This window comes from Taudactylus pleione, unplaced genomic scaffold (assembly GCF_031769625.1).
Source record: "Taudactylus pleione unplaced genomic scaffold, aTauple2 ptg000070l, whole genome shotgun sequence".
Taxonomy (NCBI): domain Eukaryota; kingdom Metazoa; phylum Chordata; class Amphibia; order Anura; family Myobatrachidae; genus Taudactylus; species Taudactylus pleione.
Genome location: NW_028284472.1, coordinates 3,481,632 through 3,553,720, shown reverse-complemented (window position 1 = coordinate 3,553,720; position 72,089 = coordinate 3,481,632). Strand labels below are relative to the sequence as shown.

General features: G+C 45.8%; 1 protein-coding gene across 1 annotated transcript; it reads right to left on the bottom strand.

Moving 5' to 3' along the window:
• Window positions 1–33,362: 33,362 nt before the first annotated feature.
• On the bottom strand, window positions 33,363–54,488 carry MCM3 (minichromosome maintenance complex component 3). Its single transcript, XM_088467315.1, has 17 exons — window positions 54,241–54,488; window positions 51,908–52,020; window positions 51,575–51,783; window positions 50,411–50,541; window positions 49,678–49,916; window positions 49,403–49,511; window positions 47,682–47,835; window positions 47,055–47,186; window positions 46,657–46,865; window positions 46,365–46,539; window positions 45,526–45,652; window positions 45,288–45,441; window positions 43,759–43,899; window positions 43,111–43,214; window positions 41,437–41,510; window positions 34,428–34,491; window positions 33,363–34,049 (listed from the first exon to the last, which is right to left on the bottom strand). The coding sequence occupies exons 1-17, from the start codon at window positions 54,322–54,324 to the stop codon at window positions 33,851–33,853; spliced, it is 2,418 nt and encodes an 805-aa protein (XP_088323441.1). The 5' UTR covers window positions 54,325–54,488; the 3' UTR covers window positions 33,363–33,850.
• Between the last annotated feature and the right edge of the window lie 17,601 nt (window positions 54,489–72,089).

Genomic DNA, 72,089 nt, shown 5'->3' with positions numbered 1-72,089 from the left:
AAAACCACATTTCTCGCATATGTCACCATGCTCTAGAGTTACCACCTTTTTTATTTATTTTTTTGACACCTGGACAGGGAGTGTGGCTGAGGCTGAGGATAAAAATTTTATTTCTCAAATTTCAGACAATTTTCTTCCAACTCTAGTAAATACAGAAAAAGGGATTTTTGCCATCAGATTCCATTCACATGCCCCTTTATATGCAATCAGAGCCCCCTTATATGCCATCAGAGCCCCCACATACCCCTTTATATGCCCTCAGAGTCCCCACATACCCCTTTATATGCCATCTGAGCCCTCACATGCATCTTTATATGCCATCAGAGCCCCCACATGCCCCTTTATATGCCATCAGCCCTCCCACATTTCCCTTTATATGCCATCAGAGCCAACATGCCCCTTTATATGCTTTCTGTGCCCCCACATGCACCTTATATTCCATTAGAGACCCCGCTGGCCCCTTTTTATACCATCAGAGCCCCAACATGCCCTTAAATAATCCAGAAAGTATATCCTAATGCCTCTTTATACAGCATCAGACCACTCATGTCTCTACATATGCCAAAGTATCCTCATGCCTAATTATATGCCAGAGACAGCCCCATCAAACCCACCTTTATATGCCATGGTCAGAGTTCTTTCATCATTGCCCTTTATATATCATGAGTAGAGCCCACTCATCATGCCCCTTTATATGTCAGAGGAAATCCCCCTCATACCAGGTGTTTATATGGTATCAGCCCCCTCAGTCTTGGCTTGGTTAACTTACCATGTTAATAACTAGTGGTCAAGATGATTGCGGAGGACAGCTAACGGGGGCTGCGGCTGATGCCGGTAATGGAGGGACTGTGGCAGATATGGAGATATCGCCTGCGACCCTTCCGTCATATTTTCGTGTGGGGGGGGATCCTAAATATTTGTAGGAACCCCCCGTAAATGGGTGTTGTGGGGGGGATAAGCCACAAATATTATTTGATAAACAGGCTCCTTAAAGAATATTATCGCAACCCTCCTATCACTGAATAAAATGTAGGGCAAGTAAAGTTATTAGAAGGATGTTATGCGTTTGCAATATATATATATATATATATATATTTATTTATTTTTCCTTTTCTGCAGTGGAAATGAAAGTTCACAGCTCCGCTAATCACACTTGTTCTTCATGTGGTGGCTTCTGAGGTAAATGTGACAAATCTGCAAGTTTTTTTTTTTTTTTTTTAAATAATTTCCGCAACTGAGCACCCGACCTCGGATATAACCAGTGGTCAGTCAGACGTGTGCGGAACGTGTTCTGAAGCCACATCAAAGAGGAGTGGCCTAGCATGGTTTATAATACAGCCACATAGACGTTAGATCTTGTCAATTACCTCTCCTACATACAACACTGAAGAATGAGTCAGCTGAGAACCAGGCCGTGGTGGCAGGTGAGACCTGTACAAGGCTTTGCTTTGATAAATTGTGAAAACGCTTTTTCATTATTATTTTTTTTTTTTCTTTTTAAAAGATCAACATAAGACTTCAGAAAGTCTTTCATCTTTACCAAAATTGTGAAATAAATTACAATGACGTAGTGCTGCTGAGCAGGGTCCATCCAAGACCGTCATTCATGCTGTGACCCTGGACGACTAGAGAACCAAAAGATGTGACCTCGTACATCTATGCTGCAGTCGCGCCAAACAGCCCCTCTTGCCGCGGCATGTCCCGTGAGACTCTGCTAGCGTCGGGCGTCTTTTTTTTTTTGCCGAAAATGCTTCCAAGTCTCAATCTGATGCACAGTACCACGACGGACCAGGAGACTGCGCTGATTCATTTGATAAGTGACACTTGTATATCTGTGTGTGGCTGAGGGGTCTAGTTACTGAGCAGTGTTAGGAGACAGAGTGAAAAGTGATAAGGTGCCAGCCAATCAGCTCCTAACTGTAATTTTTCAAACACAGCCTGTGAGATGGCATTTAGGAGCTGATTGGCTGGCACCTTATCACTTCCTTATCACTTTTTACTCTGTCTCCTAACACTGCTTAGTAACTAGACCCCTTAGTCTCAGAATCAGCATAGGAAGTGCTACAAGGGAGCCACGTTCTGTCAAGTCCGCGCCAACGTCCATTTACAGACTCAGGGCCAGATATACTAAGCTCTGAAAAGTGATAAACTGGAGAGTGATAAACCACCAGCCAATCAGCTCCTAACTGTCATTTTTCAAACACAGCCTGTAACATGACAGTTGGGAGCTGAGTGTAACATGACAGTTGGGAGCTGAGTGTAACATGACAGTTGGGAGCTGAGTGTAACATGACAGCTGGGAGCTGAGCGTAACATGACAGTTGGGAGCTGAGCGTAACATGACAGTTGGGAGCTGAGCGTAACATGACAGTTGGGAGCTGAGTGTAACATGACAGTTGGGAGCTGAGTGTGACATGACAGTTGGGAGCTGAGTGTAACATGACAGTTGGGAGCTGAGTGTAACATGACAGTTGGGAGCTGAGCGTAACATGACAGTTGGGAGCTGAGTGTAACATGACAGTTGGGAGCTGAGTGTAACATGACAGCTGGGAGCTGAGCGTAACATGACAGTTGGGAGCTGAGCGTAACATGACAGTTGGGAGCTGAGTGTAACATGACAGTTGGGAGCTGAGTGTAACATGACAGTTGGGAGCTGAGTGTGACATGACAGTTGGGAGCTGAGTGTAACATGACAGTTGGGAGCTGAGTGTAACATGACAGTTGGGAGCTGAGCGTAACATGACAGTTGGGAGCTGAGTGTAACATGACAGTTGGGAGCTGAGTGTAACATGACAGTTGGGAGCTGAGTGTGACATGACAGTTGGGAGCTGAGTGTAACATGACAGTTGGGAGCTGAGTGTAACATGACAGTTGGGAGCTGAGCGTAACATGACAGTTGGGAGCTGAGTGTGACATGACAGTTGGAAGCTGAGTGTAACATGACAGCTGGGAGCTGAGTGTAACATGACAGTTGGGAGCTGAGTGTAACATGACAGTTGGGAGCTGAGTGTAACATGACAGTTGGGAGCTGAGTGTAACATGACAGTTGGGAGCGGAGTGTAACATGACAGTTGGGAGTGGAGTGTAACATGACAGTTGGGAGCTGAGTGTAACATGACAGCTGGGAGCTGAGTGTAACATGACAGTTGGGAGTTGAGTGTAACATGACAGTTGGGAGCTGAGTGTAACATGACAGTTGGGAGCTGAGTGTAACATGACAGTTGGGAGCTGAGTGGCTGCTCGTTTATCACTCTCCAGTTTATCACTTATCAGAGCTTAGTACATCTCCCCCCTGGTCACATACAGAATTACCAGTGTTGCATATCAAATTAATCAGCACAATCTCCTGGTGCGTCCGAGTACATCGCATTGTGGCTTAGATGCATTTTTGGCAAAAAAAAAAAAAAGACGCCCGGCGACAACAGAGTTGCACTGGATCTGACAGCTCACTCACGCCAGGCATGTCGTTCCACGTGGCGTATTGAGGATAGATGTAGGAGGACACATCTGTATACTGATGTTTATTATAATGCAGCATGACTGATATTAGATATACAGATTAATAGGAAATGTATTGTGTGGCTGGTCAATACTGTAAAACTTAAAAAAAAAAAAAAAAAAAAGTTCCATCTATAAAATCTCGGATAGTCCCTGGAAATTAGGGACTGTTGGTGTCTTTGACTCATGGGTCAGAAGTGTGAAATGCTGATTACTCATGTTTAATACCCCTGAATAGAGTGTCCCCCTGGCGGGTATTTTACCTGGTGTCAATGTTATTGATAGGTCAGAATGTAGGCTGGTGATTTTTATATTTTTTTATTTTTTTTCAGAAAAGGTGGCGGCTCTGTGTCTGTTATTTGTGTAAAAGTATCTGAAGACTAATATGTCTGCCAAAAGCAAATCAATTTTAGAAAGAGGGTTTGTTTAGTGACTGCAGCTATACATTACAGAGGAGGAGAGTGTCTGCATTAATGGGACAGCAGCAGCAATGCTGGGACAGCTTCTTTTTACATCACCTTACAACATTTTTAAAGGTCATTATGATAGTGGCAAACGTGCACCTTCTGTTGTGCTTATGCTAGTTGCCCAAATTCCCCCTTTGTATGGGCACGTATATGGCTCTACATACAATAATCTACAATTTTAAAGTACTCATGACAGAAACCCATCACAAAACCAGGAATCCCAATCATTTACCTTTATTCATTAGATTACTGGTGGATTCATCTTTCTATAGGTAGGAAATGTTGGAGGTTGGGGGTTAGGAGTTGTGCAGCATTTGGAGGGGTCATTTAAATTGAGGAGCAAAACTGTTACATCTGAGCCAATTTTCTAGATGAACACAAAATACATGGGCACAAATACTGCTCAAAGAATATTTGAATGCATAATTCACAGTCGTCAACATTTAAAGTAGGGACAAGTTATGGGTAAGTCACAAGCGATACAGCCTTGCAGAACTTTGTATTTATTTAACAACAGTTAATTACTACCGAATATCTCCTAAAATGCCTATGGATCTGTATGCACAGCGCACCCTGCACCCAGTATAGATTTGCCAGTGCCTGTTTGATAAATAACAACTTACAAAACTGCACATAATGTACAGCAGGGGAACTTTGTTGTGCAGTTGTTCAATACTGAAAAATAGGGACATTTATAGTCTAGATCTCCAGGGACCGAACCTTTAATCCTGGGACCTGGAAATTAGGGACAGTTGGCAACTATGATAATTGTGCTCTTGTTATTATTCCCTGTGTGACAGTTTTGTCTCTGGATGTATGAGATCAATATGCATTATGGCTATAAGTAATTAGAACATGACCGTTTTCAGCCGATCTCTGTAGTCCCTACTTTTGCTGTGTTGCTTCTGGGAGATGCGGAGCTAGGAAGAGATAGGCATGGATTGTTGTATGATGTGAGTAGACTACCCAGGACTTATTACAATTATATATGACCCTGTATAGAGGATATTAATGATTCATTTAGTTTGGCATTCAGAATAAATATACAGGGATTTCATACTGATGTGGGTGTAATCAGGGCAGTAACTAGGGTAGTGCGGCCAGTGCCATGGCACAGGGCACCGCAGGGCAGGGGGCGCGGTTTGGGTCTGGCAATTTTCCTATTTATTATCATTCTCACTTGTAGCTTCCTCTCATTATATACCCTGTATCTCTTGGCCTCCCCCATCCCTTCCCCATGGCTCTTTTACTGATGAGCATTTTATGTCCCTATTTGGGACATAAAATAGGGAGAGGGGGGGGTGCCAATGCTCTTTCTGGCACAGGGCAACAAAAAGTCTAGTTACGGTTTTGGGTCTAATTATGTCATCACCTTTATAATACTCCATACCTGCTAAATGTATATGCCATTATATCCAAATAACTCCACGCAAAGATTCTGAACATAATCGGGTATAATTATCTTATCACTGTTACAATATTATACTTACTGATTCAGTGCGTTGGAGAATATTAACCAAACATTTTTTTTTTCTTCTGATATGTCCTGGTAGCAGAGCTGGTACAGTATACATTAATTTCTATCCACACCAAGAGGATACTGTGGAAGATCAAACCATGGGGGTCATTCAGACCCACTCGCGAGCGGCAGTACGCTCGCAAGTGGTCGATGTTCCCCACTGCGCATGCGCACGACAGAGGGAGCTCCATCGTGCGCATGCGCGAGACCCGGCGAGCGACGGGCTTTCCATCGCTCGGGGTCTCGCACAAAAAAGGGGGCGTGCTGTCGATGTTGATTGAAAGCACGCCCCCTTTGGTGGGCGTGCCGGGGGTGTGCCTGCCAGACGGAGGCGTTCCCATGGGAACGCCTACCGTCTGAAGTCGGCCCCACTGACATCACTAGTGATGTCAGTGGGAGTGATTTTGGCTCTGATAGAGCCAAAATCACTCCAGGGCTTGTGGCTGGGAAACCCGACCGCAGGGTTTCCCTCGCAAGTCCGATGGTCGCGATGGTCAAGACCATCGCAACCATCTTTTTGGACGCTCGTATATGCTGTGGGTGGTGACCCACAGCTATACGAGCGTCCAGGAGGACGCTCCATTTTAATGGAGGAGGGCACTGATTCAGAGCGAGCGCTCTGGTCAGAGCGTCCGGCTCTGAATCAGGGCCCATATCTTTATAGCATGATGAGAGTATTTTGATTCTACTATACATTTACATATACTATACTCATACATTTACATACTGTATACTATACTCTACTTATACATTTACATACTGTATACTATACTCTACTTATACATTAACATATACTATTCTCTACTTATACATTTACATACTGTATACTATACTCTACTTATACATTTACATATACTATACTCATACATTTACATACTGTATACTATACTCTACTTATACATTTACATACTGTATACTATACTCTACGTATACATTTACATATACTATACTCTACTTATACATTTACATATACTATACTCATACATTTACATACTGTATACTATACTCTACGTATACATTTACATACTGTATACTATACTCTACTTATACATTTACATACTGTATACTATACTCTACTTATACATTTACATACTGTATACTATACTCTACTTATACATTTACATACTGTATACTATACTCTACTTATACATTAACATATACTATTCTCTACTTATACATTTACATACTGTATACTATACTCTACTTATACATTTACATACTGTATACTATACTCTACGTATACATTTACATACTGTATACTATACTCTACTTATACATTTACATACTGTATACTATACTCTACTTATACATTTACATACTGTATACTATACTCTACTTATACATTTACATATACTATACTCTACTTATACATTTACATACTGTATACTATACTCTACTTATACATTTACATACTGTATACTATACTCTACTTATACATTAACATATACTATTCTCTACTTATACATTTACATACTGTATACTATACTCTACTTATACATTTACATATACTATACTCATACATTTACATACTGTATACTATACTCTACGTATACATTTACATACTGTATACTATACTCTACTTATACATTTACATACTGTATACTATACTCTACGTATACATTTACATACTGTATACTATACTCTACGTATACATTTACATACTGTATACTATACTTATACATTAACATATACTATTCTCTACTTATACATTTACATACTGTATACTATACTCTACTTATACATTTACATACTGTATACTATACTCTACTTATACATTTACATATACTATACTCTACTTATACATTTACATACTGTATACTATACTCTACTTATACATTTACATACTGTATACTATACTCTACTTATACATTAACATATACTATTCTCTACTTATACATTTACATACTGTATACTATACTCTACTTATACATTTACATACTGTATACTATACTCTACGTATACATTTACATACTGTATACTATACTCTACTTATACATTTACATACTGTATACTATACTCTACTTATACATTTACATACTGTATACTATACTCTACTTATACATTTACATATACTATACTCTACTTATACATTTACATACTGTATACTATACTCTACTTATACATTTACATACTGTATACTATACTCTACTTATACATTAACATATACTATTCTCTACTTATACATTTACATACTGTATACTATACTCTACTTATACATTTACATATACTATACTCATACATTTACATACTGTATACTATACTCTACGTATACATTTACATACTGTATACTATACTCTACTTATACATTTACATACTGTATACTATACTCTACGTATACATTTACATACTGTATACTATACTTATACATTAACATATACTATTCTCTACTTATACATTTACATACTGTATACTATACTCTACTTATACATTTACATACTGTATACTATACTCTACTTATACATTTACATATACTATACTCTACTTATACATTTACATACTGTATACTATACTCTACTTATACATTTACATACTGTATACTATACTCTACTTATACATTAACATATACTATTCTCTACTTATACATTTACATACTGTATACTATACTCTACTTATACATTTACATACTGTATACTATACTATACTTATACATTTACATACTGTATACTATACTCTACTTATACATTTACATATACTATACTCATACATTTACATACTGTATACTATACTCTACTTATACATTTACATATACTATACTCATACATTTACATACTGTATACTATACTCTACTTATACATTTACATATACTATACTCATACATTTACATACTGTATACTATACTCTACTTATACATTTACATATACTATACTCATACATTTACATACTGTATACTATACTCTACGTATACATTTACATACTGTATACTATACTCTACTTATACATATACTATACTATACTCATACATTTACATACTGTATACTATACTCTACTTATACATTTACATACTGTATACTATACTATACTTATACATTAACATACTGTATACTATACTCTACTTATACATTTACATACTGTATACTATACTCTACTTATACATTTACATATACTATACTCTACTTATACATTTACATACTGTATACTATACTCTACTTATACATTTACATACTGTATACTATACTCTACTTATACATTTACATACTGTATACTATACTTATACATTAACATATACTATTCTCTACTTATACATTTCCATACTGTATACTATACTCTACTTATACATTTACATACTGTATACTATACTTATACATTTACATACTGTATACTATACTCTACTTATACATTTACATATACTATACTCATACATTTACATACTGTATACTATACTCTACTTATACATTTACATATACTATACTCATACATTTACATACTGTATACTATACTCTACGTATACATTTACATACTGTATACTATACTCTACTTATACATTTACATATACTATACTCATACATTTACATACTGTATACTATACTCTACGTATACATTTACATACTGTATACTATACTCTACTTATACATATACTATACTATACTCATACATTTACATACTGTATACTATACTCTACTTATACATTTACATATACTATACTCATACAATTACATACTGTATACTATACTCTACTTATACATTTACATACTGTATACTATACTCTACTTATACATTTACATACTGTATACTATACTATACTTATACATTTACATACTGTATACTATACTCTACTTATACATTTACATACTGTATACTATACTCTACTTATACATTTACATACTGTATACTATACTATACTCATACATTTACATACTGTATACTATACTCTACTTATACATTAACATATACTATTCTCTACTTATACATTTACATACTGTATACTATACTCTACTTATACATTTACATACTGTATACTATACTATACTTATACATTTACATACTGTATACTATACTCTACTTATACATTTACATACTGTATACTATACTCTACTTATACATTTACATATACTATACTCTACTTATACATTTACATACTGTATACTATACTCTACTCATACATTTACATACTGTATACTATTCTCTACTTATACATTTACATACTGTATACTATACTCTACTTATACATTTACATACTGTATACTATACTCTACTTATACATTTACATACTGTATACTATACTATACTCATACATTTACATACTGTATACTATACTCTACTTATACATTAACATATACTATTCTCTACTTATACATTTACATACTGTATACTATACTCTACTTATACATTTACATACTGTATACTATACTATACTTATACATTAACATACTGTATACTATACTCTACTTATACATTTACATACTGTATACTATACTCTACTTATACATTTACATATACTATACTCTACTTATACATTTACATACTGTATACTATACTCTACTTATACATTTACATACTGTATACTATACTCTACTCATACATTTACATACTGTATACTATTCTCTACTTATACATTTACATACTGTATACTATACTCTACTTATACATTTACATACTGTATACTATACTCTACTTATACATTTACATATACTATACTCTACTTATACATTTACATACTGTATACTATACTCTACTTATACATTTACATATACTATACTCTACTTATACATTTACATACTGTATACTATACTCTACTTATACATTTACATACTGTATACTATACTCTACTTATACATTTACATACTGTATACTATACTTATACATTAACATATACTATTCTCTACTTATACATTTACATACTGTATACTATACTCTACTTATACATTTACATACTGTATACTATACTTATACATTTACATACTGTATACTATACTCTACTTATACATTTACATACTGTATACTATACTTATACATTTACATACTGTATACTATACTCTACTTATACATTTACATATACTATACTCTACTTATACATTTACATACTGTATACTATACTCTACTTATACATTTACATACTGTATACTATACTATACTCATACATTTACATATACTATACTCTACTTATACATTTACATACTGTATACTATACTATACTCATACATTTACATATACTATACTCTACTTATACATTTACATACTGTATACTATACTATACTCATACATTTACATATACTATACTCTACTTATACATTTACATACTGTATACTATACTCTACTTATACATTTACATACTGTATACTATACTCTACTTATACATTTACATACTGTATACTATACTCTACTTATACATTTACATATACTATACTATACTCATACATTTACATACTGTATACTATTCTCTACTTATACATTTACATACTGTATACTATACTCTACTTATACATTAACATATACTATACTCTACTTATACATTTACATATACTATACTATACTCATACATTTACATATACTATACTCTACTTATACATTTACATATACTATACTATACTCATACATTTACATATACTATACTATACTCATACATTTACATACTGTATACTATACTCTACTTATACATTTACATATACTATACTATACTCTACTTATACATTTACATACTGTATACTATACTATACTTATACATTAACATATTGTATACTATACTCTACTTATACATTTACATACTGTATACTATACTCTACTTATACATTTACATACTGTATACTATACTCTACTTATACATTTACATATACTATACTCTACTTATACATTTACATACTGTATACTATACTCTACTTATACATTTACATACTGTATACTATACTCTACTCATACATTTACATACTGTATACTATTCTCTACTTATACATTTACATACTGTATACTATACTCTACTTATACATTTACATACTGTATACTATACTCTACTTATACATTTACATATACTATACTCTACTTATACATTTACATATACTATACTATACTCATACATTTACATATACTATACTATACTCATACATTTACATACTGTATACTATACTCTACTTATACATTTACATATACTATACTATACTCTACTTATACATTTACATACTGTATACTATACTATACTTATACATTAACATACTGTATACTATACTCTACTTATACATTTACATACTGTATACTATACTCTACTTATACATTTACATACTGTATACTATACTCTACTTATACATTTACATATACTATACTCTACTTATACATTTACATACTGTATACTATACTCTACTTATACATTTACATACTGTATACTATACTCTACTCATACATTTACATACTGTATACTATTCTCTACTTATACATTTACATACTGTATACTATACTCTACTTATACATTTACATACTGTATACTATACTCTACTTATACATTTACATACTGTATACTATACTCTACTTATACATTTACATATACTATACTCTACTTATACATTTACATACTGTATACTATACTCTACTTATACATTTACATATACTATACTCTACTTATACATTTACATACTGTATACTATACTCTACTTATACATTTACATACTGTATACTATACTTATACATTAACATATACTATTCTCTACTTATACATTTACATACTGTATACTATACTCTACTTATACATTTACATACTGTATACTATACTCTACTTATACATTTACATATACTATACTCTACTTATACATTTACATACTGTATACTATACTCTACTTATACATTTACATACTGTATACTATACTTATACATTAACATATACTATTCTCTACTTATACATTTACATACTGTATACTATACTCTACTTATACATTTACATACTGTATACTATACTTATACATTTACATACTGTATACTATACTCTACTTATACATTTACATACTGTATACTATACTTATACATTTACATACTGTATACTATACTCTACTTATACATTTACATATACTATACTCTACTTATACATTTACATACTGTATACTATACTCTACTTATACATTTACATATACTATACTCTACTTATACATTTACATATACTATACTCTACTTATACATTTACATATACTATACTCTACTTATACATTTACATACTGTATACTATACTCTACTTATACATTTACATACTGTATACTATACTATACTCATACATTTACATATACTATACTCTACTTATACATTTACATACTGTATACTATACTATACTCATACATTTACATATACTATACTCTACTTATACATTTACATACTGTATACTATACTATACTCATACATTTACATATACTATACTCTACTTATACATTTACATACTGTATACTATTCTCTACTTATATATTTACATACTGTATACTATACTCTACTTATACATTTACATACTGTATACTATACTCTACTTATACATTAACATATACTATACTCTACTTATACATTTACATATACTATACTATACTCATACATTTACATACTGTATACTATACTCTACTTATACATTAACATATACTATACTCTACTTATACATTTACATACTGTATACTATACTCTACTTATACATTAACATATACTATACTCTACTTATACATTTACATATACTATACTATACTCATACATTTACATATACTATACTCTACTTATACATTTACATATACTATACTATACTCATACATTTACATATACTATACTATACTCATACATTTACATACTGTATACTATACTCTACTTATACATTTACATATACTATACTATACTCTACTTATACATTTACATATACTATACTATACTCATACATTTACATACTGTATACTATTCTCTACTTATACATTTACATACTGTATACTATACTCTACTTATACATTTACATATACTATACTATACTCATACATTTACATACTGTATACTATTCTCTACTTATACATTTACATACTGTATACTATTCTCTACTTATACATTTACATACTGTATACTATACTCTACTTATACATTTACATATACTATACTATACTCATACATTACATACTGTATACTATACTCTACTTATACATTTACATATACTATACTCTACTTATACATTTACATACTGTATACTATTCTCTACTTATACATTTACATACTGTATACTATACTCTACTTATACATTTACATATACTATACTCTACTTATACATTTACATACTGTATACTATACTCTACTTATACATTAACATATACTATACTCTACTTATACATTTACATATACTATACTATACTCATACATTTACATACTGTATACTATACTCTACTTATACATTAACATACTGTATACTATACTCTACTTATACATTTACATACTGTATACTATACTCTACTTATACATTAACATATACTATACTCTACTTATACATTTACATATACTATACTATACTCATACATTTACATACTGTATACTATACTCTACTTATACATTTACATATACTATACTATACTCATACATTTACATACTGTATACTATACTCTACTTATACATTTACATACTGTATACTATACTCTACTTATACATTTACATACTGTATACTATACTTATACATTAACATATACTATTCTCTACTTATACATTTACATACTGTATACTATACTTATACATTTACATACTGTATACTATACTCTACTTATACATTTACATACTGTATACTATACTTATACATTAACATATACTATTCTCTACTTATACATTTACATACTGTATACTACACTTATACATTTACATACTGTATACTATACTCTACTTATACTTTTACATACTGTATACTATACTTATACATTTACATACTGTATACTATACTCTACTTATACATTTACATACTGTATACTATACTATACTCATACATTTACATACTGTATACTATACTTATACATTTACATACTGTATACTATACTATACTCATACATTTACATATACTATACTCTACTTATACATTTACATACTGTATACTATACTTATACATTTACATACTGTATACTATACTATACTCATACATTTACATATACTATACTCTACTTATACATTAACATATACTATTCTCTACTTATACATTTACATACTGTATACTATACTCTACTTATACATTAACATATACTATTCTCTACTTATACATTTACATACTGTATACTATACTATACTTATACATTTACATACTGTATACTATACTATACTTATACATTTACATACTGTATACTATACTATACTTATACATTTACATACTGTATACTATACTCTACTTATACATTTACATATACTATACTCTACTTATACATTTACATACTGTATACTATACTTATACATTAACATATACTATTCTCTACTTATACATTAACATATACTATTCTCTACTTATACATGTACATACTGTATACTATTCTCTACTTATACATTTACATACTGTATACTATACTATACTTATACATTTAAATATACCACAGGTTCTCAAACTCAGTCCTCAGGACCCCAAACAGTGCATGTTTTCCATGTCTGCTCACAGAATCGCAAGTGAAATAATTAGCACCACCTGTGGATATTTTAAAATGTGTCAGTGAGCAATGAACACACCTTTGCTCCTGCTGGGTGACCTGGAAAAAGTGACCTGTGTGGGGTCCTGAGGACTGAGTTTGAGAACCTCTGACATATACCAACAGCAATGTCACATATTTATCAGTAAGAATTACAGTGCAGATTGTGAACATAGGGGCTGATCCATTCCGGATCGCAGCTGCGATTACGCACGCAGACCTGCTGTGAAAATATGCTAATGTTTGCAATCGCTATGCCGTTGCAGCACAACATAAATACGCCCACTTCCCCTTACTCACATCCGTAACACCTTGCAAGTCTGCAAGAACATCGGTACCATCAAGTAACATCGGAGCCTCACGCACAATTACACAAGGTCAGACCTTACTCAGAAATCGCTAACCTTCCTGTACGCAGTGAGAGCTCAGGCTGCCTACGCCATCGCAGTGGCTAATTTATGTACGCCCCTGTAACGGCGTCAAACACACTGGCACGCCTTCATTTCACCGTCAAACACCCCCCCCCCCCAAAAGCTCACGTCCTGTCAATCACTCTGCGATGGGTCTGTGTGACTTTGCGCACGCACACTGCGATGCATATGCATGCGCTGTACGCAACAATCAGTCATCTGCATGCGTAATCGCAATGGCGATCCGTAATGAATCAGACCCATAGTTACTAAGAAACATAGGCATTACGGTATGGCGTATTCTCAGGCAGACAGGTAATGACACGCACATTTTTTGTTGTTTCAACATTTTAATATTCACATTGTTATTTCCTTCCCTGTAATATTTCCCTGACTTGTCTGTATCCTATATGGGCTATTCCATGAGAAGGTGACCCTGACCATTGTTTTTGCAGAATCATTATCAAGGGTCAATTTTTTTGTCATTTTGTTAGTAAATGCCTCAAATTTAATATTCCATGAAAGAAAAATAAATTTGCAGCCCCATTTATTGTCTTAAATCATGGTAGTAATGCATATGTTGGTAGTTGCCTACTGACGTAGTTTTGTTTCCAAAGTTGCCACCATTACCTATGTACATATGCATCAGGTGCTTATGTTCTGCAAGTTCTTAGTGAGTCTGGATAATATTTACAGTGTTTACTTCAAGATTTATCTGAGAATTTGTTTGAAAAGTTTATGTATAGTATTTAACTTACAAAAACAGAGTGATTTAATTGTTCCGCCCGTGACAAAAAAAACATACAAAAGTTTTTGTAGTGAGATAATGGTTTTGAGGTTAGGTGTACAGTTAGAAGTAAGCATTTGCTTAAGTTCATTACCTCTAAAATTCATTAATTGAATTATACAGTTGCATTATCAGGATTTTAACCTTTTTTTTTTTTTCAACTGTCTCACCCGTGACACATTCAACACCGAGGGGTAAATTTACTAAAGTGAGAGTTTTTAGAGGTGAGTTTTAGAAGTGATGTTGCCCATAGCAACCAATCAGATTCTAGCTATTATCTTCTAGAAGGTGCTAGTTAAATGTTGAGTAGAATCTGATTGGTTGCTATGGGCAACATCACTTTTAAATCTCACTTCTAAAAACTCTCACTTTAGTAAATTTACCCCCAAGACTGAGACCAAGGGATAAATTTACTAAAGTGAGAGTTTTTAGAATTGGAGATATTACCCTTAGCAACCAATCAGATTCTAGCTATTATCTTCTAGAAGGTGCAAGTTAAATGTTAAGTAGAATCTGACTGGTTGCTATGGACAATATCACTTCTAAAAACTCTGACTTTAGTAAAGTTACTCCCAAGACTGAGACCAACAGTTTTAGAACCTCCAAAGGCTGAATTTGTTGTCGTGAAAGGAGTTTGCCTTTGTATTTAATAATTTCTGCAAGTTAAAACTAAAATCGATGTCATAGTTAATTAAATATCCGTATTAGTGAACCTAAAACTTAATTGTTGATTATTCTTCATATTGAGACGGTCAAGGTCAGTGATTGTTTTTGAACCAGAGACAGTGCCGATGACCAGGCCAGGCTATGACTTCTATAAATGTAACTGTTCTTTCTGGGACAGTAACACATACAGGGGTACTGGATGAGATAGAGCATCTAGGGCTGGCAGAGGAGGGCTTCCTGATCTTGGTAACACCTAAGACAGGCCTAGAACTTGAGAACACTGTCAGGGAAGATATTAAATTGTGCCTCAGACCTGAACTCTATTTCTAAAGTGCGCTCTTCCACTGTATCGAATAAGATAATTGATGGCAAGTACAGAGAGCCAATGATAAGTGCTATGCAGACGCTGTATATGGGTAGGGTACTGGCAATCGGTATACTAACCCAGTCGGGACGCCACCGTCAGCATCCCGACACCTGCAGGTAAGTATCCTATCTCTCCCGCTAGTGCCTTAACCCTCACCCCTAACCCCAATACTTACCGTCGGGATGATCCGAACTGCTGGGATTTGAACTACATCCCCTGTATATCGATAGTGAGCACTTGTACTAAAGAACACAGTGTACCGATGGTGAGTACTCACTGAGGAACACTGTACCAATGGTAGGTGTGTATGGCACGCCTCCCGTCTCACGTCAGGCAGGGGGCGAGCCCAGCACTCCGTCAGTACATGTACTAGCAATCTCCCTGCACTGAGTGGATGCATGCGCATGGCATCCATTCAGCTTCACCGCCACCGCTGCTCTCTGCTTAGCAAAGCTGAGCTGCGGAGGTGGAGGTCCCCAACCTCCCAAAGGACACTTCGGCCCGCGGGTGGAAGAGCTGGACAGTGCCCGAAAAATGGGACTGCCCCACTAAAATCGGGATGGTTGGGAGGGGTGCGCCCAGGGCCAGATTAAGGCTTTTGTGGGCCCTGGGTCACCTAAGCTGTGGGGCCCACCACCGAGCCACACAGAGCCTACTCCCCGCCACGTGTGTGTTAAGCACGCACACACACACATATATTTTTGCTACATATGTATTATATATAACATACTAACACACACATATAAAGTATACACATACAAACACACTAACACATATACATACATAGTATACACACACTAATACATATATACACATTAACACATGCACACACTAGCACATACTATATGTAGCATGTACACACACAAACACATATATACATATTAAAAGAGTACACAGACATACTTACATTTGTATGCAGCAGCTGCAGGTTGCTAATGGGGACGGGCACCTCACATCATTAGGCTCCGCTGCCTTGCGATGTAATGCCGCGATTCGCTGGTGATATGGGGGAGGGGCTTGTTGTTATTGACTCCGCCCCCATTACGGCCGGTGAAGGGGGGGGTTTCTAAGCACTCAGAACCCCCTGTGTGCTCTAGGGTGGGGCCCGGGATGACCATCCTGTTGTCGCCCCCCCCCCTTAATTCGTTCATGGGTGAGCCCACTATGGGGCGGCTTCCCTGTTCAACTGCTCTGGTCGAACGCCCGAGAGTCGGCCCCACCAATGTGTACGAATCAACCTATACCCACATTCTGTGCCTGCTGGTAGAGAAGCGCCGCACCTCACCTTACCTGGCGCCATTTTCCGCGCAATTTCTTTAGTGGCGACTCGAAGGTAAGTATATTCGATGAGTGCAGGGTGTGCATCTATTATAGATACGTCAGTGCCTATTTATTACACCAGCCATGGCGGCAATTATTTTGATTGCACCCTCCGATATGGTGACCCGGTGCTGATGCTCGGAGCGTTGCACGGAAAGCCAGGACTACATACAGGACGTGTCAGACCATTACTACGTAAGCACAGAGTCAGGAGATAATGGAGGATGGGGGCTGGTCTGCCAGACAGGTCGGTACAGATAAAAAATAATGACAATTGTAAAGGAAGTGGGGGTGGGCTTCATTATATATAAGTGGTATATACGCGTGTGGCAGTGAGTAAACCGGCATAGAGTATGACAGCAAGGCGGCGATGGACGTATTGGGGTAACGTTATGCTTTTCCTCTCTCCAGGTCCTGGCCGTTGCAGCCATTCTACTGCTCACCCATCCGGCAGAGAGCGCCAGAAATGGCAAGACGAAGGACAAGCCCCCGAGGAGTAAGAAGTGTACAGACTGCATCCAAGTGCGGTTGAGCAACCGGATAAGTGCACAGACACGCACAGATACCATCAGGAGCTTCCCACGTCGATCCATCGTCCCCTTCGTGTACCGGTGAGCTGCAAACAATAGTTATTTGTGGCATCTTATGTCACGATAAGGTTTACAGATAAAAAAAAAACTAATAATAATAATTATTATTTTATGTTTTTTTTTTGTAATTATTCACTGGGTAATTGTCAATAGCTATCCCTATTCCTCTACATGTGTCTGTTTTTATAGGACCCACAAATCCAGTATTTCCCAACTCCAGTATTCCGGGACCCCCTAATAGCGCATGTTTTGCAGATCTCCTCTGTGTCCCATTTTAAATAATTATCTCCACTTGTGGATCTTTTAAAGTATGTCAGACAGTAATGAATACACCTGTGCACCAGCCAGGAGACCTGTAAGACATGCACTGTTAGCGGTCCCTGTGGGATGGAGTTGGAAAACACTGCACTAAACCAGGATCCCACACAGGTCACCCAGCAGGTGCACAGGTGTAGTCATTACTCACTGACACATTTGAAAAGATCCACAAGATCCACCTTGTCTAATGTTAAAGCCTAAATATACCTTTTATAGGGGAAATAGTCAGCATCTTGGTGTGCGGGATGCCGACGGTCTGAATACCGGCGCCGAAATCCCGACAAGTCGGGATCCCGGCACCAGTATCCCGACCGCCGGCATCCTGAAGGTAAGTATCGGGGTGCTAGGGGAAGGTTAGCGTTAGGCACTGGGGGGAAGGTTAGGGGTTAGACATCGGGGTGGGAGTGTTAGGATTAGGGTGCGGGGAAGGAGGGTTATGTTTAGGCACTAGGGGGGAGGTTAGGTTTAGGTACTGGGGAGGGAGTGTTAGGTTTAGGGTGCGGGGAGATTAGGGTTAGGCAACGGGGAGGGAGGGTTAGGGTAGGGGTTAGGGGGAGACTTACCTTTAGTTCCTATGGGTGTCGGGATTCTGACCAGCAGCAGGGATTTCAATTCCATTCCTTTTATAGGACTTTACATATTTCCTCTGTTGGTGATGGCAATTCTGCTTGCAAAGCTCTCCATTCCGTCAAGATGAGATTGTTTCCCTTCTCTTCCCCAAAATCCCTTTATCTCCTCCCAGACCTCTTCTGTCCGTCCTACTGAAATGTGATAATCCTTTGACAATACAATAGTTTGGGGGTGTGGCCATTGTGACATTAATGGGAATGTGGCCAGGTCCGCAAGCACCCAAAAATGTAAGAGAGGTTTGTGTCTATTATGAATGTGGCTGCTCTAAGTTTGCTCATAGCCTGCTCAGGGCGATGTTCCAAAACTATATGTAACATATAGAATCTACTGTTCTAGAACCAAATTTAGAAAATAAAACAGGTTACTATGTCCTTAACATCAATTTAGTTACTGACTGATGATTGTACTGTATGTTGGGGCATGTTGCCAAATAGGACAATCCTCTTAGGTGGTTTATGGAATAGACAAGGCCTGGCTAACCCGTGGCTCTCCAGCTGTTGTAAAACTACAAGTCCCAGCATGCCCTGACACAGTTTGGCAATTGGGCAATGCGAAAACTCTGGCAGGGCATTCTGGGATATGTAGTTTCACAACTGCAGGTTTACCAGGTCTGAAATAGACCATATCACAAGGTTTTATTTCCCGTTCAGCACATAAAAATATATTCCTGATATAAGTTCCCCATTAGACAGACATGTTTCGTGCTACAAGTTATCCATACACTGAGCTGTTTCATTCCTTCACCTGTTTCCACAGTAACATCCCCAACTCCAACGGGATCCCGAGAATAATTTCCGAGGTAGTTTGTGAAAATAAATGCCTTGGCCACGAGCGGGATATGAACGCCGTTCCCATTCGAAGGAACATCCATTACCTGCGGAGAGAGAATAACATCTACGTCCTTGACGAGATGAACGTGACAGTTGGATGCACTTGTGTCTTCCCCGAACAGAAGGAACAGATAATACACCTGTAAGATTCCCACCTAGAGCCAACAAGGACCTTACAAGCTCTTGGTGGCCATTGTGCCCTCAGAATCGTCCTAGTGTCCTACACGTACACAGTCTTGGAAACGTGACTCTCGGGGACATGACCAATTGCTAAGATGGGTATCGCCTCCCAGGGTCCGACTCGTGGGGACCTCGTTTCAGGTCCCACCAGTGTTGGTGTGTTGCCTGACCCAAGTTACCCGGAAAGACAGAAATACGAGGGCACATACAAGACTGAGGGACGGGAAAGGAGGATCCGCCTCGTTACTGGAATATATGCGAGTTGCGAGGGGAAAGTACTTGTGTGATCCACACACCATGCATCATTCCATCAGTGTGTCAGATGTAGACACTTTCCAACAATAACCTAAAGAGTTTAAATTATAACGGTCAGACGCTTGTGTATATATATTATTTACAAATAAATATATAATTTAACTTGGCAGCTAATTTCGCCAAAGGATGAAGTGTTTCTACTCCGCAAACCTTTTTTTTTAGATCGTGTTCTACCTTGTATTTTGTTAAGAACCATCTTGGCGTATTTTCCCCAATGACAAAACCTAGTAGGACCAAGTGAGCTTCATATTTAGGAGCAGCTCACCATGGCCAGTCCACTCTCTTTTTAGTTAATAGTCCCAAGGAAATGGTTACGTAAACTGCTGTCGGTCAGTGGGTGGGTGGGTGGCTTGCCAGCCATCCAAATGACCTCCCAATCCCTGGGTTGAGAAAATCCACTTCTAGATTAGAAAAATGGCTGAAGAACTGTAGAACTGTTCGGTCGGGGAGGGAGAGGGGAGACTCGGGGCCAGATTCAGCACAGGCCGGAACTGCAAAGCCCGCACACAAGCAGCTCTGCAATTCCGTCCTTGCTATTCTGTTACTGCAGCAGGAGGGGTCGTGCTCCCTGCATGTATTAATTATCCGAGCTGCATGGTCCTCGGTGGGCTGTGACCATGGGGTCACGCAGGCCAGCCATCGCAGTTCAGGCATAGAGGCCAGGAAATCTGTCAGTCAATGGATATCCTGGCCTCTTCCCTCAGGCCTAAAGGCGGCAACACTTCCCCGTTTTGGAGAACAGGCCGTTGCCACCCAGAAACTGCAGCAGAATGACAATCACTGACAGCCTGCTGCTGAACTACATGCGCAGATTCCCGACCATCGGGAATCTGCGGCCCCTCAGCTGGAAGAAAAAAAAAAAAAGTCATCCTATATCAAAAACAAAATAAAAACATACGCACCACCTGCAAAATATATTCCCATTATCACCTCCAGATTTGTTATTTTAATGATAAAACTTACCTAAAACTGGTTGTATGGAGAAAGTTTGTGACTGGGGTTGCTCTAAAGTAAAAGGAGACTGGATTTTGGGGTAACTGCTACAGTTCTGCTCAGCACCCCTCTTCAAATTCAGGCATTTGTCACCTGCGTAGGTGTTACGTGAAAGCGGAGAGTGCAGCATAATAGCTGCAGACATGGGTTTTTCTTCTAATTCATCATCGTGTTTTGTTAAAACCCCACAAAATCATGAAATGTGAACCTGTTTATGTGCATTCCAAAAACACCCAAGTTCGGTTTTTAAATCAAGAGTTCCGAAGTAACAGCAGACCCAAGTCAGTCGCCTCTTCCACTCAAATCCCTAAATTCAGTTGTGTTTGTATTTCAAGAAACCTGAACATCTACTGTGTTTCCCCGATAAGACACTGTCTTTTTTTTTTTTTTGGTTCCAAAAAACACCATAGCGCTTATTTTCGGGGTATGTCTTATTTTAACCAACATTGACAGCCCCTTATGCAGGCCCCCCTGTAGCAGTGCCCCTTATGCAGCCTCCCTTGTGTAGCAGTGCCCCTTATGCAGGTCCCCCCCTGTAGCAGTGTCCTTTATGCAGGCCCCCTTATTGCATTGCAAGTACGGTACTTACCTGAGTCACCGCCGTCCGGGATGTCCATTCACTTGCGCGCTGACTGGATCTAATATGATCCAGCAGGCGCGGCCGCACAGGATCCTCAGCGCGCGGGTGATGTCATGACGTCACCCGCGCACTGCATGACTGGGAACGCTGGTCTCTGCAGCGTTCCCAGCTCAAAAAGAAAAAAAGGTAGGTCTTATTTTCGGGGTAGGGCTTATTTTAGACCGGGCTACAAAAGTAAGGGTAGGGCTTATTTTCAGGGTAGGTCTTATTATCGGGAAAACACGGTAATATAAGGTTTCTAAAGGCTTCACACTGCACCCCCTGCTGGACAGATGTGGGAATTTAATATTTGTCTTTATTCAAACAGGCGCAGATTCCTTTCTGCAGTAAAACATCACGTTCTACTGTGGATCTACAGCAGGGGTGGGTAATAAGGAGAGGTAGGGGCATCCCAAACCTAGGGCCAGCAGTAGAAATATTTTTTTTTTAATTTTAGCTGGCTCGGGGGCTGATTGCTATCTCAGCGATTGGAGCCAGCCAGGAGAGGTCAGGAGGCTGCAGCAGCTGAACACAGAGCCAGAGCTCAGTCCCAGACAGGCAGGAAGGGAGTTTACTTTCACTTTCTGCCTGAGCCGAGGCCGAGCACTGAGCAGCTGCAGATAAAGCCATACAACACGCGCGGCGGTGCAGGACCCTGCCCCGATCACACAGAATTAAGGGCTCAGGGAGCTGATAATTTATGGGTGGGGGAAGGAGGGAGAGACAAGGGGGTGTGGGAGCTCAGGGCTGATGACCCTGCTATTGGGGGAGGGGGTAGGAGGCTCAGGGTGTTTATGACACTGCAATGATACTCCCATCATCCACGCTAAGAAGGAACCCAGCGTGGGGACTAGTGATGATTGTCACCAAGATGGGGGATAGGGCGTAACAAGCTGCAATCATCGGCTACCATTCTACTGATGTGCTACAACAGCCTACATGGGTTCCCTGCAAACTTATATTCAGCGGGTGTAGTGTGGGGGTCAGTCTGTACTTGAGAGAGGGGCGCCGAGCTGTGATCTGTGCCCTGTGAGGGGCGCCGAGCTGTGATCTGTGCCCTGTGAGGGGCGCGCTGTGCTGTAATCTGCGCACTGTGAGGGGCGCGCTGTGCTGTATTCTGCGCACTGTGAGGGGCGCGCTGTGCTGTAATCTGCGCACTGTGAGGGGCGCGCTGTGCTGTGATCTGTGAGGGGCACGCTGTGCAGTGCACTGAGGGGCGCGCTGTGCTGTAATCTATGCACTGTGAGGGGCGCGCTGTGCTGTAATCTGCGCACTGTGAGGGGCGCGCTGTGCTGTGATCTGTGAGGGGCACGCTGTGCAGTGCACTGAGGGGCGCGCTGTGCTGTAATCTATGCACTGTGAGGGGCGCGCTGTGCTGTAATCTGCGCACTGTGAGGGGCGCGCTGTGCTGTAATCTGCGCACTGTGAGGGGCGCGCTGTGCTGTAATCTGCGCACTGTGAGGGGCGCGCTGTGCTGTAATCTGCGCACTGTGAGGGGCGCGCTGTGCTGTAATCTGCGCACTGTGAGGGGCGCGCTGTGCTGTAATCTGCGCACTGTGAGGGGCGCGCTGTGCTGTGATCTGTGAGGGGCACGCTGTGCAGTGCACTGAGGGGCGCGCTGTGCTGTAATCTATGCACTGTGAGGGGCGCGCTGTGCTGTAATCTGCGCACTGTGAGGGGCGCGGTGCTGTAATCTGCGCACTGTGAGGGGCGCGCTGTGCTGTAATCTGCGCACTGTGAGGGGCGCGCTGTGCTGTAATCTGCGCACTGTGAGGGGCGCGCTGTGCTGTGATCTGTGAGGGGCACGCTGTGCAGTGCACTGAGGGGCGCGCTGTGCTGTAATCTGTGCACTGTGAGGGGCGCGCTGTGCTGTAATCTGTGCACTGTGAGGGGCGCGCTGTGCTGTAATCTGTGCACTGTGAGGGGCGCGCTGTGCTGTAATCTGTGCACTGTGAGGGGCGCGCTGTGCTGTAATCTGTGCACTGTGAGGGGCGCGCTGTGCTGTAATCTGTGCACTGTGAGGGGCGCGCTGTGCTGTAATCTGTGCACTGTGAGGGGCGCGCTGTGCTGTAATCTGTGCACTGTGAGGGGCGCGCTGTGCTGTAATCTGTGCACTGTGAGGGGCGCGCTGTGCTGTAATCTGTGCACTGTGAGGGGCGCGCTGTGCTGTAATCTGTGCACTGTGAGGGGCGCGCTGTGCTGTAATCTGTGCACTGTGAGGGGTGCCGTGCTGTGATCTGTGAGGGGTGCTGTAAGGAGAGAGCCTGGGATTATCTACTGGGGGCACCAGCAAAAATCTTGCCTAGGGCACCTAATTGGTTAGGGCCGGCTCTGCTGTAGTGGGAGGAGCACCAACAACCCCTCTGTGATGACCATTGATTGTTAGCATTGGCCATAGTTCTTCTATGGTTGCAGAGAAAACATTATCTGCATCGGTCCAATGACCAAGTTCTGCACATACCCAGCCATCACTCGTGTCCTACCGATTAATACCATTAACGGTACAGCAGTCAGTGGCCTTCACTACCCACCTGCATTTCTGAACCTGACCAATGATATGGAGGAGAGTGGATCTTAGTCAGTCAATTCTCCCCCAGCATAAAATAGTGTTTCCCAACCTTGGTCCTCTAAGCGGACTCAGTTGTCCAGGTTTTAAGGATATCCATGCTTGGAGGACAGATGGTTAAATGAAAATAGCCGAGGTACCCAATTAAGTCACCTGCGTTCAAGTATGGTTATCCTTAAAACCTGGACTGTTTGTTATAAAAGTAGTATATCTAAATTCAGGGTCTGACCCGGAGGTTGGAACAGGGTTTCACGGATCAGACCCGGAATTTAGTCGGCACCGACCCAGGATATTCCCGCGTTGGCGCTGTTCACACCGGAGCCGGATCTGCAGTGACCCGGCTTTTCTGGCGTTGAAGTGCACTCTTGGAGATGACATCTCCAAGCGCCACTGAAGCCGGCCAATCGGCAGGCATGCAGCACAATCCAGGTCATCGTGACACGGATCGTGCCGTTTACACTGCAGGGTTTCACGGGTAAAGCCCTGCAAGTTACCTGGGCTGGATTGCCAGGTCACTCCACCCAGGAATCCAACCCAGCCCTTTTTTACACCAGGGAGCTATCTGGGGTTAACCCTGCAATAACCCGGGTTTTAGCTCTGGTATAAAATGGGTATGAGTGCGCCTTGAGGATCAAGGTTGGGAAACATGGGTTTAAAAGGAATTTAGAGATCTGTGCAAACAAAAACAAGAGATATGGTAAGAATTTACCTTTGTTATCTCTGTTTCTACGACGTCCATAGGGTCCACAGGGTGACCTTGGGGTATAGCTGGATCCTGGATCCTCGGGCACCACGGAGTTAAAGCTTTTAGCTGCTCCAAGGATGCACTTGGGTCCAACCTCCCCTATACCCCGCCCCCGAGCCACAGGCACCTCAGTTGGTAAGCAGCCCAGGCCGGAGGAGGAGACGAAACAGAGAGAAGGAAGACTGGAACACACAAGAACCATACTCACAGAAATGGGAGACGGAAAACCGGTGACCAGTCACAGAGCCCATATGAAGCCAGGTGCGTCAGGGCGGGTGCCCTGTGGACCCTATGGACTTCATAGAAACAGAGATAACAAAGGTAAGTTCTTACCATATCTCTTGTTTTCTACTTCAGGGTCCATAGGGGTCCACAGGGTGACCTTGGGGATGTCCCAAAGCAGTCCAACTAAGGGCGGGGACGCTCCTGTGCTGATAGGATGCATCCTTTGGGCGCCGGGTTCTCCTGAGAGGCAAAGGTGTCAAACGCATAGAACCTCAAAAAGGTCTGAATGGAAGACCAGGTGGCCGCCTTACAGAGCTGAACAGCAGAGGCGCCACGGCTAGCAGCCCAAGAAGGGCCCACGGACCGAGTGGAATGAGCCTTAACAGAGGCTGGAACAGGTAAACCCTCCTGCATATAAGCCTCAATAATAACAGAACGAAGCCAACGGGCTAGAGTCTGTTTGTTGGCAGGCCAACCCCTCTTGTGAAAACCAAAGAGGATAAACAAAGAATCCGACTTCCTCACAGAACTAGTCCGGTCCACATAAACCTGGAGTGCCCTTACAACGTCTAAGGAAGTCTCCCCAGCCGAAAGATCAGGTGACTGAAAGGCTGGTACAACAATTTCCTGATTAATGTGGAACCTGGAAACCACCTTAGGCAGGAAATCAGGACGAGTGCGAAGCACCGCTCTGTCCTGATGAAAAATCAGAAAAGGGGGACGACAAGAAAGCGCCCCCAAATCTGAAACCCTCCTGGCAGAAGCAATTGCCAAGAGGAAAACAGTTTTAAAAGTTAGCCACTTGAGCTCCACTGACTCCAAGGGCTCAAAAGGAGGACCCTGTAAGGCCCTAAGAACCACCGCCAAATCCCACGGGGCCACAGGTGGCACAAAGGGAGGCTGGATTCTCAAAACACCCTGGAAAAAGGTGTGTACGTCCGGCATAGCAGCGATCCTGCGCTGGAACCACACCGACAGACCAGACACGTGTACCTTCAGTGAAGAAAGACGTAATCCTAAGTCCAAACCGGACTGAAGGAAAGCCAGAATACGCGAAACTCGGAACACCTGGGGATCATAGTTTCTGGCCTCGCACCACTGAAAGTAAGTGTGCCACACTCTGTGATAGATCCTCGCGGAAGCAGGCTTGCGCGCCCTCAGCATGGTGGTAATAACGGAGCTAGAAAAGCCCCGAGACCTCAGGACGGCTGTCTCAAGAGCCACGCCGTCAAAGATAGTCGACCCAGATCCGGGTGAAGACAGGGCCCCTGAGACAACAGGTCCCGCCGTTGAGGTAGGAGGTACGGAGCGTCGATGGACAGGCTCCGCAGATCAGAGTACCACGGCCTTCTGGGCCACGCTGGGGCCACCAGGATCAGTGTGCCTCCGTCCTGTTTGAACTTGCGCAGGACCCGAGGCAGCAGAGATATCGGAGGGAACAAGTAAGCCAGTTGAAACAGCCATTTCACCGACAGCGCGTCTATCAGACTTGCACCTGCGTCCCTTGTCCTTGACCCGTACACAGGCAGCTTGTGATTGTAACGGGACGCCATCAGGTCCAGCTCTGGCAGCCCCCATTTGTCCACGAGTAGTTGGAATACCTCTGGATGAAGCGACCATTCCCCGGGATGCACATCGTAACGGCTGAGGAAGTATGCCTCCCAATTGAGGACTCCTGGGATGAAAACTGCCGAGAGAGCTGGAAGATAGCGCTCCGCCCAAGCCAGGACGCGGGACACCTCCGACATCGCAGCTCGACTGAGAGTCCCTCCCTGGTGATTGATGTACGCCACCGTGGTGGCGTTGTCTGACTGCACCTGAACGGCCCTTCCGTGAAGAGCGGTGCCGGACGACTGCAGGGCTCTGTATACTGCCCGCAGTTCCAGGATGTTGATGGGAAGAATCGCTTCCTCCGCCGACCAACGACCCTGAAGTGACAAGGAGCCTGTCACCGCCCCCCAACCCCGGAGACTGGCATCTGTCGTGAGCAGAACCCATTCCGGGATCCAAAAGGGGCGCCCCTCCAGGAGATGCGCTGTCTGCAGCCACCAGGCTAGGGACAGACGCACCTCCGAGGACAACACCAGCATCTGAGAGCGGATCCTGTGTGGCAATCCGTTCCATTCTGAAAGAATCAGCCCCTGCAGGGGCCTGGAATGGAACTGGGCAAACTCCACCATGTCGAATGCCGACACCATGGACCCCAAAACTCTCATCGCTGAGTGCACCGACACTCTGCCACTGCTCAGACAACTCTGAATCCGCAGCTGTAAGGAGGAGACCTTCTCTGGAGTCAGAAAAATCCGTTGCTGACGAGAGTCCAGCAGGGCCCCCAAATGAACCATCCGTTGTGATGGGATGAGGGAGGATTTCTTCCAGTTGATCAACCAGCCGTGCGCCTGTAGACAAGCGACCGTCAGGTGGAGATGCTGGATCAGTACCTCCGGGGAGCTTGCCAGCAAGAGGAGGTCGTCTAGATACGGTAGCAACCGTATCCCCTGGCTCCGAAGGTGAGCCGCCATGACCGCCATCACCTTGGTAAATACCCTTGGTGCCGTGGAGAGACCAAAGGGTAGAGCCCTGAATTGGTAGTGGTTGTGGAGAATAGTAAACCGCAGAAACCGTTGGTGCGATGTTGCTATAGGCACATGGAGGTAGGCGTCCTGGATATCCAGGGAGACCATATAATCCCCCGGTTCCATCGCCAGTATGATGGAACGCAAAGTTTCCATCCTGAATTTGGGAACCCTGAGAAACCTGTTCAGGGACTTCAAATTGAGGATGGGGCGATGAGAGCCATTGGGTTTCTGCACCAGAAACAGCGTAGAGTAATACCCCATCCCACGTTGAGACTGTGGTACGGGTATAATGACCCCCGCCGTCAGCAAGGCCTCTATGGCTTCCTGAACCTGCAAGGCCTTGGTTTTGTCCTGAGAAGGACTTGTGCAAAAAAACTGGCAAGGCGGCCTGTGCCGAAAAGACAGGGCGTACCCCTGGGAGACCACTTCTCGCACCCAGGCATCCGTGGTGGTATTGTGCCAGCACTGGGCGAATTGAAGAAGTCGGCCTCCCACTCTGGGGTCCCCCAGAGGGAGGCCCGTCCCATCACGCAGAAGGCTTATCTTCTGGCTTGGAAGAAGGGCGCCTAGCACTCCAGGCTTGCTTCTTTGGCTTTGAGGCGGTCTTGGGTGCGGACTGCCTCGGGAAGGACTGACCCTTTGCCTTGCCCTGAACCCGAAAGGAACGAAACGCCGAGCTCCGGACCTTAGCAGGTGTAGTAGCTGAAGGGAGGAAGGCTGACTTGGATTTTGCCAGGGTATCTACTATTTTGTCCAGGTCCGGACCAAATAGTAATTCCCCATTAAAAGGTAAGGCCTCCAAGCCTTTCTTTGAATCCGCGTCTGCTCTCCAAGACCGCAACCACAAGGATCTACGAGCAGACACTGCTGCCGCCGAAACCCTAGAGGTCAACAGGCTAGCATCCAAAGATGCTTCTCCAATGTAGGAGGCGGCATCTCTCATCTGTCCTAACAACGCCCTCTGGACGTCCGGAGATTCATCCGTAAACGTGTCCTCCAAGGCGTTGGCCCACCCCTCAATGGCCTTGGCCACCCAGGAGATGGCCATGGACGGCCGGGCTACAGCCCCTGAGAGAGAATAAATAGACTTTAGACAAGTCTCCACCTTCCTGTCCGTAGGATCCTTCAGCGAGGATATAGACGGCAATGGCAAAGTAGCACTCCTGATGAGGCGTGTTACATGGGAATCGACTGCAGGCGGAGTTTCCCATTTCTTACAATGCGCTTCCGGGAATGGATAATTGGACGCCAAGCGTTTCTGTGGCAGGAAACGCTTACTGGGCGTCTGCCAGGCCACCGCCATGTGATCAGTCAACTGATCAGACAAGGGGAACGCTGTAGAAGTAACCTTAGCTTTTTTAAAACTAGGATACCTTGACTTGGGAGCGGGTGCCTCATCCTCAATCAGAAGAATAGCCCGCACCGCCTTAACCAGAGCCCGCACATTGATGGAAGACTTAGTGTCTACCTCCTGGACTGAGGCATCTGAGGCTGAGTCATCCTGTACCTCACCATCATCCGAGAACCCCTCAGAATCCGAAAGATGCGCAGCCTGTGCCATGACTGAGCGTTTAGACGCCCTGGAGGGCACGTCACTGCGCAACATCGACTGAAAAGCCGAAGATGCTGCCGCCAAATCTTGGACAGTGTGGGAAAGCGCATCCACCCAGGGTGGAGGAGCTGTCACAGGAGCCTGAAACGGCACCACAGCCGACTGTGCCACAGGGGTGGACTGAATATACATTGGCAACCCCGCATAGGGACCAACAGGCTGAGACCCCGGGGGAGTCTGCAATAATTGTGGGACACCCGGGGAATGGGGGATGGCAGGCTGGGGCAACGCCCTAGTAGGGGCGGCAGTCGGGACCGACAGACTGTCCGCGATGGACACCAGCACCTGGGAAAACATCGCCCATGGTGGCTCCTGCGAAATGGGAGGTTTATACGTACCAGGGACCGCCTGGCACCGTCCGCACAGGCCGTCCTGTGACAAATCCTCCCTATCCACTCCTGCAGAACAGCGCCTGCAGGAGAACAATGCTGGAGCCCCGGAGTGCTCAATCTCCTCCTCAGACATGACTTAGGAAGAAAACGTGCGCACTCACCAGTGTGCTGAACAACAGCCCACAATATGGCACCGTGTAGCACACAACTGTATGTGACGGACCTCACAAATACGTGATCTATATAGGTGAGGTCAGTAGAAACACCCTTCCCCCGCACACCTGTAGGGCTTGTAGGAGAAGGAAAGGGATAGGGTACAGGCTGACAGTAAGTAGAAAAAAAGACACAGACAGGCAGCACTAGCAAAAGTCACATACCATGCAGGAAGATATACTCACTGCACCTTTCCACTACAATCAACCTCCCAGATTCAGTGTCAGGGAGGGCTATAGCGCTGTGTACACTGTCCTTCTGCAGGGGAGAGGTACACAGGGGGACCGGTCCGCGTGCTCCCTGAGAGTATCCACGCTGCCACAGAGAAAATGGCCGCTGGAGACCTCAGAGGAGGAGTGGCCGAGTATCTGCAGCTCAGCGACGCCAGACTCAGAGCTGAAAGGCGCGCTGAGCTGAGGGGAGGAGCCGCTAGACAGGGAAGGCTTCCTCCCCTGGCTAGCATATTAACCCCCGGGTTGCCGGCATCCCGCTTGCCGCGATATTAACCCTGGTGGTCTATGCCTCCGCTGGAGGGGGGGCCCGCCGCCACCGCTAGCGCCCCCGGTCTGTCCCCTAGACCGGGGGCATGGGACTGCATTTGAAAGGAACCCGCGCACCGCCGCTAATCAGCGGTGCGCGGCTTACCTGATCTCCCCGGCGTCTTCCGGCAGCAGTCCCGGGGGAAACCAGAGTCCGGCTAGTACAGACTCTGGCTTCCCCCGCCGCGATCCCCAGTTCAGTGCTGGCGTCGCGGCGCCAGCAGGGAGAAGGAGCGGCAGCGTGGGAGTCTGTACAGACAGCCCAGCGCTGCTGCTCTAGAGAAAAAACTTATAGTAAAAATAAATAAATTTAACTAAGTTAAATAAAAAATTAAAAGCTTTAGGGGGCTGCTCCTGCAGCCCACCCCGCAGGGTGACCCGACTCCGGCCGGGCACCATCTAAAACTGAGGTGCCTGTGGCTCGGGGGCGGGGTATAGGGGAGGTTGGACCCAAGTGCATCCTGGGAGCAGCTAAAAGCTTTAACTCCGTGGTGCCCGAGGAACCAGGATCCAGCTATACCCCAAGGTCACCCTGTGGACCCCTATGGACCCTGAAGTAGAAATGGGATGTTTGTCAAAATGACCACACATCGGTACACGAGAGCTGCCCAAATTCATAAGTGGTCCTAAAACACACAAAGCTAGGTCTGGTCAATGCGTTCATAGACCACCAACCCCCTGGACAATAATAGCATTGTGCGCCGCCTACCTATACGAGTGTGCTATAGTAGATTGCCATATCCTTTATCGATCAGCATTCAGGGAAGCAGGGGTAATGACTGCAACCAATTGGCTGTCACTGGCCTAATATTACAATAGACCAACAAAAATCACTAGTTCCAGTATTAATTTTCTTAGCAATCTTTTTTGAAGTGCTAAGCCTGAAAGGTGTATTCATTAAATGTAATTTACAAATCGATCTAAATCGATGCTGTGTTTTTGGGGCTAAATCACACTAATACGTAAAAAAACAAATTCCCCGTAAAGTGTGATGTAGCCCCAGGATCATCAAGTTAGAGCTAATAAAATGGATCTTTAGTAAATATATGTTAATATATATAAATGTTTAAACCATTGGGCAATTCAGCATTTCTTCCCATTCACAATTCCAGAGTTTGTAATAGATTAAATTAACTGCATCCCAACACCTCGATGCACAGACCAGTCAGTCTAATCTGGTCACAGACATTAAACAAGCAGATACTGCAAGATCTTACGGGGTGCACTACATGTAATGGGATCACCACTGTGCACTCTGATTGGTTACCATTCCTCACCCAGACTATCCCTAGACTAGTGGTAACTGCAATCTGTCTTGTAGCAAACCCACCCGTGCAGATAGTCTTAGTGTGGCCTAACCGGTCAGACGTGTAGCAAGTATGGGCACCTTTAATAAATGCTGATGTTCAATGTACATTAAACAGTTTGTAAAGTTAAAATTTTATTGCCAGTATTACACAACGAGAGAGTAACTAGGTGGCAACAGTCAGTTTGTACTGTACAGAAGAAGCATCAAACAAGATTAAAAACAATTAACTTTTTTTTTAAACCTGGAATGGGGTAAACAGCTATACAACATAAAATACAATATTGCAACAATGTGACATGGGTATTAAAATATACCAATCAAGCCCAATAAAAACACTTTCCAAGTCATTCCCGGAAGAAATAAATCCGACGCTATATAAAATGGGCTTCCTCTATGTTTTGAGGGGAAAAAAACACAATACAGCCGACTGGATTTGTGGAACAACGTGACCAGAGAGGAAATAAAACGTATACCGTAAGAAGGAGCATGTAGAAGCGTAGAACACAGCTACATTATAGCATTATCCCAACTATGGGAGGTGACAGCTGCAATCCAGACAAATGCTCCAACGCCGGTCACTAACCAGCCCCCAAACTCTGCTTTCCAAAAAAAAAAAAAAACCACAAATATCAGATACTGTCCATTATTAAATCAGGAACACAATGTTCTCAGAAACCATTATATGGTTGGCATTCTCCATGAGCTCCAGAGCAGCGTCTACCTCTCCCTGGGAGAAGGGAGAATCATTGTTCTTGTTGATGGCGCCCATGAGGACCGGCATAGCGATGGACTGGGCGTGGGCCGTCTTGAAGGCATCTAACAAAGCCGCCTTGAAATCCTTCAGCCTGGTGAATGAGGATAAAAATAAGTCAGTCAAAGTAGAACCATAAAAATAGAGTAACAAGCAGAGGACGGGTGAGACGACCGTTCAATGGGAGACATGCAAAGGACCTGGAAGAGCCGAAACAGGTGTCACTCCTAGGCTACCTTAGCGTTACCAGAGACACATAGCAATGGACAGCCAACAGAGCCCTATAGCTCTGGCTAGGGACATGATACAGTCAGTGGTTTGTCCAAGGATCAGACCCTCCTACACCACCTAGTGTCTGGAGGGGACAACTACACAAGTCTACCACCCTGCAAGTCTGCCATCAAAATGAGATTGAAGTTGCCAGACTGTAAAATACAACAAGTCGTTATTTAGGTGACCGTGGTGCATTTACCTTTCTCCGGACAGTCCTGTTTTCTCAGGGGCGTCTCCCTGCTCTGGGGTTTTCGGTGCATGAACTGTAGTAAAGAAAATAGAGGTCAACAAGGAGATACATAGGCACCTGTCATGCTTACTGGTGTTCAGGCAACAGGACTCCCCACAGCGTAGAGCAAAGTAATACAGTTGAACCACTAGTGCTGCCGTACCAATGGCGAAGTGCTTCAGAAGAACGGACGGAGGTTTTGTCTGCTGCCATTAAGCACATTACGTTTTTTATTATTTCATTTTTTTCTTCTGTAATGCACGACCTCCCCATGGCATCTGTGCTTGTGGCAGGAAAGCCATCACAATACCCGTAACAACAAGAGATATGGTAAGAACTTACCTTTGTCATCTCTGTTTCTACGAAGTCCATAGGGTCCACAGGGTTGACCTTGGGGTATAGCTGGATCTGGATCCATGGGCACCACGCAGTTAAAGCTTTGCTGCTCCCAGGATACACTTGGGTCCGTCCTCCTCTATACCCCGCCCCGGCCACAGGCACCTCAGTTGGTAAGCAGCTAAGGCCGGAGGAGGAGACTAAACAGAGAGAAGGAAGACTGGAACACACAAGAAACCACTCACAGAAATGGGAGACGGAAAACCGGTGACCAGCCACACAGCCCATTTGAAGCCAGGTGCGTCAGGGCGGGCGCCCTGTGGACCCTATGGACTTCGTAGAAACAGAGATAACAAAGGTAAGTTCTTACCATATCTCTTGTTTTCTACTTCAGGGTCCATAGGGGGTCCACAGGGTTGACCTTGGGGATGTCCCAAAGCAGTTCAACTAAGGGCGGGGACGCTCCTGTGCTGAAAGGAGTACCCGGCGCCCGAAGGATGCATCCTGAGAGGCGAAGGTGTCAAACGCATAGAACCTCAAAAACGTTTGAATTGAAGACAAAGTGGCCGCCTTACACAGCTGAACAGCGGAGGCGCCACGTCTAGCAGCCCAAGAGGGACCCACAGAACGAGTGGAATGAGCCTTAACAGAGGCTGGCACAGGTAAACCCTCTTGTGCATAAGCCTCACAAATAACGGAACGAAGCCAACGGGCTAACGTTTGCTTGTTGGCAGGCCAACCCCTCTTGTGAAAACCGGAGGACAAACAAGGAATCCGACTTCCTAACCGAAGCAGTCCGATCCACATAGATTCTAAGTGCCCGGACTACATCTAAGGAAGCCTCACCAGCTGAAAGATCAGGCGACTGAAAAGCTGGCACAACAAGTTCCTGATTAATGTGGAACTTCGAGACCACTTTGGGCAAAAACTCAGGACGAGTGCGGAGCACCGCTCTGTCCTGATGAAAAATCAGAAAAGGAGGGCAACAGGAAAGCGCCCCCAACTCTGACACCCTCCTGGCAGAAGCAATTGCTAGGAGAAAAACGGTCTTGAACGTCAGCCACTTGAGGTCCACCGCCTCAAGAGGCTCAAAAAGATGACCCTGCAAGACCCGTAGCACCACCGCCAAGTCCCAAGGAGCCACAGGAGGCACAAAGGGAGGCTGTATCCTGAGAACACCCTGGAAAAAGGTGTGAACATCCGGTAGTGTAGCAATCAGTCGCTGAAACCACACGGACAATGCAGACACATGAACCTTCAGAGAGGCCAGGCGTAAGCCGAGGTCCAAACCTGATTGAAGGAACTCCAAGATTCTGGAAACCCGGAACACCTGAGGATCATAGTTTCTGGATTCACACCACTGAAAGTAAGTGCGCCACACCCTGTGGTAAATCCGTGCGGAGGCAGGCTTGCGTGCCCCAAGCATGGTACCAATGACTGAACTGGAGAAACCCCTAGACCTCAAGACGGCTGTCTCAAGAGCCACGCCGTCAAAGACAGCCGACCCAGATCCGGGTAAAGGCAGGGCCCTTGAGACAACAGGCCCCGACGCTGAGGAAGAAGATACGGAGCGTCGATGGAGAGACACCTCAGATCGGAGTACCAAAGACGTCTGGGCCACGCCGGAGCAACCAGCACGAGCGTGCCGCCGTCCTGCTTGAATTTCCGCAGAACCCGAGGAAGTAAGGATATCGGAGGAAACAGATACGCCAGGTGAAACGTCCATTTCACCGACAGCGCGTCTACCAGACTGGCGCCTGCGTCTCTTGTCCTTGACCCGTAAACGGGCAACTTGTGATTGTGACGGGAGGCCATCAAGTCCAGCTCCGGCAGCCCCCACCTGTCCACGAGTAGCTGAAACACCTCTGGGTGAAGCGACCATTCCCCGGGATGCACGTCGTGACGGCTGAGGAAGTCCGCCTCCCAATTGAGGACTCCGGGAATGAAGACTGCAGAGATCACTGGAATGTGACACTCCGCCCAAGCAAGGATGCGAGACACCTCCGACATTGCTGCCCGACTTAGAGTTCCTCCTTGGTGGTTGATATACGCCACCGTGGTGGCGTTGTCGGACTGCACCTGAACCGGCCGTCCGTAAAGAGCGGGACCGGACGACTGCAGGGCCCGATAAACCGCCCGCAGTTCAAGAATGTTGATGGGAAGAAGAGCTTCTTCCGCAGACCAACGACCCTGAAGTGACAACGAGCCGGTCACTGCCCCCCAACCCCGAAGACTGGCATCCGTCGTGAGCAGGACCCAGTCCGGGATCCAAAAGGGACGGCCCTCGATCAGATGAGCTGTCCGAAGCCACCAAGCCAAAGACTGCCGAACCTCCGGGGACAACACCAGCAACTGAGAGCGGATCCGGTGAGGTAACCCGTTCCATTCCGATAGAATCAGCCCCTGCAGAGGCCGGGAATGGAACTGGGCAAATTCCACCATGTCGAATGTTGACACCATGGAGCCCAAAACCCTCATAGCCGAATGGACCGACAGGCGGCAACTGCTCAGGCAACTGTGTATCCTCAGCTGCAGGGAGGAGACCTTCTCCGGGGTCAGGAAGATCCTTTGCTGCCGAGAATCCAGCAGGGCTCCCAAATGAACCATCCGCTGAGATGGAATCAGGGAGGACTTTTTCCAATTTATCAGCCACCCGTGCGCTTGCAGGCAAGCGACCGTCAAGTGGAGATGATGAAGCAGTACCTCCGGGGAACTAGCCAGCAACAGGAGGTCGTCCAGATACGGTAGTAGCCGTACATTCTGGTTCCGAAGATGTGCGGCCATGACCGCCATAATCTTCGTGAACACACTCGGTGCCATGGAGAGACCAAAGGGTAGCGCCCGGAACTGGTAATGGTGTTGAAGGATAGCGAACCTCAGATACCGCTGGTGCGAAGGTGCTATCGGAACATGGAGGTAGGCGTCCTGGATATCCAGGGACACCATGTAATCCCCCGGTTCCATCGCCAGAATGATGGAACGTAACGTTTCCATCCTGAACTTGGGAACTCTGAGGAATTTGTTCAGAGACTTCAAGTTGAGGATAGGGCGATGAGAACCATTGGGTTTCCGCACCAGAAACAGAGAAGAATAGAACCCCGTCCCTCGTTGTAATTGAGGAACGGGAACAATGACCCCTGCTGTCAGCAAGGACTCTATAGCTTCCTGAATCTGTAAAGACTTCGTCGTATCCTGAGAAGGACTCGTGCAGAAAAACTGGTGGGGCGGTCTGTGCCGAAAAGACAGGGCGTACCCCTGGGAGACCACTTCTCGAACCCAGGCATCCGTGGTGGTATTGTGCCAGCACTGGGCAAATAGAAGAAGTCGGCCTCCCACTCTGGGGTCCCCCAGAGGGAGGCCCGTCCCATCAGGCAGAAGGTTTATCTTCCTGCTTGGAAGAAGGGCGCCTGGCACTCCAGGGCTGCTTCTTGGGCTTAGAAGCGGCCTTGGTCGTCGACTGCCTCGGGAAGGACTGACCTTTTGCCTTGCCCTGAACCCGAAAGGACCGAAAAGCAGAGCTCCGTACCTTGGTAGGAGCAGAAGCCGAAGGGAGGAAGGCTGATTTAGACTTAGCCAGAGTGTCCACAATTTTGTCCAAGTCTGGACCAAAAAGCAACTCCCCATTAAAAGGTAAGGCCTCCAGTCCCTTTTTGGAGTCAGCGTCAGCTCTCCAAGACCTCAGCCACAAAGACCGACGCGCCGACACAGCTGCAGCCGACACCCGAGAGGTTAGCAGGCTTGCGTCTAACGATGCCTCCCCAATGTAGGAAGCCGCATCCCTCATTTGACCTATCAACGCTCTCTGGATCTCCGGAGCATCTTCCGGAAAGGTATCCTCCAAAGCATTGGCCCAGCTCTCGATGGCCTTAGCCACCCAAGAGATGGCCATGGACGGACGGGCCACCGCCCCCGAGAGAGAGTAAATAGACTTCAAACAAGTCTCCACCTTCCTGTCCGTGGGATCCTTCAGGGAGGAGATCGACGGCAAAGGCAGCGTAGCGATTTTAATTAAGCGGGTAACGTGGGAATCCACCGCTGGAGGAGTTTCCCACTTCCTGCAATGAGCCTCCGGAAACAGATAGTTCGAAGCCAACCGCTTCTGCGGTTGGAACCTCTTGCTGGGCAACTGCCAGGCCCCTGCCATATGATCCGTCAATTGATCGGACAGGGGAAAAAACGTCGAAGCTACCTTGGCCTTTTTAAAATTAGGGTATTTTGACCTGGGGGCGGGCACATCCTCCTCAATGTGAAGGATGGCCCGCACCGCCCTAACCAATGCCGGCACATTAATGGAAGACTTAGCCTCCATCTCCTGGGCCCCGGCATCCGAGTCAGAGTCTTCATGGATCTCCCCGTCATCCGAAGACACGTCCGTGTCCGTGAACTGAGCCGCCAGTGAAGCCGGAACGGAACGCTTGGACGCCCGTGGGGGCAAATCACTGTGCAACATATGCTGAAAAGCAGAGGACGAAGCCGCCAGACTCTGAACAGAGCTGGAGAGGACGTCCACCCAAGGCGGGGGTACTGCCTGAGGATACCCCTGAAAAGGTACCATCGACTGCTGCGGCACGGTGGGGGTTTGCACGTATACCGGCAAATCCGCATAAGGACCCACAGTCTGAGACCCGGGAGGAGACTGCACCAGACGAGTCACACCCGGGGAACGGGGCATGGTAGGCTGGGGCAACGCCCTAGAAGGGGCCGCAGTCGGGACCGCAAGTCGGTCCGCGATTGACGCCAGCACTTGCGTAAACATTGCCCACGGAGGATCCTGCGCCACCGGTGGTTTAGAGGGTCCAGGTACCAACTGGCACCGCCCGCACAGACCGTCCTCAGACAATTCTGCCCCGTCAACCCCTGCCGAACAGCGTCGGCAGGAAAACAACACAGGAGCCTCGGAGCGCTCATTCCCCTCATCAGACATGACACAAACTTTTTTGCAAAAAAAGTGTCTCACCGAAATGAGGAAAGGCGTATAACACCCACGCACTCCCAAGTATGCAACCCAAACAGCCCACAATATGGTACTGAGGAGCACACCGCAGTATGTGACGGACCTCACAAATACGTAGATTTATATAAGTGAGGTACACAGAAAGAACACCCCTCCCCCACGCACCTGCGGGCCGTAGGAGAAGGAAAGGGATAGGTAAAAAGCTGACAGTAAGTAGAAAATAAGCACAGACAGCAGCACTAGCAAAAGTCACATACCATGCAGAGAAGTTATACTCACTGCACCTTCCGCTACAATCAACCTCCCAGATTCAGTGTCTGGGAGGGCTATAGCGCTGCGAACACTGTCCTTTGCAGGGGGAGAGGTACGCAGGGGGACTGGTCCACTGGAAGCCTGCCTGGGAGCTCTGCGATGCTGCCTGAGGAAGATGGCCGCCGGAGAGCTCTGAGGAGGAGTGGCCGAGTGAGAACAGCCCAGCGACGCCAGCACACATGAGAGAAGGCGCGCTGGGCTGAGGGGAGGAGCGCTGAAGCAGGGAAGGCTGCCTCCCCTGCTAGTACTAAACCCCCGGGGAAGCCGGTTCCCCGCCGGTACTTACACCCCGGGGGCCAGCGGACACGCGGGGTATGCCTGAAGAGGGGGAGCCCGCCGCCGCTACTAGCGCCGCCGGTCTGTCCCCAGAGACCGGCGGCATGAAGACTGCATTATCCCCGCGTGCAGCGCTGACAGCGCTGCACGCGGCTTACCTGGCCCCTTCAGTCCGGCAGCAGTCCTTGGGTGGTCCCGGAGCCACGCTAGCACTGACTCCGGGGTCCCGCTGCGATCCCCGGATCAGTACCGGCGTCGCAGCGCCAGCGGGGCTGTTGGAGCGGTAGCGTAGACGTCCAGATGGACAGTCTGATGCTGCCGCTCTGAAGACAGTAAAAATAATAAAATCATCTTTTTTTAAAAAAAAAAAAATAAAGAATAAAGCTTAGGGGCTGCTTATGCAGCCCCACTGCGCAGGGTGACCCGACTCCGGCCGGGCACCAACTAAAACTGAGGTGCCTGTGGCCGGGGCATAGAGGAGGACGGACCCAAGTGCATCCTGGGAGCAGCAAAGCTTTAACTGCGTGGTGCCCATGGATCCAGATCCAGCTATACCCCAAGGTCAACCCTGTGGACCCCCTATGGACCCTGAAGTAGAAATTATAATAGTTTAAGCCATGCACAGGCCAGCAGTGTCGTACTAACCTCCTGTTGTAGCGGATGTTTAAGAGGCAGAATATTTAGTCAGTGAGGAGGTTTAGAGCAGACTGACCTACCAATGCAGCGGAACATGTGACATCTATGAATGCGCCACGTGCGCTGGATAAAGCCACAGGTTATATGGTTATTACACACTTCTGATCACCTTCCACCACTGACAAGGCTGCGTCTTACGCAAGTGAGGTTTTCCATTTTAACCTACTTTAAAACCTTCGTTCTACATCTGCATCATGGCCATGCAAATACTAAGGTTTTTCTGATCTGACATTTCCATAACCTCATCTGCTCTGGAGATTACTCAGCTGCGACCACACATCAATAATCCAGAAATCTACACAAGAGTAACTGCGGCAGATACACCCGGGCGCAGAGACACTGCAAGCATAGGTCTCAAAGCGGCAACACCAATGTGAGGAGGGATAGAAAAGACTAAGAACTCACCAGCGGGGGTCTCGTCTTCTGCATCGCTGAAATCGTAGGGGTCACGCGAGTCTCCCTCTGCCCCCGTCGTCTTCCTGAAAAACACAAGAACCACCAAATCAGGCACTATTCATACAGGCTGTAAAAGGTAACATTCGACACCCCCTGTAATGTTTGGCTGCCTGGTGTGCACAGGTCTCATCTACCAATATATCAGGCAACTGTAATCATTGTGATTGGGCAGTGATGTACGCTCTGCGATTCCTGCCCGCATTGTCCAGAGCTGCTGGCACCAGAGGTATTCATCCCTCTAATAGGGGTCAGCACTACACTTATTTACGATGATGGTATGGGAACACTGATGGATGTCAGATAGTCAAATAGGCGAGAAGGGTCTTACAGGCCGACACGCGTTGGAGACACCATGCCCACCTGCTATGCGGCAGCGCCAAGGGAAGACTGCTGTGAGACCTTATACACAGTATGGTGACACAGCCACTGTGCCTCTCACACGTGTGTAGACTTAAACAGGTATGTGCTAAGCCTTGAGAGAGGTAAGTGTATGGAGATTAAAGTACCAACCAATCAGCTCCTGCGATTTTTCAAACACAGACAGTTAGGAGCTGATTGGCTGTGGGTGGGTCTAGCATGTGAGATGCACCCACTCACAGGAGCATGGCATAACACCCAGCAGCTGGGACTAAAGTATTCACTACTATATTAGGATAGCAGGACAGTCCCATAATAGCTGTATTTTTAGAAGGTTGTATTTAGACGCTAAAATATAACAGACAATTAAAGTGCTACAACTCTATTTTGTACATCTCATGTAAATAACACATACAAAATCTATTTTCTGTCAGAGGTAGAATAATGGACTTAATTTTGACATATCAGGTCATCTTATACACACATTCCACAGCACATATCCTAACCCACTGCTCCATGCTCCTTCCTCACTATCTACCCCTCTGTGTCCCCCGTCTGTCCCTTCCCTTTAGAATGTAGCTGGCGAGCAGGGCTCTCGTCCCTCACGTGCTTCTCCTATGCCTACTTATATCAGTTACGCCTAACTCCCCAATTGGCACCTAACATCTGGTTGCTGACGCCCCGCTGCTTGTGTTATGCAGCTAAGCTATGTGTATAAACCATGTCCTTGTCCTGCATTGTTTTGTATTACTATTAACTGTTTTTCTTATGTGCTCATTTATGTACTGTGTAAGGCGCTGCTGAACCCGTGTGGCGCCATATAAAGGATAATAATCTCTCCCCAAGGCTTACTACATAGATTCCCAGCCCAGCTAGACTACTTGACATCCACCTGTCTGCTAGTCTACCAAACGAGACGTGCAACATCCCGAATACACATAAAGGTGCTCCCCCTACTGGAGTCACCTGATAGCACCAAGTATTATACACAAACTGAACTATTATTGGGCGTATAGCAGTCGCCTGCTGCTATGTACACAATGGGAGCTCCCTGATGGAATACGCCCGATATCGTTAGCATTCAGACCATGGGGAGAACCATTTCTCCCACCCATACTCGTTTCCACTACACCATGTGCCCCGACTAGCCAGTCACAACGTCCCATCGCCAGATATAGGCGAGTGCAGAGCAGAGAGTTATCCGGCATCTGCTGCACGGTACACGGTTATGGTGACACAACACCGATGCAGAAGTGCAGCACTGACCTTCTCTTTCTGGTTTGCCGGTCAGTCTGTGTCAGCACCTCTTCCTCCTCCTCCGTATCAGAGGCCTCTGCTCCTTTCCTCCGCTTCTTATCCTTCTCCAGTACCTGAACACACAGGAGGAGAGCACAGGATTCAGACCCCCAGCTCTGACAGGTCGCCAGCCCAGAGGTACCCGGGCCTTCCACATTCGGCTAGCAGCACTTTGCTTAAGTCTGCTACAAATACACAGTCTCAGGGCGGATTAGTCCCAGGCTGCAGAACATAGTTCCGTAAACAAACCGATGTGTAGTGATTTTAATATACAATGTAGAAGGATATAATGGCAATTAATACAGTTCTAGAGAAGACCAATTATAGCCTGCAGGCAGCTAAACACCACTCCCCACTACTGGAGCAATAAGGCTTAGCATACAGAGCTAAGTCTTAGTGTAACGGTGACAGGTGGTCTAGCCTTCACCAGCCCATCATACAGCTGTAGCAACAGTGAAACCCAGTGGCTGTACGTGGGTACTCCCCATTATAGGAGGCTATACTGCTTTCTGCTGAAGAATTCGATATTGGGAGGTTACATAACGGATTTAAATAAACCCTTTGCCGACTACAGCACTATTACATGTCTGAGCTAGGGAACCAGTGGAATGGTCTCACCTTCTTGAAGTACGCGTAATGGACAAGTTCCACCGCCGCCTCGGCGTCCTGCAGCTGGACAGTTTTGCTCATCCGCACTTTAGCGTGCGCAGTGGACAAACGGATCAGAGTCTCCAGGCAACGGGCAGTGACGGGAGAGGTCTGACGAGGGAAGAAACACGGTTATGATGCCATGTCACCAGTAACACCACAGTAATCTGTCATTGCAGGGTTGACAGGAACACCCAAGGTTGTCATAATACAAGCTCCTAACTTACTCATCCCAGCTTCATTCTCATTCCCCAATGCTCACCTGCACCCAGGAACGTCTGCTCTACACATCATGTGAAGGGGTCACCGCGGTCTACTCGCCCTTGTCCTCTGCCGCTAGAGTCATCCTGATTTCTCAACATAATTTACTCCCTCCGCACTTCTCCTAGATCACCTCCCCCATTGTCTGCACTACTCACATCCTCCACGCCATCATAAGCATAAAACAAGTCTACCTCCCTGCACTTACCCTAATCACACGTGTCCACCTGGGAGTCCCAACGCTCAATATATACAAAACAGGCCCCCGCCCCTCTCTCCACCCCCCCCCTCAGGTTATGACCCCTCTGCCCTTACTCCATTAATCCATCTCCTTATACAAGTCTGCACTTATCTCCACACTTCCTCGTCTCTCACCTCGATATCTGTAACCTCCCTATTACGGACCCTCCTCTACAAACTAACCCAAAAGCTTTGGGAGGAGACTGATCTTCCTCTTCATCTGCCCTGCAATTCCCTGTACTGACTACCTACTGCCTCCATCTCCTCCACGCCATTACATCCGACACCATACTTTCCCTCACCCACTCCGATCTGCCTCTGACCTACATCTCTCATCCCTTCCGGTAACCATCTCACACCCACCTATATAGTCCTCTCCCCCCGTGCACCCTCAAAATGCATCTCTACAACTATAGCTTATCCTACCCCCATCTGATAATAGTCCTTCCGTATGTTCTACCAGCTCCAGCTGCACTAGCTCCTATTGCCTAAGGTTTACCCCTCTCCCTAGACCAGTGGTTCTCAACTAGTCCTCAAGTGGCATTAGCAGGTCATGTTTTCTGGATTTCTTTAATCATGTACAGGTGAGAATCCTGTTTTGCTGAGTCAGTAGTTATCCCAGAGACAGATCCTGAAAACATACCCAAACGGGTCAGAAGACAGGAGGTGAGAACCACTGCTCTAGACCTTAATCTCACACTAGTATGTCCCCCTCTAGCCTGTCCCCTGTATGAACTTAATTAATGGCATCAATTTGCTTCTCCTACTATAAATGTATCATGCGGACTGTATGGAGCCACGGAGCTTTGTGGCACCTTTCAGACGAGGATGATAAACTGAGAATTCTCAAAAATGAAAAGACTGGGGGGAAGGGGGGTTACAACTCAAGGCTTAATACCAGAGAGACAGAACAGGCGCACAGCATTTCCAGGCCGTAACCTGAGCAGAAAGCTGCTGGTTACAGAGAACAAAACATTAAAGGTTTGTAGAGGGCTCACCCGAGCCACATCGCTGGTCATCTGCTCCTGGCTCCTCAGGCGAGAATACTCCTCCGCTATGTAACTGGCGGCCTCCGAGGTCAGCGTGGGTTTGAAGAGCTTGGCCACGTGGATGTACTTGCGCATGAACTCCATACTGATGATCTTCTCCCCCCTGGTGGTGTAAGAAATACTGGTGAGCACACTGTCACAGTCACCAACATCCATCCCTTACACAGGGAAACCCCCCCACACTTACCGCCTCTTCTTCACCCCATGCAGGAGGCTGTCGTGCTTCTCATAGACCTGCAGCTCCTGCTGCTCCTCATGAGTGACGTTGGGGTCCTCTGTGGAAAGGATGTCTACTGTGCTGCCCAGGGGCATGGCTGGAACACAACATACATATCATTACAGACCTGCAGCACGCATAAACTGGGGAGGGGGGGGGGGGGGTCTACACTTAAAACATGTTCTTACTGCTTTGCAGTAGCGCCCCTTGCTAAGGGCAGGTGCTGCTCTGAGCAGGTAGTGTGAATGACCGCTTTGCCGACTTCATGTGCGAAAATGCGCTATGTATTGGTGGATTAATACATAAGGGTTACTGATTGTCACAGGAAATACAATGACACATTTGGGTTTGTAAAAGATCAGGACAGTGTCCCGATGATGGAGGACCTGCAACGGTCACTATAATGAGGAGGGGTTTAAACAAAGTTACAGGGTGAGATCAGGTGAACAAATATTAGCACCATGGTGCAGACATGTACATTTAAGAGTTTCTTGGTCCTATAGAGGCATTGGTTCTGTATTAGGTATTCTCAATTATAGCCATCACCTAGCAGTGCAGACGAATATAACTGACTTGGTTCTTAGGGAACATTGGAAATCCATCACCTGTCTGAAGTGGTTGAGACACGGCTTATATTTTACAATGTAGCCAAGTTTTCCGCCAACCTGTCTGTAGACGTCGTACACAAAGGATCAGAGTACTATTGGTGGCTGTTGCTACCAGTGATGGGACTAGCGACGGATGTTCATTCAAAAAGCTGCAATCTAACATCCTTTATGAGAAACTGGCCGTTCTTTATAAATACCCACCGTCCCCGTCCTGTTCCCCAGCGGCTCTGTAGCGGTGCATGCGCAGGACATGATCAGAGATCTCCCGATCCTGCTCTGGATCCATCTGATCCAGCATGATGAAGAGAAGATCAAAACGGGACAGCAAGGAGTCCTGAAGGCCGATGTTCTCCATGGGAGTCTTGTATTGGTCGTACTAAAATCCAGGGGAGGAGAGAAGTCTATTAAACCCTCTTGCATATCCATATTGCTCAGAGCCCTACGGCTAGTATTCTCTATGGACAATAAGGTGACCGCATGTAACAAGACTCACCCTTCCATAGACGGGGTTGGCTGCCGCCAGCACACTGCAACGGGCATTTAACCGAGCATGAATGCCAGCTTTGGCGATTGTGACACGACCTTGCTCCATGACTTCATGGATGGCCGTCCGATCCAGGTCAGACATTTTGTCAAACTCATCGATGCAAACTACACCCCTATCGGCCAACACCATAGCTCCGGCCTCCAGTCTCCTCTCCCCTGGTTATGAAAAATTACGCTCATATTAGATTTAAAAATCTACATAAAAAATAATAATGACGTACTATGCAAATTAGGAGGATTATTCCGGCTTCGACCTTTAAACTTTGCTGCAAACTTGACAAAGTCACGCCGGTGATCTCAGAACCTATGTACATAAGCATATGCAGCGTAGGTGTCGCTACTTACCGGTTTCTTGGTCAGTGGTGACAGCCGCAGTTAGACCCACTCCTGAGGAACCTCTGCCAGTGGTAGCGATGGCACGGGGAGCTGTGCCGAGAACATATCTTAGTAGCTGTGATTTCGCCACAGAGGGATCCCCTAAAATAAAATGAATCAAGTTACAGATCTTTATTTATATGGCGCCACAAGTGTTCCACAGCGCCTTATAAAGTACATAAACAAATAGGTAACCGGTGACTTACAGTACAATACAGGACAAGGATAATATACATTGCTACATTAGCGACCATAACAACCAGATAAACAGCCAAGTGTTGGGTGCCCTAATGGGGAGTAAGTAGATGAAAGTAAAGTAGGGAGAAGCACAAGGAGGGTGAAGGGCCCTGCTTGTATGATCGGGAGGGGCAGTCAAACAGGTGTAACACAGATGAGGTAGACGGGGAAGAAGGAGCATGGAACAGTTAGTTAGGATGAGAGCTGGAAGGCTTTAAGGAAGTCTAATAAGTCTGTATTAGACAGTTTGCATTCTGAAGAACAGGTATCTCAGGTTTTACAGAACTAGCAGAGAAAGTTGCAGGAAAATAAGACTAAAACCATCTAACATACATGAATACGAATATACTTGTACTATACCTATTAGGAGAACGTTTATATCGCCTCTGATGTGGGTCCCATTATCCAGCACTTTCTCCACGCCTCCCAGCAGCATACACAGGATCGCCTTCTTTATGTAGTGGTGGCCGTGGATACTGGGAGCCAGAGACCGGGACAGCTGCTCAAACACGTCCTGGAGACAGAGCAAGGAACGATCGTTACAGGTTTTATTTAATTATAAAGCTTTGACTGAATTACTCTGGCTTCATGCAAGTGATCATTCGTCTTACCAAAAAGGTATAACACAGACCGTCAGGCTGGGATGTCAGTGGTGATCACAGCCTCTAGTATACATCACAAGACCTTCACGGACACTGAAGTCAGGGGGCACACTAGCAATACCATCCTATACCTACAGTGCTGCCTAACGTTCCAGTAGTTTTTTGCCACTTTCCTTTAAATGATGGACCTAAGCTACAAGGACACAGGGGCTGATTGTGCAAAATAAGTAACTGTACCTGGACAAACCATACTTCAGTGTAAGAGGGTATAAATACATTATATTTACATGCAGGGTAAATACTGGCTGCTTTTGCATGTAGCACTGCAATTTAGATTTGAATTTGGACACGCCCCTCTCACATCTTGCTCTACCCGCACATCTTACACCTGCAGTATGGTTTTACCTAACTACAGTTACTGTGATTTACTCCCAATAAGCCCCATAGTGAGGTTATAGACTGGTCTAAATGCCATAGCCCATGTAAATATTGTACCTAGATCAGCTTAATTATCTTGGGAATACTGAAACTTGAGATTTAAGGTTGAGGTTTTCAGATTCAGAGAAATTGGATCATGCATTTATTAGATAGAGGATTGTAGTGCACATTTTACATGTAAAGCAGTTTGAGCTGCCGATTTTGTAACAAATATGCTATAAAAAAAAATAAAAAAAATAAGACTAATTGAAACCACTATCTCCATTTTATTCTGTGAGCTGGGTGCAAGCTAATCTTCTGCCAACCTTCGTCCATGTATTCAAAGTTCTACAACGTACTAGCACAGCGGTTTCTATTAGTAAAAAAAAGTATCTATGCCAGGCAAAGGCAACCTAACTGAACTACAGGTAGCAGCATGCTGTGATGCATGGCCGGCAGTTCAAATCCCGGCAACGTCAGCCCGACAGGAGAAAATCCCGATCGTCCTAAAGGCAAGCATAAACTAATCTAATTCTGCCCCCTAACCCTCCTTCCCCGCCGCCTAAACCCAAGTCCCCTGGGGGGGGGGTGCCTAACCATAACCTCCCCCCCAGGGGTGCCTAACCCCAAGTCCCCCTCAGGAGCCCCTAACCCCCCCCCCCGCCCGTCGGCGCCCAGCATCACTTCGATCGGGATGCCGGGCGCCGGTCTCCCAGCGTCGGTGAAATAACAGGCATCTAGGCCTGTCATTTAACCCTCGCCGGGATTAAGTAGTTGGGAAGCCGGCTGTCGACATTGCGACAGCCGGCTTCCTGAACGTATACCACTGTGATAGCACCAAGCAGACACTTAGATATGGGAAGACTCCGTTGCGGCCTAGGAAAGTGTTAGCAGGGGTTTGGTGGCATGCAGGGAGCTGCTCCTGCCCACTGTCGCCAGAACACAGCTCCGCCATGATGGGATGTACAATAATAAAGACAAACACTTACTGACGGGGAGGGGGTAACAAGTCACCGATTGCGAAAATACAAAGATGTCACAAAATCCACAAAAGCGCGTTACCTTGGAGTGGCTTTTACTGAACTTCTTTATTTTGGCCAAATCGTCCGCCGAAAAGACAGGAGAGACTTCCTTGCTCATTTGGACCACGTTGCAGGCTATCAGGATGGTCCTGCAAAAAGTAATATATCGGGCATTAACCTACTGAGAGCAGAGCAGAGGTCACACACCAAAGTTACTATTTTTGTACCAATGATCCCAATCTGTTTCCCCAACTAAATTATATCCGGAGATCAACAGCAGCCAAACCCGGGAATAAAACAGAAGGACAGAGTTACCTGAATGATGCGGAAGTGTAACCATTTTGCTTGGATGGCAGACAGCGGTAGGTGCCAATGACCTGCACACGGTCCCCAGGCTTCACCTTGTCAACAAGGTCGTCGTCCAAGATGATATCGACAGATCGGGGCAGCTGACCAGCGGGGGCTTTTTCTGGCATCTCCTGAATGGTAATTGTTTGATGATCTTTATATAGCGAGAGGCCATATTCTGTCTCCAGTGGATTATTTTCCTCATCCTGTATTGAGAAGTGGGTAAAGAACATGCTTTAAGCATAAGTCTTGTCCAGCTACAGCCCTGGATACGTGTGGTCCCCCAACTATTAGGAAAACTCGACCTGTACACAGCCGTTGCAGGTTATGCAGGCGCCATAAGTTACCAAAGTTAGAGGTCACAGGAGTTCAATTTAGAAATTGTAAATGAACCCCCCCCCTCCGCCATCTAGTGTTCATGCTAGGTCCGGCGCCGGACCTGGAAAGGGGGAACTCCTGCGCTTGCCAATGGCGTACGCCAGAAAAGGGAGCATATCTTTACGATCGCTTCACCGCAATTTTTTCCACCCTGGCGACAGGCTCACGGGTGGAGACAGTACCTGCCATATTGTTTTAGCGGGGCGCCATCAAAAGGGCAGGGCGCATTCTGCCCTTTTGAAATCTGGCAGGACACGGTGCCCCGCTGAAACAGCCTAGCGGGAAAGCTACCCATCCATATTCTGCAGACCAGGATTCTCACCTTAGTGGGATAGATGGCACTGGACGGGAAGGCCTCAAGGCTGGTCAGATCTGAGTATTTTCGCTCAATGGTCTTCTTCGTAGCCGGACAGTAATGGACGCTGCGTACCACTTTAGGGCGTACCAAGGAGCCTGAAAAGTGACAAGTGTGTAATGAAATTACCTGGCCAGAGCACTGCATTCATTGGGGAAGCCTGTAATATCAGCAGCTACCTAGATGTAAAACCTCATCATACAATGCAAACACCCCAGCAACAAAAGAGGTCTGACCAGCTAATGGCATGGCACTAACCCAAGGACCAGAGCACAGTTCAATAATGCAATTATGTAAATCCTGACAAACCACACAGGGCGGAAATTAGTAGGAAGTGTATTAAGCGGTGAGAACCCATTTTTTTTTTTTTTTTTGTCACTGCAAAGAAGAGGGGTTATTACATCTTCTCCAAAAAGTGAGGCAGATCGTGGAGAAATCGCCGAGTCTTTACACATGCCCCTGAAATGGGATCTCGCGCACAGCACCCCACCCGCTGGGAGTCATTCCGTATCACATCAGCACTAGGCCGATGCGATACAGGCAGGCCAGAGATCACCTGAGAGTTATCCCAACACCTCTCCGTAGAGTCTAATACAGCTCAATGCCAAGACATCCTGCATTGCTGTGGTGCAAATGTTTTGTGGTCTGATAAACCCTGATAATCAAAGCCCATTAATTCACCATAAAGAGATTACTTAGCTATGAGCATGCATCCTGCATACTGTGTCAGCCCACAACAATCTCTGCGCTGTATGTACTTACCCAATTCATAGTAAAGTGCTTCCATTGTATTCTTTATACGCTACCCAAATGAAAAATGCACACATTCTCCACTTTATTTTTTATTTTGTGCACCTCTGCAATAATGTAATCTGCCACAAGATGGCCCTAGAGAGTCAGTCCCTGAAGCCTAGGAAAAATGCGGTCTCAGTAACCTTTGCTGGATGCAGCCATTAAAGATTATGGACTTTTAAATGTTGATCTTTTATTGCTTCAACCATAAAATACAAAATTATAGTAAGTGACTTGAGGAATCATTAAATTTAAAAAAAAATAAATAAAAATTCTTACAAATCACAGAATAAGAGGTACTACATGAACTGAACACCTGAAACCTATTATCATACGTACATTTAGTAACGATCCCCTCTACGCAGACAGCGCAGCCCAGGAAGCGGGAGGTGAGGGTACGAGGGGTCACATGTTTGGAGCCAAAGCTGCCCTCCACGCCAATATGGAAGTCTTCATACTGCTTGGCGTAAGTGGCATCGATCGACGCCACAAAATCCTTCAGTGCCCGCTGGAAAGCGATCAGCCCCTCGAAGGCTTTGTTCATAAGCCTGGGTAATAAATCACATTATAATACATTACAATAGTGTATACATGTAGGCAGCAAGCACCCCATCAGCGAGAGCAAGGCACCGTACACAAAGCTCTGTACACTATAATAAGCCGTGTACTCACAGGTGTGCTCGCTTCTCATTCTTCCTCCGGAGATCATTAATATTCACAATTAGCCGACAGTTATTCTCACTGATCATGTCCCGGACTTTGCTCTGGTAAATACCTTGATCTTCCTACAAGGGGAAAATAAATAAATAAATAACTGTTAGAATTGCAGGTAAGGGCTAAATTCACACATTTTATAGCAATAAATTGTCCTACAGCTCCAGGACCAGTCACTTCTTTGAATCTGTTTTGCGAACAGTTCTCTGCAAACTGTACAGATTTGTGGATGAAGATCCCGGATTAATCCCTTATAGATGTGCCCACATTCACCTCTCCTCAACTCGCACCAAAGAGCCCCCCATGTGGCACACCACAGGCTTTGCAAGTTAGTCACGTGACTCTCTTCAAATACGCATCTTGATCGGCTACTTCATACCCATACATACGAGAGAAAACAAATACTAATCCTTAGTACATTAGTATAGACGCAACATTTAGGAGAAAATACTTAAGCACAGGAATTGCTGCAGAGCGCCCAAGTCATGCCAGGGACCTCGCTCCATGTGGCGCTGTATAAAGACTCACCTGCAAATAACATTTCTTCTGATTCTGGTGTTCATTCACAACAACTGAACCTCTTGACCCTGCCTGCACGCTTCTATGTACTGAGCAGCTGCAACATGACTGGCTGATTATATATTTGCATTCAAGAGCAGGTGAACCTAATAAGATACACCATTATATAGACAGGCATTCAGTTCTTCTGGCGACTGACTGCAAATACCATGGACAGAATCAGCAAAGTATTACGCAACCTACGAAGTAACTAGGTGTTTTGGCACCCAGGGCAAGCTGAAAAAACAGCATCCACTCCCATTTGTGATCTAGGCCTATTGCCCAATGTCACAGCCTCAGGAGCACAGGACTAATGCCCACCTATCAGTGCCACGGGCCTAGTGCTTGACAACCTGGTGGTCTGGAAAGGGGGTTTAAATTGGCAAGGCCTTATAGGGACTGTCTATCCAGTGGGAGAGGACACTGTGGGGAGCTACGTTAGCGCTGTTTCCACCACTGCAGCGCTCTCCAGTACTCAGCCGCATTCTTCTGCTACTGAACCGTCCTGGCCAGCGCCACCGCTCTTCTTTCTTGAGACCAGCGTCTTCTGGCCTCTTCCGCAGCCACCAGAGCTCTGCTCTCTTGAACTCTACGTCCTCTTATGCCCAGCAACAGCTAACGTTCGACGCCGCAGGCAGAGCCAACCATGGAGCAGCGAGTTTCAATTAGTTTGCTGCGGCCACTTTCTATAGGCAGGCAATACCCAAGCCCTGACTGTCTCGTAGCTGACAAATTCAAATTGCACCCACTCCAATGGCCACCAGCCCAAAAGCTGCACGCAGCTGGCAGCCTGCACCAAGGATCGCCCACCACTGGTCCTTGATTAGTGTTGGGAACAGACACCATCCCAGTGCCAGCCACTGATGTGTCCTGCAGTGGCTGGCCAGTGCTGGGATCAACCACTGACTGCTACAATGTGGCTCTCACCCCTTTCTTACACCACTGCTAACAAGTTTCTGTACGATTACATCTACCAGTGTCCGTCATTCCCTACCATCCAAGTGGGCATAGAGGGGGGGGGGGGGGGGGGAATATATTCTTGTGGTGAGTGTAGGGAGCCACCGAGCCCGCAATGGGCCAACTTTCTTATTTTCGTGGAAACTGTGGGCAGAAACCTCCACTTCCACCCTCACCCACATCACTTCCAGGTACGGCTAGTGAAGGGGATTTATACTCTTCCCTGCTACCAAGGTGAGATTTATTATTGTACTGTGGGATTTTGGCTATGAGCTAGGATTCATGAAGCGCTCCAGCACCACCAATATATGGGAAGGCTACAGAGACTGGAGCACGCCACAAGTACCGGGATCTACAATGGCCCAGGATGCTACCAGCCTGGTCTTACGTATCTGCACTCCAGTCACCCAGTCCCCAGCCATTACCCTGCAGGGGGCGCTGTGTGCACCAGGACTGTACTATATGTATTAGGGACCCACAACATTCCTGACCATCACAGGGGAAAAAAGAAGCACTGAACCCGCAGCTTCGTTACTTATCTCCTAAATACCCGAATGGATAACTGGAGATCTGCACCAGCCGCACTTACCCCACCTCTGCTCTTCCCACTTATTCTCTAATTGCAGCAGCCGGGTATAAGTGCGGGTTTTGCAGTTGGAATAAGTGGGGAAAGCAGTTTGGTGAGCAGCAGGGGCACAGGGAAGGGGGCGGGAAGTGTTGGGCTATTGCCCCCATACTAGGGCAGATACGGGGAAGGCTATACGCCCCTCACTCACCTCGTCGTCCAGGAAATCCAGGTACTCGCGTTGAGCCTCCCGCATCTCCTGGTCGTCCACCTCCATCACGCCGGGCGCGGCCATGGCTCTATCTCCGGTATATGCTCTGTATCTCCCGCTGAATCGCTGCCGCCAATCTCCACGTTCTGCCTCTCCTGCTCAGACTGGCGCGAAAACTCGGCTTTCCCGCCAAACTCTTCCGATCCCTCCTACCGGATTGGACCCACAGATTGGCGCGAACTGCCGCCTGACCAATCCGCGGCGAAGAGGCGAGGCTGTGGGTGTCGGGCTGAATGAGGAGGAGGGCGGAGAATGAGGGATCGTGACGCGGCCAGTGACGTATTACGTCTGCGGCGAGTTTATGTTGCTGCTGCCGCCGCCATCTTTAGTCAGGGCAAATTGGTGAAAACAGCCAGGGTTTAGTATGGGCATAACAGTGACAGCCTATCTAATTCATCTAACCGCTACACTCATATGGAAGAGTATAAAACGCCTTCAGTTGCTGTACCTGGAAGTGACGTGATTGAGGGCGGAAGTGGATGTTTTTGCCCACACTTTCCAGGAAAATAAGAAATTTGGCCCCTTGCAGGCTCGCTTTGCTCGCCACAGGAATATATTCCCCCTCTATGCCCACTTGGATAGTAGGGAATGACATTGGACACAAACAGAAGGGATCTATCTCATTCCACTTTTTTTTTTTTTTTCATATGGGGGGTCATTTATCACACCTACTAAAGAGGACAAGTAAAGATGCTGCCCATAGCAACCAATCAGATTCTAGTTATCTATGAAGTACAGTCTCTAAAATGTTTTCTAACAGCTGATTGGTTGCTATGGGCCACACCTCCACTTGTCCTCTTCAGAGAAACTTTATTTTATAAATTCTTTTATTTTAAAAATTTTTAAATATAACAGAAGGTTTACAGCATTTAATAATAAAAAAAAAAAAAGCTATATATCGATATAACAGTGGCAGACCATATCAAATATGAGACAATGTACCTTGTATAATACTGGAGGCACAGGAACAGACAAATCACAGGTGCACAGCTCCAAATTACTGATATATATAAATACATTATGCAGTAAAATTTTGCAATCAATAAAGGTTTTTAGCATAATCATGGCCAAGGTTATGGGCCTACCCACCATATCCTCTATTGATTGCAAAATGTTATTCCATAATGTATTTATATATAATCAGTAATTTGGGGTTGTGCACCTGTGATCTGTCTGTTTTTGTGCCTGCAAGAAGTCTCAACAGGTAGCACCTCCCCTGTAGTAGTCCTCCTGTAGTTGTGCCCCTTATGCAATGCCCCTGTAGAAGTGCCCATTATGAAGGCCCCCTGTAGCAGTGTCCCTTATGCAATGCCTCCTGTAGCAGTGTCTGTTATGCAATGCCCCTTGTAGTAGTGCCCCTTATGCAATGCCCCCTGTAGTAGTGCCCCTTATGCAAATCCCCCTGTAGTAGTGCCCATATACCGTGTTCGCTGTAGTTGTGCCCATATGCCGTGTCCCCTGTAGCTGAGCCCATATGCCATGCCCCTTGTAGCTGAGCCCATATCATGCCATGCCCCCTGTAGTAGCGCCCCTTATGCAATGCCCCCTGTAGTTGTGCCCATATACCGTGTCTGCTGTAGTTGTGCCCATATGCCGTGTCCCCTATAGCTGAGCCCATATGCCGTGTCCCCTGTAGCTGAGCCCGTATGCCGTGTCCTCTGTAGCTGAGCCCGTATGCCGTGTCACCTGTAGCTGCGCCCGTATGCCGTGTCCCCTGTAGCTGAGCCCATATGCCGTGTACCCTGTAGCTGAGCCCATATGCCGTGTCCCCTGTAGCTGAGCCCATATGCCGTGTCCCCTGTAGTTGTGCCCATATGCCGTGTCCCCTGTAGCTGAGCCCATATGCCGTGCCCCCTGTAGCTGAGCTCATATGCCGTGTCCCCTGTAGCTGAGCCCATATGCCGTGTCCCCTGTAGCTGTGCCCATATGCCGTGTCCTCTGTAGCTGTGCCCGTATGCCGTGTCCCCTGTAGCTGAGCCCGTATGCCGTGTCCCCTGTAGCTGAGCCCGTATGCCGTGTCCCCTGTAGCTGCGCCCGTATGTCGTGTCCCCTGTAGCTGAGCCCATATGCCCGTATGCCATGTCCCCTGTAGCTGAGCCCATATGCCGTGTCCCCTGTAGCTGAGCCCATATGCCGTGTCCCCTGTAGCTGAGCCCATATGCCGTGTCCCCTGTAGCTGAGCCCGTATGCCGTGTCCCCTGTAGTTGTGCCCGTATGCCGTGTCCTTTGTAGTTGTGCCCGTATGCCGTGTCCCCTGTAGCTGAGCCCCCATGCCGTGTCCCCTGTAGCTGAGCCCCCATGCCATGTCCCCTGTAGCTGAGCCCCCATGCCGTGTCCCCTGTAGCTGCGCCCGTATGCCGTGTCCCCTGTAGCTGCGCCCGTATGCCGTGTCCCCTGTAGCTGCGCCCGTATGCCGTGTCCCCTGTAGCTGAGCTCGTATGCTGTGTCCCCTGTAGCTGAGCCCATATGCCATGCCCCCTGTAGCTGTGCCCATATGCCATGCCCCCTGTAGCTGTGCCCATATGCCATGCCCCCTGTAGCTGTGCCCATATGCCGTGTCCCCTGTAGTTGAGTCCTCACCCGTGTACCTCAGTCAGGTGATTCGGCCGCGGCGTCCGCCTGTTCCTGTGTAAGCATGCTGCTCCTCTTCGGCTGAGCGCTTCTTCTCCTCTCAGGCAGCCAGGCACTTCAAACATAGTTAAGTCCCTGCCAAATTGAGATATCCCTCCCAGAGAGGACGCAAAATGGGGTATCTGGAAGTAGAACCAATAGTCTCATTCTGAGGCACCAGCTGTCGTACACAGGTCCACAAGAGATCTATACACCCCTCCATTAACTAAGTGTCATAGGGGCATATGTATCAAAGCTTGATGTGAGATAAAATTGTGAGATATATATCACCAACCAATCAGCTTCTAACTTACATTTTGCAGGCTGTGTTTAAGAAATGATAGTTTGGAGCTGATTGGTTGGTGATGTATATTTCACAATTTTATCTCACATCAAGCTTTTGATACATATAACCCCTAAGCCTGGTAATACCTGCCTTCTTCCACATTGATGCAGTCCTACCTGAGGCACCGGGAACAAAGGAGGCATTATCTAATATTGGAGTCAATGGAGATATGTGCGAGGATATTCCCGGTCTAAGACGCAATTTTTTCCAGGTCATTAAGGTGGGATCTACAGTGGGGTGATCAGAGTTTATAACTTTAGAATACCATGGGGCATTATGTAAGGAAATACCAGTAGAGAGGGTCTCCAAGTCCACCCATTTCTTTTCTGTACCCCTGGTCCAATCCCAAATCCTATGTAATACTGTGGCCCTGTGTTTTTCATCGAAAAATATTATTGTGCTTTAACCTGGGTTTCCGGCACCCCCCAAACAAAATTTCCTATAACATTATGTGTTTCTGGAAAGAAACGAGCGGGGAGCTTCAGGGGTATTGTTTGAAATATGTAGAGGATCCTAGGAAGAATATTAATTTTTATTATATTCATTCTGCCTAGCCGTGAAGAATTTCTGTGTGAGCCATTGAGACAGTTCCTGTCTTATTTTGGATAAGCGAGGAATATGATTAAGGGTAACAGTCGTATTCAGACCTCTGGGTATAAGTATTCCTAAGTACTTGATATGGGAGAGATGCCAAGCAAATGGAAAAGAACAGTCAAAGCAGAGACCGTCTCCACTGGGGTAGTCACATTCAGAGCCGTGGATTTAGCGCAACTGATTTTAAAATTAGTCAGTCGGCCAAATCGTTCAAATTCCCTCATTAAATTTAGCAGGGATATCACCTGGTTGGTTATAATTGCTAAGAGATTGTCAGCGAAAAAGGGCCAGGCCATATTCTTTGGTTCCCACTTTCATACCACTAATGTTGGGGTTGCTTCTAATTGCCCTCGCCAGGGCTTCCATACATAATACAAATATTAGAGGTGAGAGAGGACAGCCCTGGCGAATGCCATTGGTGATTGTAATCTTATCAGATAATGTCCCATTTACTCTTACCCTTGCTGACGGGGCCCGATAAAGGAAAAGGAGCTTTTGTAAGAATACTTCTCCTAGGCCTGACCGTTTCAAGACTCCTGCCATGAAACCCCAATCCACTCGGTCAAAGGCCTTTTCGGCATCTGTGGAAAGGATCTTCATGGGGATATTTGTATTTTGTGCATAGGTTATTAAATCGAACACCTTAATGTTGTCTCTCGCCTCTCTACCAGGGACGAATCCCACTTGCTCTGAGTGGACGATTTTCGGGAGCAAGGGTCCGAGGCGGTTTGCAATTAGTTTAGCATAAAGCTTAACATCGACATTTAAAAGCAAAATGGGCTTGTAACTAGCTGGAAGACAGGGATCCATGCCCTCCTTAGGGACGACAGCGATGTGGGCTCCGAGAGATTGATCAGAGATGGATGACTAGTGAGATTGCGTTACATGCTCTTAATAGGAGAGGAATTAACTTGTCTTGGAAGGCTTTGTAATATGATAAAGGAAAGCCATCTGGGCCCGGGCTTTTACCCGTCAGGGATGTCTTAATGACCTCTCACAATTCCTTCTACGTAAAGGGTTCATTCAAGGCTTGTGCAACTTCCCCAGGGAGAGTAGGGAATTTGCTCAATCACCTTAGTAATACCACTCAGGTGCATTTTTAAATATATTTGTATATGTGCAATTAGTATATGGCCTTATATTGGGAAATATATGCCCCAAATTGTATGTTATTTTTGGGGATGAGTTTGTGGCGCGGTGTTCCCTGGGTTGGTATGGCTGGGCTGCTTTGGGGGGACACATTAGAACACTCCATTTAGCAATTTATTAATACTTATTTTCTACTAATACTACATATTACTTACACCCTTCACCTGTGTATAACCCCCTAACACATTGCTTTATTAATATTATTAACACTTACTAACACCTTTAGTTTGGTTTTTCTCTGGTGTGCTGCCCTGGGGTGGCTGACATTTTCTTTGGCTTTTTGGGGTTCCGCGCACCAGCCTTTAACCTAGAAGTAGAAACCTCCAGTATCAGAGACGCCGTGATGCGGCCTGGAGGCTTACACATATCTTTGCAAATATATGCAACTAAGATCTCTGATTTATCTACCACCATGTAGTATTTGAAGTCTTATTGCTGATATCATTCTGAGTGCTGGGGGATACCTTTTTTGTTTCTTGTATAGAGTAGGGACTTTAACCTCTTCTAAAAACTGTGTAATAGCGACATCATGGTCAGCAAGTTCAGACTTTGTTCGGGATGAGGTCAAACTATATAACTCCGAATAGTAGGTATGAAAGACTTTTAGAGATTGCTCTGTATGTAGCATGTCTAGTGCCTGAAGAGTTTTTGAGTTTCGATATATATATATGTGAGTGATCTCTGTGCTCTAAGAGCACTCGCCAACAACCTACCCGGTTTATTGCCCCACCTGTGGTATTTATGTCGACACCGTTGATATGATCGCCGGACACCATCATTAAGTAAATTGTTTAATGATGTCCTAGCATTTTCGAGTTCTGTATAGGTGTCAGAGGCAAGAGTACTTTTATGTTCCCCTTTCAAATTTTTAATCTTAGTCAGTAAAGCTTTTCTGCATTCAAGTTTTTGCTTTTTAAGAAAGGATCCAAGTTGGATACACCTGCCTATAATGACACACTTATGTGCTTCCCATACCGTTATAGGTGTTAATTAACCATCTTCATTCAGGGATATGTATTCGTCTGTAGCTTCTGCTAAATTTGTCCGACACGTCGGGTCTTTAAGCAGTAGCTCATTAAACTGCCAGCGCCACTTTCGAGGAGGGGGGTGACGGACATGTATAACTAAAGTAATAGGAACATGGTCAGAACCCACTATCTGTCCTATGGTCGAAATCTACAATTAAGTCAAGGTGAGAATTGCCCACACAGAAATTATCAATGCGAGAATAAGAATTATGTGGGGAGAATAGAATGTAAAGTCTCTATCCGAGGGATGTAACAATCTCCATGAGTCCACTAATTGGAAATCTTGTAAAATTAAACGGAATCTCCTAGCATCTTTGAATGAGGTTCTAGTAGCCCTAGTGGAAGTATCTAGCTGGGTTCAAGTGCCAAGTTAAAGTCACCTCGCATGACCAAGACTCCCTCCATGTGTGACCCTACTAGTTCCAATGACTCACACAAAAAGTGAGATTGACCTTGATTCGGTAGATAGATGTTGATGAACGTATATCTTTGATGGGCTATAGTATCCTTTACTAATAATCCCCTACCATCCCCAATTGGAACTTCAATAACATCTGAAAGTAGGAGGTGTTTAGAAAGTAATATGGCATCCCCTCTAGCCTTTGCCTCTGAGTAATCAATAAAGTATCCTTGTGGATAATAAAACGAAGAGGAGCCTGTAGGAACACAACATCCTATCTATCTGTGTGTAGTGAACGTAAAAGCCGAGATCTTTTTTCCGGAATATTTAGGCCCTGTACATTATTAGAAAATAGAGTTAATTTCGACATAGAAACAATGTTAACAGCAACATCTCTACATTACCCAGCTTCTGGCTATCAGCTATCCAATTGACTTTAAGGAGGGCAGTCACCACCTGTGATAAAAGTGGGGGAACATACAAAGGAGGAAAAAGACACAAGGGAAGAAAAGGGAGCACAAATACAAATACACATAAAAGCAATAATGTCAATTTGACAAAACTAGTATAGAGGACACGTTTACCATTGTGTAGTAACACGTATAACATCAAAAACAAATATGTAGAGAAATACTCTGCAATAAAAGCCATGGGAACCTCAAATGGGTCCATGGTTTAAGTATTTACAGCAGAGGTGGGGGGTTTTGAGGGTATTAGTGCATCTGACACCTTAAAGAAATGTAAATGTTATGAAATTCAGTTAGCCTAGACATAACATTCAAATTGTAGGTGAGAGTCTAGCCCGTAAGGAAGAAGAAAAATACTGAACATTGACAACAGTAGAAGAACATTTATAATATGAGTCATTCACCCAAAGTAGGTAACCATGAAAATTAGCAGGTAACATAATAAGAGTGAGGGTTAAATATACTCTTAAGTCTTTCCAACTTGGTAAAAGGATATTCAATATAGTAATCGAGACTCTGATCAGGTGACCGCCGGGTTGTCAGCTTGTTGGTTATTACGGGATCGTCGTTTAGAATTACGGACCATATGCCAAGTGTCTCTACGGGGTGAAGATGGAGTGATTGGTTCTAGTGGATCCTGCCAGTTGGGTAGAGCGAGGAGTGGTATGCCCAGGGAGGAACAGAATTTTGGTCCCTCAACGTAATCTTGTAGTGTACTCAGTGTTCCCTCATGGACCACATGTATGCTAAGAGAAAATCCCCAGCGAAATCTTATATTAAGCTTTTTAAGTTCGTCAGTAAGTGGATGAAACATATGCCTTTGTTGTAGAGTGCTCCAGGATAGGTCTTGAAATATTTGAACCTGGTGACCATTCAAATTGATCTCTTCTGTTTGTGTTGCCTTCTTCATAATCTCTTTTACTGTGTAGTAGTGAAGTCTGCAAATAATGTCTCTGGGCCTTTCTGATGGTAGTCCTTTGGGGTGTATAGCCCTGTGAGCTCTATCAAAAATTATCTGAGAATGTGGATCAGCTCCAAGGAGCTCATTGAAAATGTTCGTTAATATATCTACTAATCCTTGGGAGGGCACATCTTCTGGAATCCCCTTGATCCTCAGGTTGTTCCTGCGGCCTCTGTTGTCGATATCATCTAATCTCCGCTTTATTTCAGTCATAGACCGAGACTGTCTCATAATAGTATCCCGTAAGTCAGCTATTTGAGCGTCCGACTCCTCTTTGTGGTCCTCCATAGCCTCCACTCTATGCGCTACCTGTGTGATATCGTCTGTAAAGAGGAGATACGGGCTTGTACGGAGTCCTGTATCCTTTGTTACAAAAGTTGCAGGTCCTGCTGGATATCTTGTTGTGTAGGTAGAGATTTTAAGTGCGTTAAGATCTCCGAGACTTTCGAACTACTAGTACGTGATAAGGAAGGTACATTATTGTAGGTGAATGAGTCTCAGAGGTTGTGCCTCCTTCTGAACTACCCGAAGCCATGTGAGAGTCAGGGTTTAACAAAATAGGCCCAGGAGTGGATGGACCAAACAATGAATGGAAGGCTTCAGACGAGGACGGTTTAGCTGGGGTGGCTCTGGGAGTCTTGGAGCTCTGACGTCTCACCATGGGACAGGTCACCAAGCTTCCGGGCTATATCGACTTCATAGAATAGGATGCGAGAGTCTAGGCTTATGGCATGTCGGTGTCAGGTTGCACGGTCCCCTCTGTTATAGTGGCATCATCAGAACATTGTGATTAGACAAATGAAGGTCACATCAGGCGTTATCTTGAGTGCCGTAAAAAGAGGTGATAGTGAGTATAACCTGGACAGCTGATATTAACGGCTGAGGAGTAGATCCAACTAGAGATGAGTAGTAACTTCTGGAGTTGCAATATGCAGAAGCGCCCCTAGATGGGGCTTCAACACAGCAATTTAAGGAGCCAAAGTAGAAATGCCTACAGATTTATGAATAAGGTTATTTATTTTAGGCACCTTTATGAATTACCGAAGGAAGGCAAGGTCAATGAGCATCATTTAGGTCTAGAGGCATCTCTAATATGAAGTTATACAAGTAGGCAATAACAAGCTCACTACTCTCCTCTTCTCTTTAAGCCACCAGCAATATCCACAGTGTTGCTCTCTCTTGTCGGTTTGACAACAGTGCAGCCAAACCCAGAGGGAGCAATGAGGGTGTACAGGATTATAGTGGGGCACAGTACCTTCCTTGATGGGATTGCTGTAGCTGCAGGCAATAGTTGTAAAGATCCAGCTGCTTGAAGAAGAGGACAAGGAGAAGCATAGTTAAAATGGCTGACTCCCGCGATTCGCAGCACTTTGCAGGGGCTTCCAGGTGATCCCTGTTCTCAACAAGGAACCGCCGCTAGCAGGGGAGAAGCCACAGAGGTCAGCAGAAGCAGCGGGCAGCACTCAGAAAGCCGCTTGAACACCAGGGGGTCCGGCGCGGCTGCGGTGGTGACGTCACGGGCCCCTCCGCTGGAACACCAACTTGAGGCCGCAGCTTTTACTGGATAGGTAGGCCAGGAAGTCCCGGGTCTCGGGAGACAGTCCCTGAGCCCAGTAAATAAAGGAAGGGGGTCGCGGGAACTCTGGGGGTCATTCAGACCCGCTCGCAAGCGGGTTGATGTTCCCCCACTGCACATGCGCACGACGGAGGGAGCTCCGTCGTGTGCATGCGCGAGACCCGGCGAGCGACGGGCTCTCCATCGCTCTGGGTCTCGCACCAAAGGGGGCGTGCTGTCGATGTTGATTGACAGCACGCCCCCTTTGGTGGGCGTGCCAGGGGCGTGCCTGCCAGATGGAGGCGTTCCCATGGGAATGCCTACCGTCTGAAGCCGGCCCCACTTACATCAATAGTGATGTCAGTGGGAGTGATTTTGGCTCTGATGGAGCCAAAATCACTCCAGGGCTTGCGGCAGCGAGACCCTACCGCAGGGTCTCCGTCGCAAGCCCGATGGTCAAGACCATCGTGACCATCATCATGGATGCTCGCATATGCTGTGGGTGGTCACCCACAGCTATGCGAGCGGCCAGGAGGCCGCTCCATTTTCATGGAGGAGGGCCCTGATTCAGAGCGAGCACTCTGGTCAGAGCGTTCGGCTCTGAATCAGGCCCACTGTCAGACAGGGCAGTCTGGGCTGGGATACCTGATGAGGCTGTAAATAGCGCCCTAGCAGTACAGGAATCCGGAGCCGCTAAAGGCACGTCCGTGCAGCTTGCCAGCCAGGCCATGCACCCCTCTTAAGAGAAACTTTGATAAATCTCCTAATTAACTAAAAGTAACTTTGGAAAGACTCATTGGGAAGTATTGTTCTATATATTTATTACCAGGTATTTATATAGCGCACACATATTCTGCAGCGATTTACAGAGAATATTTGGCCATTCACATCAGTCTCTGCCCCAGTGGAGCTTACATTCTATGTTCCCTATCACATGCATATGCGCACTACTACGATTCATTTTTGTTGGGAGACAATTAATCTACCAGTATATTTCTGGAGTGTTGGAGGAAACCCACACAAGCGCAGAGAGAATATACAAACTCCACACAGGGCCGTAGTGGGAATCGAACCCACCTCAGCACTGTGAGGCAGTAATGCTAACCATTACATCACCTGTACTGCTCTGCCAATTTACCTCTGTATAAATCCCCAGGAGAGTAGAAAACACAGTAAAGCCCTTCTGGTTATCTGTACGTGTAACATAGCATTTAGCCTGGTCTTGAGGGGCATACCTTACAAACGCTCCGATTTTGGCGGGGCGGTCACGCTTTTCGGGCACTATCCTGCCGTTCCACCCACAGGCTGCAGTATCCCATTTGGGGCACGTTTGCCGACAGTCTGGCTGCCTCAGCCAGGAGGGGGCAGCCAGGTTGGCACTGCGGGGGTCGACTATGTGAAGCAGGGGGCGGGGCCACAAAGAGGCGATGATAAAGGGGCTAAATTAAAAACATCTGATCATTGCACACATCCCAATATATGGGATTTAAAAATTGTATGTGTTGTCTCACTCTATCACTCTGGGGATAGGGGGCGGTCCCAGTGCTCCAGGCCGGCCCCAGGCTCTCCCCGCACTGTGAAGTTGCTGGCATCTATTTGTATGCTGCTAGAACAGTGATGTGAGAGGGCTCCCTCCAACTTCCTACCCCATACATCCCACGTGCGGGACACTGCGGCCTCTTACAGCGGGACAGTCCCTGAAATGCTAGATATTTGGGTGTATGTTATTGGGTAATCATACCTAAACAAATGATCAGGTTCATAAACTGCACTTTTCCTCTTGGCCACAAGATGGCGCTATGTCCTACTGATGGAGATGAGGGAAATTTTTCAAAACCGATTAGAGAGAAATATTGGCCCTCATTCAGAGCCGCTCGTTAGCGGCAGTACGCTCGTTCCGAGCGATGTTTGCACATCTGCGCATGCGTACGGTTTTTAGTACGCATGCGCGAACCAGTCAGTGCGGCCAAAAATCGTTTGTACGCTATATAGAGTGCCTGCTATTTTGAGTGACAGAATGAGGCGTATGTGGGTGGTAACAGGGGAAGGTGCTTGAAAATGGGGAGTGGAGATCCGAACGCAGGCGTGCTTAAAGGTCAAAACGGGCGTATTATGGGTGTGCATAATTAATACAGCAGCGTCATTGACCACGTCACTGGGTTATTTTATAGCCAGAACTGCTCGCAAATTTGTGGTAGCAAACACCAACCACAAGAATAGCGAGCAGTTCATACGCTGCTCGATGTACTCGATTAATCTAATAAATAGCGGACATGACGTATGGTGCGAGCGGCCAGGGGGCGTTTTTAACAAATAAACGAGCGTATGTTTTGCTCGCTCGTTCAGACTTAGAGGTGTGAACAGACTGCAATTTGCGAACGGATCATTTGAATAGCCACCCCTTGTTTTTGAACGAACGACCGCAAATAGCGGACGGCTCTGAATGAGGGCCCTTGTCCTCAGTTTACTTTTGACCATAAGAGTTTGTACATTACACCTGCAGAGTTTGGGTGGATCTCAGTGGAGTTTAGGCATATTGGGTTACCTATATTGCAGTTACTTATTCATATTGCCATATAATACTAGGAGCCTCTCCGCATACATATGGTAATATGATGCCGTAAATCTTGGCCAGGTTGGTGATTTGTGACAGTGTCCTGGTTCTTTTATTTTTTTTGCCAATTACACAATGTTGTAACTAAAGATGTGCGGTTCGGTTTTCCTAAAATACGAACACACCCGAACTTTGGGGTTCCGAGTCAAAACAAGTCCCAGCTTGTTTCAGCAGTTACAGTAGTTCCGGATTTGAAAACTAAACTCAGGGTTTGGATTGCATTTAAGTCCCTTCCATGGCTTGGGTGGAGGAGTTTGGTAGAAGCATGCACAGATCACTATGATCTGTGTATGCTTCTTAGGTTTTTTTTTAAAGTGTTTATTTTTTTTTAAATGATGAGGGGTCCCCCCCCTCCCAAGAACGAGGGATCATGGCGCGAGGATGGAGGGTAGGTAGTGACGTATATTACCAGGAGCCGCTCCGGTTCAAAAAAAAAATGTGTAGGGGTCCACCATATTTAATGAACCAGCACTGTGCTCTTAGATCCAACCCTAATTATAGCAATACAGGGGAAAATTTGTGTAGGGGGACCCCCTTATTTTTAGAATCAGCAGCAGGCTCCATTAGCGAGTGGGGGGGTAATGCACAGTCAGGGAACACACCTCATGGGGCCTCCTGCCAAAGCATTCACACTCTCCCCCCCCAAGTAGTCAGCCCAGGCCAGGGCTATCCCTTTCACCCCGGGGTAGTGGGTGCAGGGGTGAAAGGTGTAGAGAATAGATTGAAAGTAATATTGTCTTTTACATTAGGAATACATGTCCCAGCAAGCCTCCCTCACATGCCGGTATATGGAGAAGCCCATGTGGCAGCACACACTAAATGTTTTATTTTATTACACATGCACGCAATCACTCGGACGCACCCCCACTCACACTAAATACTTACCTTGTCCTAATCTCCGGTCGGTCCCCTTGTCCAGTAGGTATTCCAGGCAAAGATCTGTACTCTTCTCCAGTAGGCATCCTTGGCTAAGAAAATAACAAACAATGCACCTGTACCAGCAGGACATAGCAGCGTTATATGTACATATAGCGCTGCTTGCAAAAGTGACAGGACCCACGTGTGTTCCTGCACTCGGACTCCTGCCAGCCAATCAGCAGCAACTACCATGGGAACAGGCCGCTGATTGGTTGTGAGTGACTGTCTGTCAATCAGGCCAGCCCGCTGATTGGCTAAAGGTGGGTACACACCAGAAAGCTAGATCTGCAGATGATGGTTGTTCCTACAGACTGAACAACTATCACTGCCAAGTGGCTCAGTGGTCCCGCTGGCCGTGGGTCACGTAGTGCCTCCCTCCCCAGCGGCCTGTGCAACAAGTATACGGTTGGTCAGATATATCTGCCATCAGTTGTACTGCACAGCCAACGTGATATGTCTGTGAACGACGCCATTTACAGACATGTCCTCTGTACACACTGGCCAATGCACACACGATATATCGGCCGGTCAATTAAACGGTGATATGTCAGTGTGTACCCAGCATAAGAGACAGTCACAGAAAGTGGCATGAAATGATTACAATTTCATAAGTCTGTACGCGCAGGGCCAGCTCTAGGGGTGTTCCACCAGTGCGGTCGCACAGGGGCGCCACCCATAGAGGGTGCACCCCTCCCCAACATCCCGATTTCAGCGGGACAGTACTGTCCCGGTGTTCCACCCATGGTCCAGAGTGTCCCGCGGGTGGTCAAATCGGGAGGTTGGGGACCCCCACCGCCACAGCTGTGCGGCGGTGCCAGACCCCATAATGTGAAGGGATGCTGCGTGCATGTGCACGACATCCATTCAGTGATGGGAGAGGGCTGGCTAGTGAGGCTCCCCCCCAGCCTGACATTATTTAGAGGCGTGCCATGCGGGTACTCCTCCAAATAACATCACATAGGGGGGGTGGCCTATTGAAATTAGGCCACATCCCCATTTTTGGTCTCGCGCGATGATGGGTTGCACAGTAGAGAGCTGGCACAGGGTGCTCTGACCCCTGGAGCAGGCCCTGTGTAAGCGAATACCAAAACAATTTAATTAAATGACTTCCCTGTGATGATGTAACTGATCTATAAAAGAACAGAGCGCTAATCCTCAGTGTTCTGCAGTCAGAGGCATAACTAGGGCTATGAGCGCCCTGGGCCGACCCCACCCCATTTGTGTGTGACATCATGCATAAGGGGGCTGGGCCGCCAACACCTGAAGCTGCAGCATTGCAAAGGTAGCATCCCATCACAGTACCACGTTCCCCATCACAGTACCACGTTCCCCATCACAGTACCACGCTTCCCATCACAGTACCACGTTCCCCATCACAGTACCACGCTCCCCATCACAGTACCACGCTTCCCATCACAGTACCATGCTTCCCATCACAGTACGACGCTTACCATTAAAGTACCACGCTTCCCATTAAAGTAACACACTTCCGATTAACGTACCACGCTTCCCATCACAGTACCATGCTCCCTACAACAGTACCGTGCTCCCCATGACAGTACCATGCATCCTATCACAGTACCATGCTTCCTATCACAGTACCACACTCCCATCACAGTACCACGCATCCTATCACAGTACCACACTTCCTATCACAGTACCACGCATCCTATCACAGTACCACGCTTCCTATCACAGTACCACGCTTCCCATCACAGTACCACGCTCCCCATCACAGTACCACGCTCCCCATCACAGTACCACGCTCCCCATCACATTACCACGCTCCCCATCACAGTACCACGCTTCCCATCACAGTACCACGTATCCTATCACAGTACCACGCTTCCTATCACAGTATCACGCATCCTATCACAGTACTACGCTCCCCATCACATTACCAAGCTCCCCATCACAGTACCACGCTTCCCATCACAGTACCACGCATCCTATCACAGTACCACGCTTCCTATCACAGTACCACGCTTCCTATCACAGTATCACGCATCCTATCACAGTACTACGCTCCCCATCACAGTACTACGCTCCCCATCACAGTACCACGCTTCCCATCACAGTACCACGCCTGAAGTAACTGAGCTCCTCAGAACGACCCATTTTGTATCACAGCTGTTTGCAAATGGAGACAGCATGGCTAGGTGCTTGCTTTTATACACCTGTGGCAACGAGTCTGATTGAAACACCTCAATTCAATAATTAACAGATGTGGTCAAATACTTTTGTCCATATAGTGTATAACATCTACGTTTAATGTCTAGGGCCTCATTTATCAAAGAGTTTTATCATTCACAAAGAGTGCTAAAACGCCTTGCGTATGATAAATACTGCTCCAGCCAATCAGCTCCCAACTGTCATCTGTTTGAAAACTGACAGTTGGGAGCTGATTGGCTGGAGCAGTATTTATCATACACAGTGAATAAAAAGAATCTCTCCGGCGCCTGAAACTACCAATGTACTGAAACAAACCCGATGATAGAGAAAAATTACCAACTCCACAAAGATACACATTAAACAGAAAAAACTGCGCTGGATAGGAACAGCCACCAAACGACACAGTATAATCATTTATTGTAACAATAAAGATATTTTGCTACACAGTAAAAACAACTCACTGGTCACTGCAACAATGTATCTGTGTTGAGTCTGGACTATACATGGAATCAGCGCTGCTAATCATACTAATCATAACTAGCATATAAAAATAATGACACAAACCATACAACATAAGGTATGAATTATATAAATGGTGGTGAATAAAAGTCCAGCTGGATATATATAAAGGAGGCAGATTAAGGCCCTCATTCAGAGGCGCTTGCAAAATGCGAGCGGTTGCTCTGAATGTGGGCGGCCGCTTGTGTTTTGAAATGTGGCCTCCAGGTCGCTAGCTAAGCTGTGGGTTACTACCCACAGCTTTAGCGACCGACCAGGTTGATGGTCGCGATGGTCAACACCATCGCGACCATTGGGGCTTGCGACGAGACCCTAAGGTTGGGTCTCGGCAACCGCAAGCCCCAGGGAGCTTCCTGCTCTGATCGAGCAGGAAACTCCCCACTGACATCACTGCTGATGTCAGTGCGGCTGCCCACAAAATGGCAGGCGTTCCCCTCCCCGCCTGCCAAACGGGGCAAGCTGTCGATCAACATCGACAGCCGCCCCGTTGGTAGCGAGCCCCGGAGCGAGAGAATTTCTCGCTCCAGGGCTTGCGAGCGGGTCTGAATAAGGTCCTAAATCTAGTATAGACCGGATAAGGAGAAATGGAGGATCATGTAAAATGTCAATGGACTGCTTAATGTCCATATGTAACAGTCCGATCCGGGTCCCGTTTACAGCGTGGGGACTTCCTGGTTTCTCAGCGCTTGGAGATGATGTCATCTCCAAGTGCCGGGAGAAGTGTTCCACTGCATCCATGTGCAGTGTGAATGGCGCTGATCCGGGTATAGCCCGGATCAGCGCCATAGTGGAAAAGGCGCATGCCCAGGGTCTGCCCCGTTTTGGAATTGTAGGCCTGATTCAGACCCGTTCGCTAGGCTACGTTCACACGTAGCTTGCCAATGTTTGCAATGTGTGCGTGCGCGAACCAGTCCATGCGATCGCCCCTTGTGCATAGATGCCTCGCTAGCTTGAGTGACAGGGCGAGGCATTGGTGGGTGGTGACAGGTTGGTCGAAGGAAAAGGGGGAGTGGTGGTGTGAACGCAGGCGTGTCTGAGCGTCTTAACGGTGATTCAGAGGCGTGCATAGTACACGTCACATGGTTGATTTACACCAGGGATGGGGAACCTCAGGCCCGGGGGCCGTATAAGTCCTGCGGAATCATTAGGTCTGGCCCTCTGAGCTTTTTTCAGCTAGCCTCATCTGGATAGCAGGGAGCCTATAATAGCAGCACCCTGCAGCCAGAATCTATGCAGCAGTGCCACCTGGAGTGTCCTTAGGACACTGCAGACAGTCACACCGCTGCCCTTACAGCTCCCCGGAGCATCCTCAGGATGTTCGAGGCATTGTTGTAATCACCGGCGATTGTGGCCACAACCCCGTGTGACATCACGCGGAGGGGGCGTGGCCTGCACCGGGCCCTCGATTGTTATATATATCAAAATGGCCATCGGCAGAAAAAAGGTTCCCCACCCCTGATTTACACGCTGAAGCACTAGCACTTGCGTACTCGATGGTACTCGATGTAATTGATTGCTGCATACACTTCCTGGAGATGACGTGTAACACTAAGGGAAATTGGGGGTCTTAAGACAGGCTGGTGGGCATCTAAATACACACCGTGATCGCACGCCAAGAAATAGGGGGTGTGCTATTGCCTTGCTGTGCGATCGCGGGATTTGCATACTTCCAAATCTCGGGTCAGACCCTGGACTCAGGTGGAAAAGCCATATTAGTGTCATAGCACAAGCACCGGCTGCTTTAATAAATTCCTCCCAACACCAAAAGACTTTGGGCCGGATTCAGAGGTGGACGGAATTGCACAGCAGCACACAAGCGCATACAAGTGTACACAGCCGCACACAAGCGCCTGTGCAATTCCGTCCATTTAAAATGCAAATGCAGATGGAGGCGTCACACCCCTCATTGCTGCATTTGCGTGATCCCAGCGCTGCGACCCAGATCACAGCCTGGGGTCACCATCGAAACTTGTGATGTTCCATTGGCCAGGCTGCGGGAGCTAAAGCATACCGCAGCCTGGCCGGGTCCTGCAGCTTGCGAGGCCAGGAAATCTGCATGCACCCACGCAGACCCCGGCCTCGTCCCTCCTGGAAAACGGGGGCGACACGCCCCCGTTTCCGGGAACGCTGCCAGGGAACGCCCCCGTATAAGGTATATAAATATTACTCATATGAACAATCACAGATAAGAATACATCATGGTTCATAGTAATAATGGTGATAAAAGGCAAAAGATAATTTTATCCATTAATCTCATTTGCTGGCTGTCTGCACAAAAAAATCTTTTCACATTTAAAGGCACAAATTGTGTTGTAAATTACATTAGCATAAGAGTTTTCGTTAGTGAATCCACTTGGTTCAATACATATTCACAATAATAACTTTATGTATGTTTTATATTAGGGAGCTTATTTGGGGCTACTCAGACTTATACCCCTTTTACACCAGAGGTAAAA

Bases quoted from the DNA above. Each gene is read 5' to 3' on its own strand.
- MCM3 (XM_088467315.1), bottom strand. From the start codon at position 54,324: ATGGCCGCGCCCGGCGTGATGGAGGTGGACGACCAGGAGATGCGGGAG. The intron at 49,917-50,410 runs GTGAGAATCCTG...TTCTCAATACAG, and splicing joins GTGCCATCTATCCCACTAAG to GATGAGGAAAATAATCCACT. The intron at 46,866-47,054 runs GTAAGTAGCGAC...TTTCATAACCAG, and splicing joins CACCACTGACCAAGAAACCG to GGGAGAGGAGACTGGAGGCC.